Genomic DNA, 60,948 nt, shown 5'->3' on the forward strand with positions numbered 1-60,948 from the left:
AAGTGGTGACAAACGTAGCATCAAATTATCATAATCATATGATAACCTATGTAAATATCAGTTATTTAGACAGCCAGTGACGTAACATGAGTATGTATATTTTACTGCCAATGATGTAATTGATGTAATAACGTAAATGCCAGCATAAGTAGTTGATATCGTCAATGCCTAGCCATTAACAGTCAATATAGGTAATGTTGTACAAACATTGTGTTAATACATTTACATCTATGACTGGGAAATGACTTCAATGTTTACTACCTACCTACAACAAGTGGTAGACAATCATGATAATTGTATACTACCAAATATTTAAGGTTAGAAATTTAAAGATTTTATGTGTTTGTGTGAGAGTAAGCAATCCACAGATCCACAGTCTTGTTTATGAACGCACTTATGCTTGAAGCCAATTTTTTTTTATTTTGCATTTTTAAGAGGACTCAATAAAATATGTGTTGGCTCACTAAAAACGAATATAATTTGTTTGTCTATAATTGTCATTGGTTACAGAAAATAAAATAGTTTGTTATAATTCGATATCATTTTAGACCTGTATTTGGTAATTAAAATCACTCAAACACAATGAACCGTTGACCGTGTTTAAAAGCCGTGCAGTTTGCATTTAATGGAGTATAGGAAGGGGTATAACCACGATATTTCGGTTTGTATGAGAAATGCCTGGCAGCATCAGCTAGGATGAATTATATAAATTTAAATTATACCTATAAATTAAATTGTAATTGCACAAACTATATTATTTAATTTTGATAATATATCTGAGAAATAACTCAGCCATTCCATCATTTCCTACGAGCATAAATGGGAGTATTACCATTTAGTTGCTCTCGTGTAGGCTTAATAAGGCTGTAGAAACATAATATAGTCGCCTGTCTAATGTCCACTTGGTACGTGCAAAAAAGTTTTTACTATAAATAATAATATGAAGTATAAATAAATTGAAGAAAATCATCAAAGCATAACATATATTGCGGAATAACTAAGTAAAACACCAACATAATATATTTTAAAAATTCTCGTATAAACACCCATCCTCTTTGCTAGATACTACACTAATCATCTCATGCTCACCATGCTCACCCATCAAAATCAGTGTATCCACTTATACGTTATTTTACCCCTCACACAGTCAACTGTTATTATAATATATACCCAGTACAGGATACCTATAATAATACTCTTGTCGTCATAAAAACAAAAACGAAAAGGAACTGAGCTAATCTAATATATTCTGATTTATTCTGTCGGAATATTCTCTCTACGTACAATTTACAATATATGTGTTCGATCACCGTGCCGGGCTCGCATCACACTCGTGTGTCGTTTGATAAATCGTACCGAAAATGATGCTGGTACGATCGACTTGCAACATATAAGCTCACAGGACCGCAATTTCTTTGCCCGTACACGGTACGCTTCGGAAAATCTTTTTGTTTATTCGTTTTTCCCACACACACTCACACACACATAATATTTATATATATTTACACTCACACCGGTGCAAACACACTAATGCAATGTCCCACACTCGCGGGTAGGTATTTGCCTACGCGAGATGCGGCGTCGGACCCGCATCGTTACGTAATCGTGTGTAATGCTCTCAGATTTAACAACATTAAGCACCGGAGGCTGTGTACGGTGATCATTCGTCTGCTCAAACACAAAATAATATGGGTAGCAGAGTAAGACAAACAGCGCAGCATCCGAACACGTGCCGTGTTCATAATCGTATACGCTGTCGTCGTAGCCGCGGTAGTTGTCTTCGTCGAATTCATAAAATAATATGTGCTGTGTGTGTGTGTGTGTGTGTGTGTACATTATAAATGTGACGAACCGAGGCCGCCACAAAAGACACTCTGCTTCAGAAGGATTTAGGTGTGTTGGACGACCTATATACTCTAATTGCACTCGAGCCAGCTTATAATATGGCACATACGTACAAACATAATGTTATAATATTATCCGAAACTATAATGTTTCATACGAAACTGACTGTACCAATGTACGTCCACTCGTGGCGCACCGTCGACGGGCGTCGAAAACTATATTCATCTATATCATGTCTTAACGGTGGATCGAGATTAATAATTTTGCGCGAAAAATCGGACATAAAAAAAGAAAAGTATCCCCCCACGATACGGTGGTCTGCCTATCCGTAGACGAACGGACGTGGGAGCGACAGCATTTGCCGCAAGCTCATACATGCAGTTTCGCTGATTAGATCAACCATCCCTGCACTTGTACCGCCGTGATCGGATAAGATACCAGATGTGGCAATGAGAGATTTACCGAGATGAATGACTGTTTGTGCTATATGGAGTGGCAGTGGACAGGAACGAGACAAGTGTCGGAGGTGTGCTGCACAGTCAGTCTACTTTGTCAGATTTCACACACTGCCGACCATATAGTTTGAGTATTTGGAAAGTTTATACTGAAAACCCGGAAACACATTTATTGGTAACATCCGTATACGAGTAATATTATGTATTAAGACCAAGTAAAGATCGCTGCAATGTGCAAAAGTAGGTATATTTCAAACAAAACGAATAATTCTAAATGATATCATTACAATAGTCTACTACCTATTATACCGTGTTATCTGTTTGAATATAGTGATAATAACGTTCATAACACTTTTATAATACCTACCATATAATATTTTGATTGTGTATACACGACACACGAGTATCGATACGTTTATTAGTCGTCAACCATTATCATATTCATATTAGGTATGCGCAGTGTAAGGTTCCGGTTTGGTGATTATGATGAGATGAGAAAATTTCGACAAAAAGGGTCATAAATAGTCCATCCAGTCTCTACCCGAAGTTAAACTGAGTTACCACTGTTAGAGCTTTATGATTTAGAAACTTTTTGTTTGTCTATCGACGATGAGGTGGGTTTCCTTAATTTTGTATACCTACCTAGACTCATACAATAATGTTTAGCAGGGGGACGAGGTGACCGAGTGGTCTGACGCGTCCGCTGCGACGCAGCCGGTCGCGGTTCGATCCTCGGCCACCGGGCGGCATTTTTCTCCGGACAAGTCGCGGTGACCGGAGAACAAGTGCTGCCATCCCCCACCCCCGGGGCATGGCAGAAACCTACGGGTGCCCCATTCGAAATTCTGCCAAATCAAACACACACGTGTTCCCCCCTACCGTCCCAAAAACCTACAATACAAACCCCAAACCTATACAACACAAAAACCCAATAGCCTATGTCGCCGAGGGCTCTTTAATAAAAAAAAAAAAAAAATGTTTAGCACACGTTTCGTCACTACTGTCAACATGGAGCCAACTACCCACCTATGTCACTGATTATGATAAAAACTATTTGGGAAATAATTTATAAGCGAGGTGTATTTTTAGCATCAAATAAACATAAATGTAATTAATAAGGTGTATTTACATGAGTCAAAAATGAATCTAAAAAAAATTACATGAATTCTACTTTCGATTTTCTAATAAATAGTAAAACTATCTTAATTGAAATTGGCAACATTAATAAATTCAGTATAATGTTGTACTAATTATAGATGGCCCACCAACATTGTTATGTTAATAATTTAAATATAGTATGAAACAATATGTAATCAAAGAAAATATGACTCTAAGAGAGTAAGTCATAATTACCGTATTTATGTAAATTTAACAAACTAGATATTCGTATCCATAAACCTACATTTTTAATAATGAAATTGTTGACGGACGCATACGCATTAGTCATATAAGTAATGAATTAGTTATATTAAATCTAGTTTGTCTTTTTATCTGATATATAGCTGAAAAAGTTATTTTCTAGTACCTACATCAGTGACATACTTTGAAACTACTACCCCATTTATTACAATTTATGAATTTAAATTAATTATAACTAATATTTTACACGAAATGTAATTTAATTTAGAAAATATACTAAATAAAATACATACTCAATTACCAATAAATTTGACATTTGTATATACTGTAAAATGTTTGTGATACACAAATATTAAATTTGTTCAAAGTATCCTTCAAACAAAAATGTAATTCAAAATTAATGTTAGGTGATAACAAATATATCTTAATATTATCTTATTATTTTATCTAACATTAATATAGCAATCATTTTTTGTTCAAATCATTGAACATTTTTTACTTAATATAATTTAAACATATAATTATATAGGACAGAGGCAAAAATGTATAATACGTTATATTATTTTTATGCATTTAAGAAAAGTAGTGGAAAAAAAAAGGTTACATCTACCCAAAAACAAAAATACTCCGTGTACGCAGATGATAGTAACATATTTTGCAGGGGCAATAATCTACCAACATTAATTCAGCAGATACAAAATTGTATAAAGTACCTACTACAATGGAGTGAAACTTCAGGTTTTACTTTCTCTCCAATCAAATCACAATTCATTATTTTCTCAAAGAAAAACATCCCCTTCAACCCTTCTCTTAAAATGGAAAACACGAACATTCCTCGAGTATTCAACATAAAAATACTAGGCTTAACCTTTGATTCAAAACTAACATGGCGAACCCACATAAACAACATAAAAAATGAAGCAAAAACTAAACTCAATATAATAAAAACACTAAGTAACCTCGAATGGGGTGCAGAAAGCAAAACATTACAGAAAATACACAACTCAATAATCCTCTCAGCACTAGAATATGGCTCAATACTATATGCAGGAGCATCTGCTGTTACAATCAAAACTTTAGATCCTATTCACAATACAGCCTTAAGATTGTCAATTGGTGCTTTCAAAAGCAGCCCAGTTCTTAGCATCATAAACATCACAGGCTCTAAATCTCTTGAAAAAAGGAGAATAAAACATACATTGGAATACTCTTCAAAAACATTAATAGCAACAAAAAATCCCATCAGCACAATATTAAGAAACTCAATCAACCAATTCCAAAATAACGATATAAACGATCTTGGCACTCGTACAGCCACCTATGCCTCGTACCTCAATATTACTTTTACAAACCAACTTAATCCTCAAGTCTCTGAACAGCCACCATGGATTACCTCAAATCTTCTCATCTATTTCAACCTAACTGCACACAAAAAAAAAGAAACCGATTCCTACATTTACAAATCAAACTTCTTCGATCTAAAAAACAGTCTTCCACCACATCAAGAAATATACATTGACGCATCCAAAAACACGGAAGGAACTGCAATTGCAATAATCCAGCCAAACTCCCAAACAGCATTTCAAATCCCATCATACAACTCAATCTATACAGCAGAATATCTAGCTCTTTTAAAAGCCACAGAATTAGCTGCCACCTCGGATATCCAATCTTCAACCATATACACAGACTCTCTCAGCGCCCTCACAAACTTAGCAAATCCACAAAAAAACAACCCAATAGGCAACCTAATATTAAACATTATATTCTTATCAAAAAAAGACATCAGATTTCTATGGGTACCTGGACACAACAACATACCTGGTAACGAAATTGCAGACAAAATAGCCAAAAGGGCAACGAAAGAACCAACTGATTTCTGGAATATAACAACACATTTAGATACAAAACTCCTTATAAACACTAACCTTGACCAAACCTGCCTTCAAGAATGGAGATCAGTACGAAACAACAAGCTAAGAGAAATAAAATCATCCACCCTCCCTTGGCTGCCTGACTCATCACTCCCGCGTAGACATCAAATCGTACTCAACAGATTACGAATTGGCCATACACTTTACACTCATGAACATCTAATGAGCAAAAAGGAACAACCTATATGCACCTCATGCAACACCGTGACTACTGTCAAACACCTGCTAACAGAATGCCTCCTCACAAAAGATGCCAGAGACAAACTCATGCTCCCCAACAACCTTTGTGAAATACTAGCACTAAACACGGAAAGAACATCTTCACTCCTAGAACTTCTCAAACAAACAAACCTTCTGCAAAAAATATAACACAAATTCTAAAATACCACATACAACTCATATATTATATTATTTATATCATATAATTATCTTATATACTTTTTTTTTTTTCTTCTTCTTTATGCTCTAATATCATTAAGTAAATTATAATAAAATTGTAACATATATATGTTAAACGCCAATAACCCTGGCAGTTGAGGCGTATTTCTAAATAAAAAAAAAAAAAAAATACTCCGATAAATCTTTAGGGTCATACCTAAAAGGTTAAAAAAAACAATATCATAGTACCTAAACAAATAGTAAAAGTGAACAGTAAGTTGTATCTGTTATTCTTCATAAACACATCAGAGACAATATTATACATCATTAACTACACATAAAATATCATATAATTTAGTCACCAATATTATACGCATCTAATTACATTACATAATATGTAACACATAACATGTTTATTCATCAGCAGTATTATAAATAATTTAAAATAAAAATTGTATTTATTTATATAGGTGAGTTATCGTAAAAAATATGATAATTTTTTGTGAACACCAAAATTATGCGTGGTGCATTGCTACTATTATGATTCAAAAATGTTCTTGTTTCCGACTAATTTGTCAATTATTAATTTCGCATTGTAGAAATAAGAAATAATTTAAAACTTCGAGGGTATATAATTTCTAAAAACAACAATGGACGACAATCTAATTTTCAAATGATAAAAAGTCGAAAACCCCAATAAAGCAATAAGAGAGTTTATTTTGAAGGAAATAGCTATAAGTTAATTATAATCCTATTCGCTTTTCTCTCATTTGAACATAAAGCTATTTTAAGATTCGTTCTTTTAAATTAGATTGTACTCCATGAAAAGAAAACATAAAAATTAAAAGTGATTTCTTTTTAAATTTTAGTTTAAAGTTAGCTTAATTAAATTTAAATAACAGTGAATTTTTGACTTTTATTTGTAATATTCAAAATATATTTATTCTTTATAAATGATGAAATGTTAGGTTTTGTATTAAAATTAAACTTACATTATTTCATTTTATTTATTTCATATAATTTAATATCACTTATTATTTTTAAATTATGTTACTTATAGTCATTTTTACATTTTTAGTTTATGTGAGGGTAGGCAATATTATATTTTTAAAGAAAATTAATGTTTTTGATTTGATTTCTGACGTTGTTTCTGAACCGACTGATTAAAGTTTGGGTGCCCGCATCATGTCCGGGATTAATTGAGATTTAAATCAAATTTTAGTTCCAGTATTATGAATATATGTGTTTTTTTCTGTCTGTCATCACGTTTTTATGTAGTAAAGATGTGTGTTATGAATATTATGATGATAAAAATTTAACTTATTTTATTATAATTTTAAAATAATATTATTCATGGATATTTGAAACTTATAATATTTAAAGTATATTATTATATTTCATACACACAATTATAATTTTATTATAAATTTTAAATTTAACGCTTAGGCAACACATTATTTCAACAGCAATAATAATGTCATAAAATATACTTATTAATATAGGCTGACTGACCTCAGGGTGTCTTCGTCCAGAATCGTTTTTTTACACCATGATCTTATATAATTTAATTCAAATGTATCATATCCATCAAAGCAACATTCTATAGAGCAGAATGGCACCCAGTTACAAATTTGTATTATTATGATACACAGTTTTAATGAGAATTCAGAGTGTTGACAAAATGTGTAAAGATTAGAACGGGCTAAGCTATTTGATTTATATCTATAATAATAATATGATGAACTTAGACTGCATTTTTAGGTTTTAAGGTAATCAAATTATTATTCTTTAAAATAATTTTGAATGTGATAATATCATAACATAATAAACTAAGGATGCTAATTTGCTACATTAGTTTTATTTTATATATTCCTATAATTGATAAATTCATTTCTTCGGATTAATTGTCTGTATACAATTTTTTTTTAACTTTTATTGTGCACGCGAGATTTTAAACATAGTATAATTTATTTTCATATACTTATATAGATTTTGAAAATCTTAACGATAATCGCATACCTACCTAATGTTTTAACCGTCTTATAATAAGTCGTAGAAAACCACCATATTTTTCTAAGATTTTTTCCTAAAATGAAATGAACTATAGATTCTTCAAAACTGACAATGCTTAGTACAGCACTTTTCATCATCAGCAGTCAGCACTCACATTTGCTTTATTTGTAATACAAAATAAGTACACAGCACCTATACTTACTGTATTACTGCATACAACTGTATGTGTGGTTATTATATTACTCATAATGTGTTATGTTGGGAATATTGATACATTAATTTATACTTTAATATAGTATACACACAGCATATCTCACAGTTTAATATTGACTCGATATAGTACTATAGTTTGATTGTTAAATATATTTTGCTTTATTCTGTATATACAATTAATATTAATGATTACGCCGAATGCCACTTTCTTTAATATAATATAGGATTATTATAAGTTACAGATGTAATCGAAATGTTATTGCATACACTGTGATTTTTAACTTTAGGATTTATGTTTTCATGTAAATAAATAAATAATTTTTAGAAATATATAATAATGGTTATGTCAATAATATTTAATTAATTTTACTTTAAAATTATTTAATATACTATAGTAATGTCTTTCATTAAAATAATAATATCAATATATTAATAAATTTAATAAAATTAAGCAATCAAACCAAAGTTCACTCAAAATTGATGATATTAATAAATCTCAAGATTTTGATTAAAAGTAGAAATTCCTATTTTTAATTTTCTGTTATTTTTTAAAATAATATTTGTATAAGACCAGATGCATTTTACAAAACATCTGTATAAAATGTTTATTTTTTTGTGATATTAATTTTAAGTTATTTTTATGCACATGTCATTTTTGATTTTGTTGTTTAACTCTTTCGTCCATAAAATATCTTCATAAAAATGTTTAAACTTCGTCAGTAAGTTAAAATATTTAGAACGAGAATTCTCATAGGTGGACCACGTATACATTGTATTCAAATAGGCTTGGCCAATTTAAATGTATACTCATAAGGCCATATTTTCTTGATTTGATGTCCATATTTGTTCGATCTTATCGACTATATTTTGACAAGTTACACCATTTACTCTATTTATCCTATTGAAAAGTATTGAAGACTTGAAAATATTTTTTTTACCTCGCTATCTAAGTCATTATTTACGAAACATGATTTTTGGTAGAATAAAATATTTTATATTTTTATCGTTATCAATTATAATTTTTCATGTTTTTTTGCTCAACGAATGACAACGTACACGTGAATTACATAAATAAATACTTAATAATGAATTTTTATCAGTGCATGATCTATGTTAAATTATTTATTACATTGAATATGTATATATTTTAATTCTTGGAATTTTCACTGAGTTTCGCCTTATTGACTCATTCGGTAAATTGACTCATATGGACTCTGTACCCAAACTGAATCCAACAAACGGCGAATACCGTGTATAGTAATTACTAATAATTAGTAAAGTAGTATTATAAATATAAGTAGAAATTATAGGCTAATTGTTTTTGCTCAGAATCGTTTTTAATCGTCCTCAATGATTGAACATTAAATACGAATTCAACACAATCATTAGGAAGACCTGTCCTGCCAAAGATGAGGTAACTCAACATTTATTATACATCTGACCAAATTTCCCGGATTGTGTTTACTATAGCCATATAGGTATATAATTTATATGTATTTAAAATATTAATATTGCATCAAATTAGCACACAATCATTCATTGATTTAATGCATTGAATTACAAAATTACTAACGCTTGGAACGTTTATTTTTAATACGTTTATCTTTATTTGAGCTGTTACTGCAAATCTTAATATTGATTCGTATAATATTATGTTAATTTAATTATTATATTACTCGACTATTTTAGCTTTGAATTGTGTTTTATTATAAGTGATTGTAGTGTATTTTTATTAGAAAAGCGAATTTATTTGTACTATATACATGATATGATAAAATAAGCTTTAAGTTAAAAATTACTTTTATAATCCATTTAAAATTTCCAAAACATTTATAAATCTCTTAAAACCTCCATCTCGTCACTTCTTAAGTCCTTATACCTGTCCAACCGGAAACTCCCATCTACACCAATTACACTGGCTTGAGTCAAGTCCAAGAGGATTAGATGTGCCGTCTAAAGTATAATATTATCATGTATACGATGAAAAGAATATCGATTTTAAAAATAATAATTTTCCATGGGATTATCTGGTCTACTTTTAGACCTTTTGCTGTTGTGATTTCTACTGTCGATGTTTTCCAGTCGTTTTTCCAATTCGTATACTACAAAATATCAGCTCGGGTGAAACAGCAGTAGTTCGTTCACGTATATAATTTACGATGAGCTTTATAATAAATAACGCCCTCGTAAGTCGTAATCCTTTACCACTCACTTGCAATTAAATATCATATTATACTGCCACCAATACTTTTCTTGTGGGCCGCAGTGGTTATTATAATCTCAGCTGTCAACCGTCGTTGCGCCCACTTTCCTTCTACTGGGTATTACAGACACGACATGAAGTTGTAATATTTTCGTTATTATCATTACTTTTATAATTTTCAGTATTGCCATTACTTTTTTTATGGAGCTGCACAGTATTTTATTTCAGGAAAAAAAAATAAAAACGAACACACCCAAAGATAATTTTGTACTATTATTATACTATTATCGTTATACACTGTGATTGGGGCGTCAGTCATCATCTCGTGTGCAAAATACGGTTGAAAATAATAATAACAACAACTACGTCTCGGCGATTGTTTTTGCAGCGTCGACGTACGCAATAAACGACGAACCAAAGATTTTTTCTCATTTTATTTTTTGAACATCGACCAAAGTGTTATTGTTATACATCCTCTCCACGCTCCCCCGCTCACCACCGTCAATCCGATATTATTTTTCAATAAAAATACCGTTGGTGGTATTATTCTCTTTGTATTCTTTTTTTTTTTGGTATTTCGTTGCTTCTTTTTTTTCTTTTTGGCTTCTCCTAAGTAGGAGTATACAATCTCAAGAAAAACGATACGATGGGAGTGTGTGGGGAAAAAAAAGTTGGAAGAACGACGCTTTTATACGATTTTATAGCCATAAATGTCGGCGGGGACAGAGAAACAACCGGTGTGCCGTGCCAAGATAGGAGGTCGCGTGTCGTGCTCGGTTTACTGACAACTAAGCGTTTATATAGCTTTCGGATACTCGTTTGCGATACGCGGCCAGGGGGAAACAAAAATAACAAATATCTGAACGACCTAATGGTTAACTTGGCAATGATAACCGTCTTCCGTTGTTTTCAAAAGGAAAAAAAAAATATTACGAAACGTGTATAAATACTTACAGGTGTAGTATATTATACCTATACTTAGGTATATGGCACTTTTGATTTTAATTCGCTTTCCGATTGTTCTTAGTCATGGCGACCATACAAGGATTTACGCGGTAGCGAATGAAAGTCGTCGGGAACATTTCACGCAAGGACCCCCCGAAAAGATAAGTATTCCATCACAATGTCTTGAATTGAGAGGTTTTCAACAAAAAAAGTTCGCACATCACAGGATCTGCGATAAAAAGTATAGCATTATTATGTACGAGGGTTAGACGATTTCAAAATGAATGTAAAATTGTCCTTCTTATAACTAAAGTTATCATTATTATCATTATTGTTACGATATTATATATATACTTAGGACTTCAACTCACATCATATTTTTAAAATTAAAATTAATAATTAATTAAGAGTTTACTATTTATTTATCTTTGTCCTACGAATTACTATATGCATGACAGTTAGGTACATCAATTTAAAAATCGATTTAACTGTACTGTGTACGGATACAGTAATATAAAATAGATACATACAGCTTATGGAAATATTAATCAAAATGAATTGCTAAAAAATATTATAATTCAGTTTTTGGTTGTACTCATAATACACTAAAATCGTTTTACAATTACCTATTGTAAAAAACTAAGTTTGCAATTAAATTTGAATTAAGCAGCAATAATGATGTTCATATTTTACGAAAGCATAATGCCAATTATTTTAAATTATCGATCGATGTTAATGAACAGAGGCTTTATACTGAAACCGCTTATAAACTGTAATAATATACTAATCCGACTCAGTACAAAGTATATCTACGAAATTGGATGCTGAATTGAAACAATTTAAACGTACATTTTGTAATAATATTACATTTATATGTAAGTGTAATAATATTAATTTAATTATTGATAACATTTCAACAATTAATATTGTATAGTTCTGTAAAGTTTAGAAAAAAAATTTAATAATATGTTAATAAAATATACAAAATATACGTAATTGACTTTAGAATTATCTCGTACATACATTTATTGACGACAACATAAGAAATAATTGATCATTTTATAATACTAAAACTAAACTAAACTTAAAAACTATAACCATATAAAGTGTATAGAAAGTAAACATACATCGTTAAAGTCACACTGCACATCTACACCCTTTCTATGAAATGCAAACACATTGCTGCGCTCAAATTTAGTCAGAAGAAATTCGACTACTTTTGCATCTTATCTAATTATTTTATCGGTAAATATTCTAGGTCGTCAAGTGTGAATAAAGTTCTATATAGGCACAGCTCATCCTCAAAAATCAGGCTTTGTAATCATTGTAATACAATATTATTAATAAATTATTTGAAAAATATTTCTATAGTAGGTATACTCGTAACAGGAAGTCAATTTACAACAAAATATAGTCGTTTGATATGTTGCAAAAACAATTGTGAACAACACAAATAATATATGCACACCAGTGTCAAGTAACAACGACCAAACAGCAGGTCAACACCAAAAATCGTGTCATGTACCCCCCCCCCCCCCATAGTTTTAAATATATCATATAGGTACCAACAAATCCATAATCCAAACACCTCATACTGTAGTTATGCCTATTGAGGTATTACATGGACTGTACCGGATTTTGCGTAGGTATACGAATACGGTTTCGTTTCGGACATAACGCGTCCGGCTTACACGCGTGGTTCGCGAACAATGAACGGCTTACTTCCGCAAATAATTCCGCGTACATAATGATAATGATAATAATAATCATAACGTACACACCACTCCCACGAAATATTAGTGGTAGACTGTAGGTAAGTACAACGTTTTAAACTCGTAATAACAATATAATGTACCCAAACGACCGGGTGTATTATATACTAAATACCCGACCGCAGCCGTCTGCTATCCACCGCGCCGGTTCGTCCTCACGTGGTCGTATAATGATAATGATAATAATAATAATGATGATGATAGTAATAATAATATAAAATATAAACGCTGCAGCGGCGATGGCAGCGGATTTCATCGATTTTTACTGCTGAGAACTCATTGCGCGGTGTCGTATAATTACACCGCTTCCTTTTATTATAATTAAACTCTCCGCGCACGGACGCGAATAAAATGTTTTATTCGCGACGGCCATTCGCATTATTATACTGCACCCGTGGTTTAATTAATCTTAATAGGTACGCCGTGAGATGTGTTTAATGTATATTATTATGTTGGATTATAATATCAACAACTGACGTCAGATCAGACGAAATTTATATAAAAAATAAACATTCATCTTCTCTTTCGAATGACTCGGCCGTTATTTTTTGGTCACACTGGAAAATTATTTCATCACTAAATAGTAATCTTCTGGTTTGGGATATGCATTTATAAAATACGTACTCAAATAAATAGTTAAAAAATATTTTTTTTTTCAAAAACTTGCATTAATGATAAAGTTAAATGATTTAGTGATTAAAGAATCACACGATATTATAGTTTTGTGGAACTTACAATTTATAATCATTACGTCATATACTATAAATGTACATGTCAAACGTTTATATTATGCACGATAAGTCTTCTATTTGTACAATATTTTATTTCGTATTTTACCGTGATGCTAATAACAGAATAAAAGTTTTTCAGTGGAGATAATACCAAAGTTTAGAGATATGGTAAAGAGCTAAAGTAGTATCGATAATACTGATATAAGTAAATAATAAAATACCACTAACCCTAGCTTGTTTAGCTGTGATTGAAAATATTCGTATCAAACATACCACACACATTCGTATATACAACATCAATAAAATCAATATCTTAAATCAAATAACTCGGAATATAAGACTAACTTTGAAGTTGAACCCAGTATGTTTTGTTTATTTTCTACGAATATTCTTTGAATAACATTGTATCACACTCGTGCAAACGTATAAACAGTTTATCCCTTTGAAGTTTACTAGAAATTAAATTACGAAAAAATAAAATTGATTTCTTATATGACAACGAAAACGCATAGTGATCTGTGCAAAAAATGTGTAAGACATGTGAGTTACCATACAAGTTGTAGATCACATTATTATTCTCATTCGAGCTACCGTTTAGACAATTTAGTGCGCGTTTGACTTTTCATTCCATCGTTTGTATTTTTTTATACAATCATGGATACCCTACGGTTTTATTAAAATGCACTTAATAAAAACAAAAATTAAATTTGTGCACGTAAATTATCTGTAAAATAACAGTAACTGGTAGACTATAAGCTTAATTTACATTTTTTTTTTTGACTGGTGTACGCCACAAAGTTTACATGGATATAACGCAATCTGGATAATATTTCAAGTTGTGTGTCTTCACAGGACTCACGTGTATTACATTTTCCAACGAGCAATAGAATGTAAAAGAGCGTTTAAAAGACATCGTTCTGTAATTAAAAAAAGAAGAAAAATCGTTAATAAAGTAATTTAATTTTTAACGGTTTCCTTCCAACGAAACAAAAGTCATTATGTATAGTATATACTGAGAATAATAATAATAATAATAATAATCGTAAACATGCCGCGCCTTTGTGACTCGTGACAATATACAACACCACCAGCCAATGAGAGCTGCTAATGATTTACGACAGATGCTTGTATTGTTCTCGAAACACGCCTAACCTGTCTCGACGACATAAGAACACAGCCCAGAAATATATACTTCAATCATGAAAAATAACTGGTTGATCTGTAAATTTTAAAATCTTAGTGGGTTGAAATTATTTGCTAGGCTATGGGTCAAAAAACTTAAAGCCTCAAGATTTCTCAAGGAAGCTCGCTAAATTACACCAAAAAAGCAGTCCAAGTCTTGGAACAAGCAGCCGGTAAAATAGGATTAAAAATCAATAGAGAAAAAAACAAAGATAATGAGATCACTACCTAGAGAATGAAGAAAATACGGACGATGATGATGATGATGATGATGATGAAGACGTAGTTTTTGAAAAATTTGACGAGTTTTAGTACTTATGAGCCATGTTGGGTGTCAATAATGATTGGTCAAGATTGGTCGAGATTGGAATAAGAATAATAAAGACTAAAAGGGCAGCATTAACACTAATTAAGTTTCTGAAATTAAAACTGTTTTCAAAGAAAACAAAGGCAAGGTTGTACACGGCGATAATAAGACCCACATTAACCTATGAATGCAAAATCTGGACAACTACTAGTAAGATAGAAAGGAGACTAAGGACATTTGAGAATATAATGTGGAGAGTAATTTGCGGTCCTGTCTACGATAACAGAACAGGTGCGTGGAGAAAATATTTTAATCGAGAGCTACAGGATGACTTGGGACTGGAACCAGTCAGTAGTTCCATAAGTGGATAGCGCGAATACAAAGGCTAGGTCAGGAATGAAGAAGAGACGGTTAGGATCTACAGAGGAGAGGCCTCGCGGACGGCCCAGAAAGATATGATTGGATACAGTGAAAGAAGGTCTCAAAAAAATAGAAATAAGAGATTGGAGAAGAATAGTTTAGAACAGGAAAGAATGGAGGTAGATCGTGATTGCGGCGAAAACTCTTCAAGAGTAATAAATGCCAGCGGAAGAAGAAATTATATACATGTTGTTAATCATAATTCATGAGTTATATTTTGTAATATTAATTTTTGAAAGAAAATTTAAGATTTTTGTACTGCTGTGTTCATTGAGGGATTCTTCTAGGTTGTCTGGTATTGATAATGTATTTTTTATGTTTTGAAATTCTGGGCAGTCTTGACTCTTTTATGATATGTTCAATGATTAAATCTTAATGACATTTATTGCAAATGGGTGATGGGTCTTTGCTAATTATGAATGAGTGTGTCAAAAAAGAATGTTCAATTCACGCTCTGGGTAGAGCGACTTCTTTTCGTCTATTTAGGTTTTGCGAATGTGCTACTTTTTGGTGAATTTTTAATTTTTTTAAAATTTTTTTGAAAGGTAGGATTTAATCAAAATAACTTTGCCTTACCATGTTTGTTTTCTGTCTAATTGATATTTGTATGGCATTTACCAATATTTTTGTGATTGTAGGAAGGACAATTGTTTTGGTCGCTATATCTGCTAACTTATCGGCCATCTCGTTACTCGCAATATCCATATGTGATGGTACCCTATAATTGTTATTTACAAATTTACAAAACACAATTAAATTAATGCTAAAAATATTTATATACATGTAAAGCTAATACGGCGAATCTATTTGCTACATCCTACGGTATTAAGTCATATGTTAATAATAATATTAATTATATCATAATAACGGCTATCAAGCCACTATAATATAATATATATAATATATAATACAATATTATCATGTAACATACTCCATTTATGTTTAGAAAAAAATCCCTAACGATTCTAAATAAATACCTACAAAGTACATTTTATATTTTTATAATATACTAGCTATAGTGGCTTTGGGACGGCTCTGCATAGACCTATCAGGTTCAAAATACGATAAGATTAACTGTGCATATTATGTATATTGGACTGCCAACTGCACTGTGCACCGTGCACATCGGATATCCTTGCCTGTATACCGGTCATAAAAAATAACAATAATATTGTTTAATGTTTACTCGTATAAACTTTTTTAAAATCCATACAAATTTCAATAATTTGATACCCTCATTTGTATTTTTTAACAATTATTTTGTTTTTATCTGATGGCTTTCATATTTTATTTACTACTTATATTTGAGGTATGTTTATCTGGATGTTTTAGTTAAAAAGACGTCTATGATGGCACATCATTATAATAAACATTTTTAAATTTATCTACATAAGATAAAATATAATTAATTATTTATTTAAATGTATTTTATCATTCTCAACACTGGTATTTAAAAATAAATAATCATTCATGTGATATTAAAATTTCACAAAATAATATTCTGTTCAAATACGAATAAACTTTTACAAATATTTTTAAGTTATTTACTTTTTTTGAGTTATTTAACGTTTTTATAGTGAAGTAGTTAGAAAACAGTCGGTTTTTTCGAACATTGTCAAAATAACTAACATTTCATTTTCAATTAGTTGATTATGTGCAAAAAAGTATTAAGAACGATTAAAATATTACAAACAACTGCTGGACACAGAAACCAAAGTTAATTATACCATTTTTAGTTCATCTCTATGTATCTAAATGCACCTACCTTACTTATTGGTGTTATATGTTAATTCATACATTGAGATGAAATAAATTAAGTGGTTGTTATAGTAATTATTCATGGCCATGAACATCCATAATAACAATTTATAGGTTTCGAATTCGATTGTTTACCCATTTGCTACAGAGAAATTTCAAATTGATATTCTCCTCACCTTCATGTTGTATTAAATTATGTAACTTAGTGATATAAATTCAATATAATAACTTAATGGATTCTTGCATTATATATCGAAATAGAATATTCATACATATAGCTTAAGGAAAAACATTTATAAATTAAGTATAATTATTCGGACAGATATATTATAATTTCACTAGTAAAAGGAGACTTCGATCATTTTTAAGCTTCCTATTCAATAGATATGTTTCCACACACAATATACCTGAAACATATAGTTGTAATACATTTTATTGTTTATGTTTTAAAAAACTAAAAAAACTTATTTTAATTAAATTTTGAATAGACAATTTTGCGAGTAGAAATCTCATATTATGTATTATATACAATAACTTTTTAAAATTGTGTAGACTAAATAAATTTTAAATTGAGATCAAAGTAAAAAATATATGTTTTTTGTATGTAAAAAGACTAAAAAGGTATAAGATGTGTAAGTAAAATGTTAGATTTAATTTAATTTCTATTTTTCATTCTGAACTTTTTAGTATTATAAACTCAAGTACAATTTTTGTTGAATAAAATAGTTTAACACTTTTTGTTTAGATTATACATATATATTTGTTCAAATAATTAGTACGATAAACTACTATTCTACCAATATAATAATATACATAATCACCACTATAATAAGTAACAACAATTTCAGGCCGATGAGCTTCTTATCGGACCATAACCAAGAACGTCAATAACTGGCGTGGAGAGGATATATATATGTACGTATATATAAACTATTAGACGTATAACCTATTAAGTATTGAGTATAATAAGGGTTTAAAATGTATAACTTTGGATAAAGGTGATAAAATTATGGATATAGACTACAACTTCCATACATGTTGTAACAACTATAACAAATGCTACCAATACGATAGTTGAGATTCTTAGATAAAAATGAATTTTACGTTTTTTCCTATGTCGTTTTTTACTTGACGTTCTTTTCCGTGTCGTTTTTTTCGGAAGGTGGACAATCGACCGACAGGACAATCGACTGACAACCAAAATACCGACAAGATATTTAATTTTACTTTTAATTTATATTCTTATTTTAAAAATATATTCCTATAAAACTTTAATCTTTAATCGGTATGAACCGCATTATTTTTTGTCTTCATTTTATTAAATAAAACAGACATGTGCCAATTTTCAAAATGTCCAGCAATATATTGACATAAGTTCCGGGTTAAATTATATTTAATTAGCCATTACTATTTATTATAAGACAATTGTTATCATTATTAAATATTATAACTTTACAATATTATAAAAAAATGTATTATTAACATATTAAATAATATACATTATGCACAGATTTTTAAAATAGGAATAAAAATTAAAAGTGAAATTAAATATTTTGTCGGTATCTTGGTGGTCGGCCGATTGACCCTGTCAGTTGATTGTATTGCCGGTATTTTAGTTGTCGGCTGATTGACCCAGAGCAATTTTTTTCCTAGATTCAACGATAGATCAGTTGGATATAATAGAAAAGCAAACTATTGTACATAATATCTAGAAAATATAAATATACATTATAATATTGATCACATAAAATTTACATTTTAAAAACGTTTTTAAACTATTAACATTGATAAGTGACCAATATAATATAAAGATATGTCTTGAAATGTCCAGGATCATACCAGATTAATATAAATTCTTACCGATATTGATTATCATCTCCAACAAAATGACTACCTAGGTAAGTCAATTTTCATTTCTTCATCCTCAATGCTTAAAATGTGCAAATGTGGTTCATATTTATTATTTTATTTAATTATTACCAATACGATATACAAACAGCCAAAAATGCCAAAAAATAAAAAATACTCACTTCGTCTGCTACAAACTTTTTATCCTGACAGCCAACCATGGTCAGTAATAACAAAAATAAAAATAAAATATGTCGGATGTCTGACGTACGCAATAAGGAACGATTAGTGTAAATCTATTGCGAGCTATGATGGAACTCACATAGTCGGTGGTACTCGGCAAGAAGTTCGTAGTGAGACAGTATTAAGCCTATTAATATTTTTTTCACAATTCAGTAAAAACACCTAATGAGCAGAAAACCAACGGTAAAAGCATTTTGACATAAAAGAAAAACGTGTCAACGTGTAAGGAGATAGAAGGTTAAAAAAACCTCTCAACGGAAAAAATCTAGACCGGAAGCTTTTGAAATAAAACTGTCTAATAACATCTACCAAGTAAAGCAATGGATTTTTTGAATCTAATAAAAAAGATTCGTTAAATCTTTTCACTGTAGGTTGAGGATTTCAATTGAGTTTAAGGTATTAAAAAAATAAGATTCCAAAGAATATTATACAGAGTAAGTATTGGCTATCCTTAATAGGAAATACAAAAAACAATTTTGACTATTAGATTTAAAACCTTTCTAAATTTTCTTTCATGTCTTATAGATATTTTCAATTTAATCAAGCATGATTTCACCAGTATGTCTATTTATAAATTCATCAAAACTGAATTGACTAAAATTTTAGAGGATTTTATGTATGAATTTTGCAGACTAATCTTCAAAATTCGGCGGATAAAATATTTGCACAAAAGATAACTTTGATATCAGTCTTAGGGCCCCAGTATTTTGTAAAGTGTTCTGTACTAACGCCCGTAGTTATTTGTTTTTGTTGTGATGTGCCATTTTTCGTAAACCCTGCAAATAATTCTGATGAATAGGTAATTGCATATTATGCGGTTATAGTTGAAGATGACTTTAAAAATGTATACACATTATTTCTCCACATACCCACCATTATTTTGCTTAGATGTGTTAAAATTAAAAATATGTGTGAAATTTTTAAACCAACATTCTGGTGCCATCATGCTAAGTAATAATAAAATTAGAACAATTGAAAATTATTAAAAATATTATACAGATACGCTATAGATACTAAAAAATAATTTGGTAATTATTTAAATCGTCTAACTAAATTAGTGAGTATACAAACAATATTGTAAAATTACTTACTATAATCAGGTTGTACATAAATAATAATTGTGATGTAACTATAAACACAATCAAGTTTCAGTAAACTGCTTCATATAAAAATAATGAATTTAGTAAAGTAGGTATAATATTTTTAATAAATCATCAAAGTATTTACTATTTAATCGATAACTTAGGAATGAAATAATTCTATATATAAAATTATTAACTTTCAAATTATTCAGGGTCTTTCCATAGAACAAGTCATTATTAATCCATCTGAAAAAAACCCAATAAACGTATGATTAAATAAACCAGAATACGAAAATAAAATTATTTTATACTTTATAATGTTAAATTGCAAATTCGCAGATGAAAAATATGCATTAAAATTGAATAAGTGTTGAGACATAAATATTTAAAATGCACTGATAATATTACATTTTAGCAAAGTTTTATTCATATACTATGTAATAGGATCAATAGTTTAAAATGATAAAAATAAAAATATGAAGTTATTAATGAGTAGTTACTAGTTAGTAAGTTATCAAACATAGTAGCAGCCCAATTTCAACCTGGTCTACGAAATGTATTCAAAGTCCAGCCAAGTTCTTTTAATGTATTGTATAAAATGTTTGTCAAAACAAAACCAACTAAGCCATGAACTGCTAAAAAAGTTAGAAAATCTTCTCAGATAACTGCCAACTCTTCGTCTGTATATACCGTATACACATTGAAAATCGTTCTATTTGAGCAATTTTTCGTAGATTAAAAATACAGCAAAGTGTAGAAGTGCTGATTGTAGCAAGTAAGGGATATGGGAGAGAAATACGTAAAATTCGGTTTGTACAGGGAGGTCGATGATCCGTTCGAATAATATTATGGTCCTTCTAAGAGGAAGACGTCACCACGACCCGGTGTAATAAATTAGTATACATTTGTGTATGGAATAAGTTATATGATAGACTATGGATGTGTATATGTATTTTAAGCATAATTTAAGGTCGAATAGTGGTTTTTTAATAAGTCTAAAGTATGTAAGGTTATTCTACAATTTTATTATATTTTATGTTTAGTGTGTATATAAGACCGTCATGTGAATATACCTTAGTTCACCCACTTTCCTCGTTATAGTTATTGTTAGATATATAAATGATATTTTTGTGGATATTTAGATATGTCTCCACGGAGTGATGTTTAATGCTCGAAGTCACTGCGACGTGCCTAGATATGTAAGGCGTAATTCGACTTGCATTATTGATTTACGTGTTCACTTATTGAACTAATAAGATCTAGAGGCTTACTTTTTTCATACATTGATTTTATAATATTGAGTGAATTCGAACACTGTTTATAATATGTGAGTTAACTTTTATGATTGTTATCCTAATTTATTATAATTCACATATATTATGTAAGTATCGTATTGTTGATACGACTTAACTTACTTATACTATTTAGAAATTTAAATATGATTTATCTTGACATTTGCCATTTAGAAATTATTACGTTTGCAGCCACCACATAAAACTTTTTACAGACACCGATTTCCATTCGAACTTTATTTAAGTTATGAAGCACTTAAAACCATAATTATGATCTAAATAATCATACTATAAATACTATAAATGATAAATTATACGTTAGAAGTTCAAACGAATAATATTTTTAAATTATAAAAAAAATACTAAACATGTTATGTATATATATATATACTTTACTTAATGGTTTATATAATATAGTTTATATATTATTTAATATAGAAATTTGTTAAAAATTGAAATTAAAATTCTTTTAAAAATTGAGATGTACTGATATATTTTTATTAGTTTTATTTTAATGAAAATACCAATCATGGTCAAATACATTATTAGAGTCGTTTAACTTGTTGGTACATGCGTTACAAACTATCGTCGATAAGTGTTAATAAAATAATAAGCAATAGATTAGGTATACTATTATTGATTGGAGTTCATTCAGTTTTGTGTAAAAGCACTAAATAAAACTCCATCTTCTGCTTGGAAATTGATACCACCCAGTGAAAAATGTCGGCAGTGAACTGAACAAATAAAATTCCAATTGATGCCACACCGACCCACTGCATCTCAACCCTCATCGCGGACTTCAAAAATTAAATATAGTGACTCGAAAGTTTACAACAACGCTGCGGCGACGGGTATTTGTTAAGTATCGAATGTGCTTTTATACACACGAGTCGTATACCTAATAAATTCAAGAAACAATAATAAAAATAATCAATTAACTGTCGTAAACATTATTTATTTCCTATATATGTTTTTGGAAATTGCAGTTATAACAATAATAATAGTAATAACAATAGCAGTTTGTTGCAACGACTTTACTGTATTTATCGTAAACGTGTAGCTTCGTTGTAGGTACAATGTGTTAACATGCGGCAGAATCACGGGCCGTGGCAGCAATGGTCGTATACGCGAAAAACGAGATAAATAATAACATTTCGTGCGCGCCGAGTGTATTTTGTCGTCCTACCGAGCCGCGTAATGGTTTCCAAACACAAAGTATTGCATACACCTGGCAATAATAATTATTATTACTATTATTTCACAGGTCTGGTTGACATAAAATCCCTTTATGCGCTCAGAAGGGGGAGGGGGGTGGGCGAAGACGATTTGTTGACATTAATGATATAGGAACAGCACCGAAAACATAATATTATATTATTATACAAATAATATATATTATTATGCATATATGGAACGAATAGGATTTTCTTGTCAAAAAATAAAAATCCTAAAACTACCACGTTAATGGCGGCAACAACGTCTTGAACGCTAGGGTTTGTTGTCGTGGTGTGACTCGTAATAAGGATCGACTGCGAGCGAGGAAAGCACGAGGGATGTCAGACTGACGTGTGTCGAGATGAGAAACGAAAAATAAAATAAAATCTCACGAAGAATTTTCCAAACCCAGTGGTAGGCATCGGTAGAGGCGGGTACTTAATATTTGTGGTCCGCGAAGGGTTGAAACCACAGCCTAATTGGACTGGACCCAGGATTCGTCGAGCAGCACACTCCGTACTTCATATTATTTTCTAACTAGGTAATACTATTGTCGTTGTTTATTCATTATTATTATTATTATTATTATTATTATTATTTTTATTATTACCATCATTATTATTACTGCATTTTATATTTTAATATAATTGCCCGTATTATATTTACGACGTTCACTAGCTTATGATATTTGTCCTCGTGGCTCGTTATAAACATAGTAATAATATTATTTTATAAAACTCGTTTATGATAAAACTAAAAAACAAACTTATGCGTACACGAAATGACTTGAGAATAAATTACTCCGAAAACAATGATAACATGTTGATCAAATTATGACTTTCAACTTTACAGACTTATCTTGGTTTTTTTTGTTGACTTGTAAAATTGTTAATATATATAATAATACTCTACACATAAATACATAAATGGACGTAGGTACCGTAACATAAATGTCTATTAAATTCTGTCGATAGAGCATATTTCTAACAATATAACAAAACAAAATATATTCTATATATAAATATAATGTTCTTAAAATGAATCAAGTTCAGGTGCACAATTGAAGCTATATTTTCTTTTCAATTCTTTCCCATATTTTTGCTCCTTTTTTTAAACTATTGTTAGCCCCCTCTCCCCCTTCTATATAGTTTTTCCAGGTTACTTCTGCACAGTAAAAACTAGTGAGTTTTTATTTATTTTTATTGAATTTCGAAAACTTCAAATACAAACTATACAATAAGATATATTATATCATACGTCTTATTTTATCACTGATTTTATTGTTTAGATTCGATTAACTTGTTCCGATCATTAACACGACTACGCTTTTGCTATGATACAATATTCTGTTCTTAGCAAAAATTATTATTAATTGAGTTGAATTAACTTCCTCTGACGAACCTCTCAGTTACGCCCAATATTTAACTGGTGCTAATAAATTGAAATCAGAGACGCCATTTCACTGCAGCTCTGAGAAGAACGATGTTATTGAAATAATTTATATTAATGATATTTCCTTCGTTATTTTAAGATAATATTAACATTCATCACTTTTGATTTATTTATATCGACATCGCTGAATCGTTTAGTTATGCTGTTAAGCTTACAGTTAACTTAATACCATTATTGTTGTTAGTAGATAGATACTGTAAAATACTCATTTGAAAATCCATTATTTTATTCAAATGTCAAACCAACTAGGTATATAATCAAAGTGCCAAAATATATTGTGACACATAATTTATTCCACAAAAATTCAAATGATTGTTTTATTTTCCTTATTATTTTTAAGATTTATGTTACAATTTATGTAATAATATTATTAAACTATCACACAATTAATTATTTTTCGATAAATAAGGTACATAACACATGTAAAAACTGTTTTAATTAAAATTACATTTTATGAGAATCTGGAAATGAATTTACTTAACCTTGAATTTAATTTAGTTTAAAAAAAAATCGCATATTATAAATACGAGTATCGGCAGTAATATGATGTTATTTGAAAATGCAAATATTTAAGTTTACAATTACAATAAAAACTATTCCAAAGTTGTATTTAACAAAACCAAAAGTATATTTCGCCCAATAAGTACATTTGAGCATTTCTATAGAATGCTTAGCGAAATTTACTAAAATCGTTTTACTACATGTTCATTATGGGCGCAATTTAACCAGTTAAACTGATACATACCATACGTTATATGAAAGTCCATAAAAACTTGTAAAATAAAGTTATTTATATGAAACTGAATCAGTTTAATACGTGATCGTAGAACTGTAATGCTAAGTTTTAAAGTTATGATCTACACAACATTAATATTTAATTTGAATCTTTTTAAGTGCCTGCATAGTTTAAAAAAAAAACAAAGAGGATTAAGTCTTTCATTCAATTTTAGTTTTTTATTTATTGTTTCTTATACATAATTATGTCAATCAATATCATCCAGAAGATTTAATTAAAATTTAAGATTATTCGTATCCAATATTTTAAATTACTGATTGGTGTGGGTTATTTCTGAGACAATACTTTTTTAAATTGTAAACCTTAGTAGTCCTTATGATATTCTGATATAAGTTTCAATTTTCAATTTTCTGAATGACTCTACTGAAAACTTCACGAGAGGTAAAATAACTAAACTATACTGTCAAATTGATTATTGGTGTCTGAAATTTTAATCCAGTAATTTGAAATATATAAATAATATCACACAATTAATGTATGAAATTCAAATTGTTATGATAATATCGAGATGATAATTATCGCTGAATTCTAATAATGTAATAACCAATAACCAAGTGTCACTAAACAATGTATCAGTTTATTTTCATAATAATCAGTCTTAAGGTCAATCATAATATTCACACTAAAAAATAGCTATGATAATACTCAAGCCAATACTATTGTTTGCAGTACTCCTTTATCTCGAGGTACAGTATGCTTCTATAACGTTATGTACGACAGGTAGTTTTCTATTAACAAAATATGACACCCAAATAAATTCATTAGGTAAAAAAAGTTCAACTATTACAACTTACTTGTATTAATCAATTCCAAAGAAATATTTTTAGACTATTGTTCGTCTACGGATATTTCCTATTAATCAAATAGGTATAATTTAATACTTCCCACTATGAACCATATTGAGATCCATGCAAAACCAATTATTTTGTGTAGTGTTTGGTGCAGTTCAAAGTCTCTTAATTGTTTATTAATGTATTGATTATTAATTATTTCATTGAAATATTAATAAAAACTTGAAACTAAAAGACTAACCAACAAATTAATTTAATGAATATTCCAAGCAAATGTAATTTTAAAGTTTTTAACAGAAGTGAACTTTTTCTTTGTTAAACTTAAATCAACTCTATAAAATCCATTACATTTTATTGCTTGAAGACCGAAGTTATTTTGATATCCAATTCGATTTCATTAAAAATCCATTCAAATATGCTAAACAATAAATTATATTGTATGTACATTTTATTTTTAATTGTATAATTCAAACAATCATTTACAATACTATATTTAAAAAAATAGTTGCACTAAGCATGATAATGCATATTAATAAATTACATTTTCAGTAATCGCTGTGACAGTATTTTTTAACCTAATTATATTATATCAACCTCATAATTTGCAATATTTTACTAGGTATATAGTAACATAGTAACATAGTAACATAGAACAAATAATTATACATAATGAGTAACACATTGCAAATTATTTTATTAAATGTTTAGGTAGAATGATACGTTAAAAAAAATGTATTTACCATAAATTAATTGAATACAAATCTACCAATTTTGAAAAAATCAAACTTATCAAGACTATAAATACATATTAAGGTACCCATACTATATATAGTTTTTAAGTTTTATTTTTTGTCTAATGTGTTGCCTATTTTCACGTTTTGGGTATCACTATCAGCTTACAGGTAATCTGCAGCAATTTCAAATGATTTACTTTTCTTAATAATATGTATACCAACAGTTTTTTTTCCTTTGGGGTTGCGTAGTTTCTTTTATTTCGTAACATTAAAATCACATTAAAACATTATTGATTATATAACACGCTTAGTGATGTATTAACTATTATTATCTGGTATAAAAAGTGTTTGAAGGGTATAAATGAATAAATAATAAAAAAAAACTATTTTTATCAAAACGTGTATCATATATTCGCTAACACCATATAATATAATGACATTGTATTACATGGCTAGTATTATATTCATCTTATATTCATCTTTAATATAAGTGGGATATCAACTAAATTAAGCATAATTTCAGAAATTAAAAAAAAAATTGCAACTACATAAAGTACTGCAGATAATAGAGTACCTAATGATAGTGAAACCCATAAACAGTGTTGTTGATGATAAACAGTAGTGAATTCCTTTTTATTGCAAGTCGGTGGGGGGAGATTTTGTAAAAAACATATATTCCATCCACATCTTCTGGTCCCATTATTTTAGCATAATATGATTTAAATATTATAGGTACCTACACCTAATCGTTCGACGGACCTTGATGGAGTGGATGAATCTCTATAAAACTGACTATATGCCTATTTATTATTATAATTTTGTCTCGATGCAGAATATTTAAACGGTGCACGAGTACACGGATATGATATTATATTATTATATACGTTTTGTCGCTTGTGTGCGTATGTGCTTGTACTTATAACCTATATACACGCATTGTTCGGTCGGCTGAAGGTTATGTTTTGCGGTCGGGTTGTATATAATTTTCATCGTAATTCAACCCCCCCCCCCATCCAACCCCCCATGGTGCACCTCACAACTAACACACGTTCCGGGGGTGTGTGATATTATGTATATACATACTGTGTGCCGAGTACAGTGTGTTGCTGCAGTGGGACGCGGTAAACGTGTGGGTAGTATTATAGGTATACATTATAGTGTGAGAGCGTTGTGTGTGGCGTAGTGAACAGACACAGGGAGTAGACGGGAAAGGGAGATAGAGAATTATACGGATGCTGTTACGGCAGTCGAAAAGTCCCTTTCCTTCGATGAAATATATAAAATATTGACTTTTCCAACAAACCGCAACGAAAATGATGGCGGTGGAGGAGTGTAATACGGGAAAGGGTAAGGCCGAGTCCGAAAAAAGGAACACGAGCATATAGTTAGGAAGACAGAGAAAAAGAGAGAGACGGGGTGAGTGAGGAGGATGGGAAGTTTGAAAGAGAATATTATCTTCCGCCCAAACGATGATAAACGAAAACGCCACTGCACACAATGGCAACTGACTTTTGCTTTTTTCCCCTCTACCACCTGCACTGCCACACATGGTTCTAATGCTGTTTGTTTTTCCGTGGAGATCTTTATTTTAGTTTATCTTTCTCTTATTCCCCTTTTTTTTTTCTTTCCTTCCTACCAAAAACCTTTTATTTACTTATCGCGGATTGAATCGCCGATTTCCGTAAGATACAAACGAAAGTCTCATCTCACCGTGGACTAAGTGTTAAGCTCATTTTTACTGGCAAAACTTTAGTTTTGGCCCATGGCGTATTTGCTTTATACCTATTGCTGTCTTCACGTAATATACCTTTAGATTTGTGGCGTCAAGGTGGTGGTGGATATTCGCTCCGCCCTCATTGTCCACTTCGGCGGCTGTCGCTATAGGTCACAAAATGAGCTGGTGAGAGATTATTTTTTTCAATATTTTATTGGTTTTTATTTTATTTATTTTTTGTGACACTTTAAAAACAGTTATTTTCAAGTACGCTTAACTTGTCTAAAAATGCGCATTTAATCACAACAATGGAACTACGACGTGCGCTTATTACGAATATCGTGTCACATGGAAACATATTAGATTAAACCCAAATCACATGCTTAGTGCCAAATCGTATATAGATATGGAGCCCGGTTGACACGCTCGAACAGTTGGAGAATAGTTTTGTATATTTGTAGAAGGTTTTGGAATCTCGATCATGCTTTCCTTCGTGTCTAAAAAAAAAATGGATAAGGCAAGTTTCTTTTCGGTTCTATATGCAAAACCTAATAATTTTATAGCTTTTGAAACTTTTCATATTAATCTACTTAGAATAGTAGCGTATCCAATCGTATCCCTAACACGTGAGATATGTCCCATGTGGTTACATGATAAAGTAATGGGTCGATATACGTAGATTAATTTTATTTTAAATCGTGAAACACGTATGCTTGACTACTGAAAATTTGAAAAATTAATTTTTGACTATTCTTTAGATGTGACCTAGTATTGATATCATAAAGTCAGAATTTCAGATAAATAATAACATTTTATTAGCTGCCATAGTGTATGCAACTATATGATAAACCTTGATAAACAATAATACGGTAAAATCAATTCAAATATTAGCAACTCCTATACAGTAATTCTATGTCATCGGTGCCATTGCCCATTGGTATTGTAGCGGTATATTGTTACAATGAACCTAGTTCCGTGATATTTTGGTTGCACGCTATTGATTTTAATTAGTTAGTAGTAAGTACATAATTGGTAATTATTTTTTACTAATTTTAAAAGCAATTTAACTAATACTATGTTTTTTAAAGAAAATAATTATTTCTACCTAATATAATATAAATTGATAGAATGATTTTATTAATTGATGTATGCTATAGCAATGCACAGTACTAAATACTCTTCTAGAAGAACATAATGTGTCCTATATAGGTACTATGCTACATTATAAACCCGTTCGAAGAAAATATCATTAACCCTTCTTACGAATTTATAAACAAATAAAGTATGAGTAATGAAATTAGCACAGATTTTAAGCTATAAATAATAAAGTTAAAAACTTTTCTTAATAAACAAAAACTATACGAGATTTGGCTATTTACATTATTGAAAAATATTTATCAACAATTACGATAGTTGTTTTAAGGGTAAACATAAAACAGATTCTCAGTATTTTTTTAAATATGATAATATTCGTTGATGTGTAAGGAAAAAAACAACTATTAATTCCTACCTAAACAAATATTAAAAATTATTTAATAAGTAAGCTTTTTTTTGAAAAAAAAAAACTAATAATTCTTACAAATATTACAATATTTTTATAGTTGTAATTTTTTTTATTGGATACACCAAAATACATTCGCGTTATAAAAGTATTCAAATCATTAGGACTTTTTATTTTGATTTTGATTTTAAGTGTGTGTGTCAATATAATTTATCTATAGGTAACTATATATATCAGTAAAATCGTCTAACCTAAATAGCAATCTAAGATATCGAGTAAGAGAGGTCAAATTAGATCAATATAATATAAAAAATTCAATAATATTTTGCTAAAAAAATCAAGAAAGAATAACCTTAATAAAATATAGTTTAAAATTTGCATTGATGTGCCATGAATTTCATATTATTAAATATGGTATATTGTTGGTAATACTATATTAAATAATATGACTCTCTATCGAGATAGGTACACATAGCTGAATAAAGAGTTATGTGTGAATAATAATATACTGAGTGAACCGAGTAATTATTATAAATGTAAGTAAAACAATGAATGTATTGATTTTATAATCATGTCAGTTTTTTTTTTTTTTTTGTCATCACTATTGAAACAATTTAATTGTTTCAATCTTCAACTTTGTTAGTTGTTTCTGTGTTGTTAAAAATTAATAATCGTTGGTCCATACAATATTTGAATTACCATTATCTTGGCTTGGTTTGAGTTTCAAACTATTTACGCTCACATCGAACTATTTATAAACATTTAAAATGTTTAACCGTTTTAAGTGTTTTTTCAATTTCCTTGTCTAACCCATCTTCAGCCCCGTAAAACTAGATATGGACATACGGTATCGTATGTCACTGCAATAACATACTAACAATGTGTTGTATATTATACTCTCTGGAATATTGATATCTATTATGAACCAGTGACAAAAAGAAAGAATAATATTAAATACCTACCCACATTCAGGTTGTAACTTGATACTGCCAAAGTTATTTTTTACACGTCAATAATAACATTATTCTAGAAGTTATTTTCGGTAAAAGCGTTGTCGAATTCACGGAAATAAATACATGCAATATAAAATAATGTCAAAGATTTATGTTCAAAAAACGTCATAAAATTATGACCGAAAAAGTAAACTATATTTTATCTATTACGGAAATCAAATTATCTATTGGTTTAATATGTCAAAGAAAACATTTTTTCTTCGTGGACTCCATTTTAGAATATGAGTTGAAAAGTTTTGAAGAAGTGTCAAAACCCCTAATATCATCTGTGTACGAATGAAACTGGAGAAAACAGTATACTAAGTAAATTCTTTTAAAGTATAGAAACCAATACAAAGGATGAATAAAGTTAGAAGTGCTCTTTTATAGATTTGGCCTATAGATAACACAAACACTAAAAGTTTTTAAGTTTATAAACCACATAACATAACGATTGTGACAAAATTGTAATGGTATATTATAATATATAATAATAGCTATTGCAAGTATTTCTATAGAAACTTACAAGTTACAACGTGGATTCACCTTATTTGATTTTTGTGCATTATAGTGACAAATACTTATAGGTAATTAACTTTTCAGTTACAGCTTACAAATAAAAATTAACATCTTAAATAGTACAGCAATACAATAAATATTATTTCAACAATATTATGGAATCAATAAATTACACTTATATATTTTGTAAAGGAAATAAATACAAGAAGTTTTAACAATAATAAATATTTATAAAAACAAGTCACCTAAATATGTTCAATATTTAACAGTTAAATAATTTATTATTTACTTGGAATTGCCATTTTCACGTAGTTTTGTTAGCATTCACAAATGTGTGAATAAACTAAAATGTAAACTATTACGATTTACGAATAATAATTCCAAGTATCTACATTATCTTCCATAGGTAGACGGCATTAAATAGTTTGACAAATTGGGTGCAATGTATTGAATGACCCAAATTAATTCACTCGCTTTGTCATCAAAATTAAAAATAAATAAGTCATTTTGCATTCAGGTTGGTTTTAGTTATAACATCGGAGTCAAATAAACCAGCCGTTGTCTGTCTGTATACGATTAAGACCAAAAAGTACATTTGATGAATTATATATAATATAACCGATTCGTGTTCTCGTCCTATTTTCTCAAGATCCATAGATCTTTGTTTAGTCTGCTAGTGATGAATATGGCTATGATCATAATAATTGACCATCCAAAAATGGATATTAGTCCCATGTATACAGGCTCAGAGTCAAATGACCAGCCCTTAGCAGTTACTGCTAGCAAAGCCTTGACCGGTGCAGTCATTGGAAAAAGAGGACCAGTTAATTTCAGCAGGTAATGTGCACCTTCCAAAGGCCATATCAATCCTGTTTTCCAAAAAAGCAAACAAATTAATATTTTTAATTAAAATATTCCAATACATTACAATTATTATTAAGTAAGCAAGCCCGAATTTCCATAGTATTTTAATAGAGTTTTGCATTTTTCCATTATAAAAATTCAGACATTTATGTATTAAATCAAAAATAATTGTTAAGACCTTACCGCAAGTGAAAGACATCATTATGTTACTGCCAGTTCCTAAGTACGTGGCAAATATAAAATCTTTGCATATGGCACCAATTAAGAAACCTGTAAAATTCAACAAACATTTTTACAATCGATAATAATATTATGACCGCATACGAGTAATTGGTATCATAAGCGAATTACATTTTATTTTTTAAATACTTATATTTAAATATTAAGTACTTCATAATTAGAAAATAAAATTTGAATTTAATCATGCATAATTGTTCACACAGCACATTTCAATTGACTGACTGCAATTATAACTACAACTGTTTTCAACTTTCGGTGATTTTAATTTGTGGACTTACCAAAAATCATTCCTTCCATTCCTAGGAGTATGAGTATGAGAATCGTGGGGAAATGATCTCCAATATAAGGATTGTCAAAGTATACGTACATCACATACATGGATATGGCCGTTTGTATAGCGTGTATTATCATTTGCATTATGACTGTAGACACTAACACTTCAGTGAATTTAATACCTGCAACAAACACCCATGCCAATTATATTTTAATGATTTAACAAAGCCCTAAGGTGTGATGATTAACGGATGGTAATTATCTAGTTTATTTGATTTTCGTTTCGGTGTTTTTTATGGTCCATCCCGATTTCACTATTTATTATTTATATTGTTTTATATTGTTTACCTGCAAAAGAGCATGTTTACGATTTGGGATTATAATTGGATGTTTCCCAATATCGACATGCGTAACCACACCGGACCCGTGGGGAAATATACGAGCAAAAAAATATTACATTCGCATATTGAATTTGTAATACAATATTATATATATAATAAATATATACTCACCAGAAACCATCATCCTTTCCATCATGCCCTCTTTTTTCTCTGTTAAAATCAAACCCGCTGTCAACAGTACCGGCAAATAGTAACAACACCTGTCAAAACAAATCGCAGCCGGAGTTTAATCATTTGTATCACAATGCATATGACACTTTATCTCGTTGCAGTGTACAAACAAAGTCGTCATTACACCATTTCGGCATGACGATAATGCACTCATCCCTCCCAACCAGAGTAACCCATTACACGAATATGGACCGTGAGAGCACGAGAAACGATATTATTATTTTGAAGACATCTAAGTCGCATGCACTATACTCGTATATTATATTACATCACATTATTATGGAAATATAACGTTTAATAAGATGCCGTGTATTTTCCGTCAACATACATTGCCTCCACTCGCGAACCCGCTGCTATTTTACCCTTTCCTTGATGATCACTCGATCTTACCGACATGCTCTACGTATAATCCCAACCTCCATTTTCCCTCGAACGCATTCAAACGGCTTTTGATCGATTTGCACGCAAAAAACAGTGCAGGGTCACTTATTTGAGTTTAACTTATGCGTCGATCGCTAATGATGAATTAAGAACAATATGTGAATGTCAGTTTTACTCTGTTAGAATTTCTGATTTAAAGTTGAAAGGATAAACACAAATAACTGATAAGTGCAAAAATACGATTTATATAAATAAAAGTAACGCAAGATCATCAGTAAACCGAAAGTTAACAGTGAAAGACAAATGATCAAAAATCAAAGTTGATATATTCGAATATCAACTGAAATCTACATAAAAAATATTGTGTATATTCAACCCGCTTACGGTTCTTTCCTGACGGATACAAAACGTTTATGAACATTTACAGAAGAAAGATATATCAATAATAAGAGTATTATTATCAGAAATTCACAATAGTAAAATTTTTGTTTTAAAATCTCAAATTTAAATAATGAAGTGAAGAAATATGTTTCTAATCGACCATTTTGAAATACCATTAAGTTTAATCTGTGAAAAAAAATATATTTTTGGTTTCTTAAACCTTTTTATACAATTAAAAAAATATATAGCCACATATGGTATGTGTATAAATATATATATATATATATATATATATATATTATATTTATTTATATCTGTAGTTTATGGAGTTAAAAATATTTACTAATTAGAATGATTGAATTTTTAACTATATTGTAGGTTTATTTTAAACATTATAATTTCAAGATTTTATTTATTAAATATGAATAAGAGAATAGTTATGAACAAGTTATCTACATATTACAAAAAAAAAAATATACATCGTAATAAAGTATAATATTCATATTTCACAATAGGTACCTATATGAATTATGAACTAAGTTGAAAATATTGTTAAAAATTATAACTTAAAGTGGTAGGTTATTCAAAATAAATCAGTTTATATTTTACTATTTAAATTAAACTTAAAAATATTCAAGTATTAAATAATATTCTATTTAGCATGAATGTATGAAACGTTATTATAATGTAGTACAATCTAATCCATTGAAAGGAAGTACCTATGACTAATATTTATAATTTTAATGAAAATAAATATTGTATCATGCAACATTCGAAAAATGTTTATCTGATAAATAAAATGATCACATTGTATGTATTTTACGCTGTAAGATTTTCAACAGAAGAATTCCAACCTTCTTATTATTCTTTTATATATTCCCATAATCTATTTAAGTTGTTCCGAACTTTTGTATTAACAGATTTTAATACCGGTCTTTTAGGAAATTTTCCTTTTGTTCCAATGTTTTCAAAACTGAACGATAATATTTAATTTAATTAAAATTGCATTATCAAAAAGAAGACAATTAAAGTAGGTAGGTATGAAATCATATTAATATATTTTCTTTTTTTCTGGTATTATAAAAGAAAACTACATTTTTTTTAATTTTAATATTATATGCTCTATTTAAGTATTATTATTATCCTATAATATTGTATTTATAATTATATTAATATACTTACAGACATAGTATGGCTGCTGAAGCATAGTGAATGAAAGTTGTATTTACCGAGCCATATACTGGTTCTCTGAACTATAATAATACATAAATATATTAATAATTACATTTTTCAATTTTTTTGTGAAAATTCTTGTAGATGTACAAACCGATATAGGAGTAGTTCCGATTTTAGTGCTAACATTACACTTTGTTAATGCTATACCCAAGTACTCTTGCATACCAAAAATAACGTTTGCTTTTACCATATTTCCAATGTATTGATCTATGATAATAAAGACACAACATAAATCAATGAACAAATCTTAACAATTCAAGTGGTTTTAATATTATCAATTATTCTGGAGTATTTCATTTGGATTGCATGTATATTATTTATTTAACGAAATGTTTAAGTTAAAACAAAATTCATACTTTAAAAAAATATATACAATTGGTTATTTAGTACCTATTTTTGAATACCTATTGGTTATTAATGTCAATTTTTTTTAATTTTAAGTGTATTTGCTTGTAACTAAAATATAGTTATTATTTCCAATTTCTTCTTAAGGTTTTATGTATTTTAAACTTTATTTTTGGTAATGTGCTTTTAACATGGAAACTTTCAATCACTTACCAGACAAGTCTATCCAAGCCTGTACTGTACTTAGTTCTACGTCTAAGTCTGAAGTCCTAGAGGCGTTTACGAAACGTATAGCCATGGATGTTGTATAATTAGTAGGGAAATATAATAAACCCCAAGCGTCATTCTTCTTTACTGCTTTTAGAGCGGTATCGACATCGTCATAATGTAACTGTTAAGGAAAAAAATATTAAATAGCATACAAAAAAATTGTTTTATTTTTTATTTTTGCTTACATGTAGTATTATATTCTTAATATAACTTAAATATTATTAAAAGAATCACAATTCATAAAAATGAAAAAACCATTTATGAGAAATATATAAATAATAATAACTATATACAATTGCACAATATTATGATGCAATTAGCTTTGTGATTTTTATTTCATGTAGATTAATAATTTGGTTTTCAATATAGTTCTTCCAAACTTAAAACCAAAAAAATACATTAAAACTAACTGTAAATCGAAAAATAAATGCATATAATATTTACACCGTATTATTATCAAGCGAATGTTGGGTAGACATATATATTGTATATGCTCAACATATTGATATATTTTTTTTTATAGGTATTGAATTGTTTTTTATGATTTTGAAAATCAAAAATCAGCAATTCAAATGTTATGTTGTACCCATATAAGAAAACAAATCTTATATTGTAAGTTTCAGAATAAAGTTAAAGACATTGGAAGAATATGGTAGTCCCTTGCATGAATTCCATTGAGACCACACATGGTTTAACGTTGTTAACCAAATATGATTCAAAAGAAATAAAGAAAAAAACAGAATATTTGTCGCAGATATTTTTATATCATTTCATTGTACTTATTATGCACAGCACAAAGCAATGGAATTTAATATATACCTTGTCAACTATGAGCATATATTTCGTCTATCAGAGAATATTATACATTTATCACATTCACCAGGGTCACTCAAAATATGTTTATACCGAACGAAAATGGTAAGGGTTATGATATTAAGTAACTCAGTAGTTATTATACCCTACTTTTAATCCTCAGCGATTTTGTAATGTACAATTTGAATGACCCATTTATAAAATATATATGTATATAAATACGTATAATTAGCATATACGGTGAATAAACTACTTTGAAACAAGAAAATAGTACAGTTTTTAAATCTTTTTTAATACTTTAATTTGTACAAATATTAATAGAATAATCATGCATTTATACTTAGGTAAACAAAAAAAAACTAAAATATGTACTTTAATCCTAACGACAAATTCGTCAGTCATTATTTTATTAATATATAATATACTTACAATATTCATTTCTTTAGTTTTCATTTGATCGACGTATGCACAACTCATTATTACATCATCAGGATTATCGAGGAAACATCCTTCGTAGTATTCAGGTTTGCATTCCCCAGGTTGTCTTTGTTGCATTTCCTTATTCACCACCGCAATGTACAGCCCTTTGGGATCATGACCAATTGCTAGGTTGAAAAAATAAGTTTGCACTAGAGGCAGTAGAAACAGAAAGAGTAAAAACCTATAAAAAAAAATGTTTTATTTATATTTTTAAATACTAAGCACAGCATTAATAAATTTAATGTTACGATACTATTTTCTATTAAAATAAAATGTTTAGAATTATTTCTAATATTATATATAGTCAATTCTACTTAGTCTGAATTATTATATAAGTATTCAAAATCTCGTTAATTTTAACATGGTTTTTAATTGATACCTCAGTTATTACGTAAATACATTTGAAAATGCACATAATGTATTGTTACATATTTTCCATTCAAAAACTTAAATTTTTCTTTTAATATATTTTTACTCACATTTTTTGCTGAAAAAGCAACGATACATTTTTGTACAAGAGACAATTCATTCGGTTTAAGCGGAAGAATCCATCGTTTAATTTTAATTTTGTGCTGGATTTTTTGGAAGCTAACTTTTTGAATGAATCATCAACCTGAAAGCCAAAAACCGAAAAGTTCATTAGTCGTTACATCTATTTATTTTATGATTAGTTACGTATACAGGTATGTGTAATTAAAGGCACCTGGGTATTAGAAGATGTTTCTTGTTTATAACTTAGTGTCAAGAAGGCTTCTTCTAAAGTAGATGTATTACATCGTGCAATTAAAGCATCTGGTGAATCTTCAGCCAATAAAATGCCCCCTCTCATCATTCCAATCTAATATTTAAATCAATTTATTTAATTATTTTTTTATTTAACATAAAATAAACTTAATATGAAGACTCACAGTATGAGCTTGTCTCGCTTCTTCAATGTAATGTGTCGTGATGATTATTGTTTTTCCTCTCTCGGCAAAGGATACCAAATGGTTCCAAATACTGTAAATATCACGATAGGTTTATTTTATAAATCATAAAAAATATTAATTCGTACAATATACCTATGACTCAGAACTGGATCTAATCCTACAGTAGGTTCATCTAATATTAAAATATTTGGATCATGCAAAAGAGCAACTCCTAATGACACTCTTCTTTGTTGTCCACCACTAAAAAAAAATAAGCAATTATAATTTATTGTATTATTATTATTATTATTATTATTATTATTATTATTACATATTTAGAAATTTAATGCAAAGCTATAGCCTTACACAGTGTTCCGTGAAAATATCTATTTTAAAAATGGCTGTCTCTGTATTTTCTGTAATAAATTGTTATAAGTTATAACTAATATTGTGGATTAGCAAACTTAAAATAAGTATATCTACGTTTCATGTTAAGTTCTTCCAAAGTATAAAGTCACATTATTTAATAATATAATTTATGGCAACATTTTTTACAAGGAGGTATTAAGAGCTTATGAAAAAAAATATTATGTTAGGATTTATATATAAAATATTATCGCCTTTTTCATCACGAAAGTCATTATGTTTTATATCGTTAAAATATGCATACGTTCGATACAAACTGTTTCAGTAATTAGTTATTTTAAATACTTATTACAATATAATATTATTCTAGTAAAATAGATCCTAAGTTATCACAAATTAAACACTGTCATGTTTATAAAGTTTTTTCTCTGAGAACAAATTTATCTCTAAACTTCATACAATTTAAAATTATCGGAGAAATAAAATGCATACTTTTAATCAATTATAAAAGTTCAGACATTTATAACTTAAAAATATCGTTTATAGATTTTATCATAATTAAATTGTAGGAGTTCAGATTATAAAAACTGAAATATAAAAATAATATATGGTTTTAAGCCCTATGAGTAATGATCATACTCAACTCAAAAATAAATATGCAGAAACAATACAAAATCAAAATTCACCTTCAGAATCTATTTCTCATATTTCATCACAATTAATTTTAAATTAAAATCAATCATTAATCTACAAATTGTGATTCTTTCTTCCATCTAATATGCATTTATCGCTATAAACTATATTTATTCTTAATCTATTTGTGTTTAATATTTTTCCACTAATATCATTTCCAACTATGATCTATCTATATACGTTACTACAATTACAATGTCGCGCAAATAATATTATGATATTATGACATTATGTTTTTTATTTGAATTTATTGTTGTAGTTGAGCTATGAATTATCGTAATTTCACTCAGTAGCTAATACAATTTAAAAAAAAATTAATAATTAATATACGATTAATAATGCTACCGTTAATCTAGAGGTACTCAGGTACATAGTGCATAAAATATGGAATAAACCAACCACCTTAACTTGCTAGTTATTAAATAATCATAATATGTAATGTGCATAATATTTATTTTTGCATAAATAACACATATTATAATTAGTCTCTTATGTCATCACCTCTTCACAATTATTTTAATTCAATGGTTTGAAATGAATAATATTTTAAAATTAGATCATTGTAATCGATCTTGGAAGATCAAAGACTAAAAACAAGTGTATTGTGTATATAGGCTTTTAGTGACACTGCTTAACTAGTAACTACATTTCTGAAAATACTCAAAAATTATTTTGAATGAAACCTTTTTTAAAAATATCTTTTTTTTTAGAAGCCATTGAAAGTTGATACAATATCCATTGTAACCTGAGCACATATTGTATTTCTAAATTTGTCATAATTTTTTAAATAACGAATTAGATTTTTCGAGTTAAAACGTATACGTGGTATTACATTAAATGCCTCCCGATTATAATAATAAACAATAAATTGAAAACAATACAATAGAAGGAACTTTAAATTAATTGAATGCGCAGTTGGTATTTAAAAGAACAATTTAGTTAAAATCAAAGTGAATATTTTCTGACAACGATGATATTTGTCAATATTTACCTAAGTGTTTCAACTAATCTATTATCTGACGGAAGTTCCAATAGTAATGATAATTCTTTGATCCTTTTTGCGATTTGCTCTTTATCCATGTTAAGCATACCACCATAGAACTTATACGTTTGCGCTATTGTTAAATGTTCGTGAAGATTTAAATCCTGAAATAACAAAAATATACATAAGATTAATAGACGTATCGCTTAAAGTGTATTACGTATTTTCTAGCAAAAACAAATACGACAATCGTTATCTTTTTGTTTGTTACAAAGCGCATGCGAGTAATTTAACATCACTAAGTAGATATTATTTTAATATAAACATTTAGCCTACATACATTTGTCAAAGTCGTTACGTTCATTCTGTTAAATGCGCTAAAATCGAATACTTAGTTAAATACCTAGGTACAATATTCAAATGTTCACGTCATATGTATACTGACAAACTCAGATAGAAGTTACTAAACAATAGCTTAACTTAGTCAAAATTATTACTCCAGAATCGTCTTACAGGCATTAATTTTCAACTAACGTGGTTTCCTATTTAGAATAAATTGACGTGATAATAATGTAACAGACATATCCAAAACTAATTTGAACATATTATAATCGTGTTAAATTTTGTCCTTAGAAAAAAATCTTAAGTGAACAAGATTGAACGAAAAAATATGTATTTTATACCTAATAAAAATTTAAAAAATAAAGTATGGGAAATATTTTATTCTAGATTAAATCGATATTATACTTGTGTCCACTATCTAGAAAATGTATTCACGCCAAATATATCAATCGGGGCCAACAATAATTTCACGGGTTTTTGATCCCTATAGTAGCACTTGAATGTTCAATGATAAACATAAAACTGACCCGTTAGACATGTATGGGTACCCAACAATATCCGCTTTAACAATAGCCATATTCGGTCCTCTTGATATATGTATTTTTTTTATCACCCATTGGATATGATTTCAAAAAAATAATGTACTGAATTTCTTACTTGTGGCATATATCCGATGTCTTCTCTTTTAAACGCCTTCACCATTATGTCACCAGAGTCCAGTTCACTTCTGCCGACTATGCAGCTTAAAAGCGTTGTTTTACCACATCCACTTGGTCCCAAAAGTCCATAACTGAAAATAACATATAATTTGAACATATATTAGTTTTTTATTTATAGTAGTAATCGTATTATTTTGAAAGGACAAGTAACAAAAAAATTGAATAAAAATTCGTGTCCATGAAATATGTGCCAAGTGCTATTTCGATATTGAAATAATACATATTTTATATTCATCACGCCAACATTGTATTAGCCAGTGGCGTAGGAAGGCATTTTGTATGTGAGGAAGTTAGCCACCTTAGAGGCTTAGACCCCCTGGTTAAGCTTTTTGATTAAAGTCGAGGTAAATTTTTCTTCTACGAACATTCGAAATTGTAAAAATTATAGTCTTTAACACACGTTATTGTCTTTATTTAAACCAAATACAAATCACACAAAAAAAGTGAAATCCAATTTTTATTTTAGTTCAATTGTCGGGTGTAACAATTAGGCTAAAATATTAAAACAAAAAAAAAAAATATGACAGTAATCAAAAATCATTTACTCTTCATTGATAACAAAACTTCAAGGATAATGGTTTATTAAATACACCATTTATACATTTGGGTATCGATATAACAATGTATACAATAAGTATTGTGAGAAACAGTAATATCTGTAATACAGACATTAATAAATATTTCAACTATGCAAAATACTTTAAATATTAACGTACATAGAATTCTCATGTAATAAATTATAAATAAATGAATGTCATCGAAAAACATTTAACTGACATAAAGTCCCCCAAACGAACATGTTCAGTGAAACCCATTATTTTCTCGAAGAATAAATACAAATAAAAAATTATTTTATTAGTATTTACTATTATTAGGTAATTAGTCCATCTTACAAAATACATACAATTTTAATTTAAAAATTCATACTTTATATTAGGTACTTTTCTGTTATATATTTTTGTTATTATCTTGTCTTTTAATAAATCGACCCACATATTTAATAAAATAAAGTATAATAACATGACAAAATATCACATATTACATTAAGCATAACTATAAATTCTATTAATAATCAATTTTTTTTTTTTTTTGAATTCATCAAAATTTGTATTAACCATTAAACCATGCATCATATTATTAAATGTAAAATGTATTCAAAATAATTTTGTGCATGGTTTTTTATTTTAGGTACATTTGACATAAAACGTAATAATATTTCATTTTGTTGATAACATATTACTATACATGTACAACATTTAAAATTTAAACACCATTCAAAATATGCTATAAAAAAAAAAAATGTTCCCACATTCTAAAGCCAGTTTTTTATACCATTTTTAATAATACCACCAGTATAATTACCCGTATAGTTTAATTTCTTTAATTCATACCTATTTTAATGAAAGCAATGAACATTTATACACATAGTTCACTATTTTATATCGCACGAGTACCTACAACTTATGTAGATTATAAGTTATAAATATAATTTGCCAAAAGTCGTTACATTTCTTGTTAATTTTTCGTTTTAGTAAAAACTCGCAAATTTCGTTTATTTTATTATTTTTAATTAAAAACAAAAATATGATTTCAAATTATTCTGTATGAGTATTGAATTGTATTTTTATACTTCGCCATTGTCAAAATGTATAAATTGTGGTCCATTATTGAGATGTAATAAAACCAAAAATCATTCCGATTTCTATAAAATGTACTCTTTATTTATTGCATATTTCTAGATAAAATATATACTGTAAGTATTTCTTTCATAATGTTACATAATTTGACCTTGTGTGGAATTCAAAGTTCAATTTCTATAGCGGAGTTTAGATAAAGAGCGTTTACTTGATTATATTTCTATTTGAAAATGTACTTTTTCTAGGGATTTTGCGCATATTCCTTAGATATATTAAATGGGTTTTTCAAATCTTCGTGTTCGTGCGTGTATAGAATTCTAATCTGCTCTAAGTGACAAGATTGGTTAGAATCGTTTAACCGAGGGAGAGTTCTCTCTTGAGTAGGTAAAGTATATGTATACTATTAACTGGGGATAGCTAGGCATGCACTTATACAGTTACATACCGAGTTATTATTTATACAGTGTGATTCACCCAACATGCACATTCTCCCCCGTTGTCCTTAAATAATAGACTAGTTCAAATTCTGATTTTTAGAATTCGTAAGTAAGAACGTTACATATATTCAAATACTTATATTTTTTATACCATTTGATGAGGGTCTGCGGTAAGACAAACGTCTTTTTTCCAAATAAGAGAATATATTTAATTGTTAGGTAATATTTTTAAACAGACGACTTTTTTTTGAAAAATATATCGTTTTACAGAATTCAGAATTTAAAATAATTTTAAGTGGTATCTTATTTATTAAGTATCAGAATTTGATCGAATATAATATTTTAAAAATATAAAAGTGGTCTGATGATGCTTAGCGATTTAACCTATACATAGAATTTTATTGACTAGTCATTATTTAGATTTATTTTAGCTGAGTTATCACGGGTCGGAAATTATAAAAATATTATTAATTTATAACAGTTGTATAATAATGATCCGTTGTATGTCGACAACGTAATTACATAGTTTTAGTGTTCTAATAAGCGTATAATTAAGTAAAATAGGTAGTTCTTTTATTTAATTCCTAATGAATAATTATATTTTTTTTTTTACTGTTCAGTTGGGTTGTGAAGTCAATTATCCACACTTGTGGAATATTTTAAATTTTTGACACCAGCTTACCTATTAAATATAAAATTGAATGAAGACATTAAATCAAACATTAATGAATATAAAATAAATTTGCTTCAGTTATATCTACAAATATTTTATCTTAAATAGTTTAACATTTTCAATTTTTTTTTTCAAATTAAAAACTTGAGATCCTGAAACATAATTGTATCAAATCAGTTATTAAATACACATTTTCCAACAAATATGGTAATTCATAAAGTTTCAAGGTCTGGGATGTTGATATAGATACTTAATATTATTATATTAAAGTAATGAATATTCAAAATATTGTAGCTTACTCTAATGCGTATTTTCCTCAAAATTATACGTGCCACAATATCAGTTGCCAATATTTTATTACGTATTGACTTTATTATTATTATTCATAATTTTATCAAATAAATTAAAATCGTACAGTTATAAGGAACAAGCTATACTACACATATGCATATCCGTATGTTTATGTGCTGTGTATACAATAACAGGAAATGTATAAAACCGGAATTGATTAATATTGTTGTATTATGACGGTCACTTGGAAGTGTTTGTCATTCCGAAGAATAAATCAAAAAATATTTGTTTTTTTGAATTAATATTTTTATTAAATTTAATGTGTGTTAAATTAATCTAAAAATATTAGAATAAGTACATAAGTAAATACATATCGTAGGTACATTATCATAATACTCACCGCCTTAAAATTGTAGTAACTAAAAAAATCTGTTTGTATATTATAATATTATATAAATATTAAACTATCTCTAAAGTGAAACTATCTTAGGCACTTGTTTTAAATAAAAAAGTGTAAAATCATAAATTTTTTTAAATATTATACCTATCGGAAGTTTTATATTCCTACGCGTTTCCATGTTTTCAGCATAAATATTCCAATATTTACACAAGATGTAATATTTTTTTTTTTTTATAATTGTTTAATCCAAATATTACTGGAATTTGTCAAGAACTCAATGCCTTTGATTTCTAACATTTTTGTCAAAACTGCTAAATTAAACATCCATTAAAATAATACCCAACACAGTGTAGAAATAATTTGAATACATATAATCATAATAGTAAGGTATAAATACGTCCTACATATGAATAATTTGTCGTCGGCTAAATTAAATATCTCGATAACTAAGCACTTTTAAATAAAAATAAAATAATTTTTGATTTAACGTTTTAGTTAAAATTAGAAAATAAATACCTTATACTAAAATATTAAACAGGGCGATTTTACTACCATACCAAACTAAATATTTTTCTCAGCTAAATTTTAATACCTTAAGATAACTCTTTTTAAAGTATTTATTATACTCTACTCTATTTTACATTAAACATAATTGATAATATTGTTTTTAATGTTTAATCTTAACAACATTTTTAAGAAAGAATTTTATTTTTTAATTAATATCGCTATTCTTACAATTCAATATTATTCGTTTATTAGAAAAATACAACGTATGCAGAATAGATATTACTCCATTTCCAGTAAGTGTAATAGTTTATTATTCGATAGGTAGTTAAAATAATTTTCAGATTTCAAATAAGAGCAATATAATGATGTCGCTCCTTTTCTTAAATGTTTATTACTCAGTTAATAAATTAATTGGATTTATAAAATTTAAAATAACAGACGTGAATTTAAAATAAAAAATCATAACACTAAAACGTGAAATGAAAAATAGTGATTGAATTGGTTTTGCTGGAAAAAATTTAGTATGCATTGTAATTAATTGAAATAATAAACATTAGTAAAATTAATGTAATATTTATTTTACGAATCACCAACACGTATATATATATATATAGGTTAGTATAAAAGTTATACGGTTATATGTAAAAAGTAAAAAGTTTTAAGATTTAGTGTATACTGTTTTTTTTTATATAGGTATATATTATAAAATACCCATTAACCGGAAGAAAATTGGTTTTTAGAGGATGCGACTATTAAGAACGAAATGTAATTATTATATATAATATTATAATGTAGGAAAATCGAATGACGTTTTTACATCCGAGGAAATTCACTTTGCTCCGCCAGGCATGGGGGTGACTTTACGGTGACAAGGAAAATTGGTATATACCCGCTAGCCATCCGGCCATCGAAAAATCCATTTGCCGTTCGTTAACTTTCCCGAATACTCAATGTACAATATATACACGGTCTTCCTAACCTAAATTTATAGGTGCTATATAATGTACAAGACGTTAAGGTATAATAGTATATACGATTTTATTATTTGTTCTCGCTTTTCTAGTGACAACCACGTGTCTATTGTTTGGTATCGTATTGATACGAATTAAATTCTAGACGAAATCGTTGAACAATCGAATTATTGCACCATGCAAACCACACACGCTATAATACGGCATTATATAATATTTAGGATTATTACCATGAATGACAGTGAGGCACGATCTTGATAATTTAATGGTGACACGGTATAGTCTTAAATGTATGATTTTCAGACTGTAAAAATCGTAAAAAAATATAATTTTTTGTCCCCTTCGTTCATGCCCGAGAGACGGTTGTTCTCAGTATATATTGCATACACGCCACACGAATATTACATATAGTCAGACGGTATAGAAGGTTACGATAAGTATATGCATGCAGTGAAATTCAGACAGCATATACATTTTATTCTCGTTTCCTTTATCCTTTGATCGCACCTCTATTTAAAATTCTGATTTTTGGAATTTTTAAACACATTCTTAAATTTGTTATGCAATTTAATGAGAACAGGTCGTATTCCTGTGACAGTTAAACTTTTTTCTACTGTACGATTTTATGCATGTGGTTAGGCTAGACTATATTACAAAATGTGTACAAAGTTTTAATTTATCTGTTTTTCCATCGATATAATTGTATTGATGGGCTATCTCTGTATAATACTGCAAAGCGGTCGCGCACGTGTTGCCCGCGAGACGATCCACGCTCGACTAAACTGACCACTGCTGGCAATTTCGTTTTCGACAAATAGGCACGCACCGACAGCGTCCGGCTGATCAGAATAATTTACGAACATCTTGAAATATTATTGTATAATGTTAACGTGAATAATCGCGTAGGCATTTAGTTATTAAATTTAGCCTTAACGTCGCCGACTACTTCCAATAAATCATCCCATTTGTACATCCGTTCTACTGGGTGTGTTCAAGAGTTACAAAAAAAAAAAAATGTTTGGCTAATGTAACAAACTACAGAATCAATAGTCTCAAGAATCAAATTTTTTGGTGTCTTTTCCATAGTAAAGAAATCAATAAAAAAAAATCCATACCAAATAAGATTAAAGGAAAATATACTCCAATGATATATTACATAGTGACCTCGGTATGTCTATTTTTTCTTTTAGGAAAAATTATAATAATATAAAATGGATTTAAAATGTATTGAATAATACGATTTATTATCCAGTAATTTTTAATCATAAACATTTTTATGTTCCATTGATTCATTTAAGAACAATCTCTTTGTTTTATGTATCAACTTAACAGAAAAATTATAGTCATTAACCATCTGCTTCTCCTGTAAAACTCTTTAGGTACTTAAATATGATTTTCATAATGACGGGCTACTCATGTTAAGGCTTTACAAGACAATAATTATACAATTTTTTATTCTAAATAGTAAATACTAAATAATATTATGATTTTTACTTTATCATCTCTGACCTCAGTGTTTAGTTTCATATTATGTTTAATTATGTACTCTATACTGCATTATTGCATTTCGAATTACACATATTTTTACACCACAGTTTGCCCTCAAATGCGATATTTTTAAAAATGTATGTTCATACTTGTTTTTGCTCAGATTAAAAAACAAATGAGTTATAGCCAGTACAATTTAAATTAAGGAAATAATTCGAGAGAAACATCATGTAAAATTCGAATAATTAAGTTTACAAAATACAAAAGTTGTATACTTGTTATTAGTTTAAATCAATTCAAATAAATCACAGAATGTTTTTTTTACGAGAGGATTATACCTATAATTTTATACTGAAAAATCTGAAGACGCAAAATATTAATCGAGGAAAGAACTATAATATATATTATCAAAATAAAAAGATATTATTGTTTAAAATATATTTTTATTGCAGTTATATATCAGAAAGTTCAATTTAAAATAAATATCGATCTTAGCTATTTTTATCCAGCTCATCTTACCGATGTATACGATGTACATATAGTAATTGACAATAAAAAATATTGTCAAGTGCAAATTTAATCGAAATGTCAGTTAGAAATGAAAAAAAAAACAAATATTTAATCCGATTGTCTGTGGCGAGATGAAAATAATTGGAAAAGTGAAAAATAACCAAGGTGTTCTCTCGGCTCTAATAAACAATTGGTGTCTTGCCGATCAGAAAAGGCAAAAAAATAGGTACCTACCGATGTATAAAACTACAACCCGTTGAATTCGGCTACATTCAGTACATTCACTGGTAGGTATAACAATGATAGCAACCTAAGGAAGTTATTATACACGTCATATGAGGAGTTAAGATCTTATTATAATATTATATTAAAAAACATCAAGTACACCTATTTATTTGTATGACTATTATAACAGTAAAATAACATTACGATAGCAGATAAGTAGCTCCTACGAGTGATCTAGTGGTCTTAAATTATAGAGGTCCGCTAACCCATCTCGATATGGTCAGCATTGAAAATGTATTACAAATTATAATTGATGGTTATTTATCATCCTAGCACCTCATTTATTATGCTGCGTAATTATAACTACTTAATGTCCATTAAAATGGACAAATCATTCTACCTCCAATCATATCTAACCTATTAATATTATACTTATAATCATAACAGGTACTATATGTAGAAAACAAAAAAAGTATATTTAAATATACATCAGGCGCGAGGAGAATATTAACTAAAAAATAAATTACCAAAATATTTAGTATAAAGTTGACGTGAACATATTTTATACAATATGATACATATTGTTTGATATTCGTAATAGTTAATTTTTTTTTCATTATGACGCATAATATTTATTACAAAAATATCTAGATTTCAATATTTTATGTTTCTCATATTATAAACTTTGTTGGATGAGTAAAAAAAAGGATCAACAAAAAACGTGTCCCACAAACTTAAATGTACCTAATATTATGGTCCACTGATAACGATTTGAGTTTATAATATTAGAATACTGTAATTTACTTGTGATGAATATGCGTGCAAATAATATTATGTTGCACATATTTCGTGTTATATTTTGAAATGTATTTGTTACATAATATTGGTGGTTAAGAAATGAGTAAGGAAAAAACCGTAGTGCAATAATACATCATGAACTGTCATTGCTTGGCCACCGCGGTACGTTCATAATAGTATGATGGGCATTCTTATTCACTAAATCTTTAAAATTCAGAATTTTCTGCTGAAGACTGTTTGAAGCGAATTCGAATAGTGCAGACGAACAGATGCACGCAATACCACTAAAGGTTCAGTGCTTCGGGTTAAAAACGAACAACGATAACTCGTGCACTATCTAGCGGCTAGGATTGGACACGAAAAATACTTACATTTTACCCTTGGGCACGGTCATGTTCAAACCCCTAAACACGACGTTGTTCTTGTCATATATCTTCACGGCGTCCCTAATCTTGATGCACACCTCCTCGGCCTGCGGCTGTGGTCGGGTCGCCGATGGTCCCAGCGCAATGTCCTCCATGGCGATGATCGGGAGGTGGTGGCGGTGGTCGTGGTGATCGATATTCTCGACTTACGAGCGCCTGCAACACGCGATCGAGACGATCCGATTACAATAATAGTATTATTATTATTATTACTATTACAAAAAAATGGTCTATCAATAACAATTGACATGCGGTCGGGAGAGTACGATTTTTTTTTAGACGGACGTCGTGCGTGCACACGTACTCGCACTCGTTTATATAATAATATTATGATATACGCGCACAAAAACTCGATCCGGACTCGGGAGGGTCGTCGAAACCGCGAACCACGATGACGACGACGACGACTACGACGATGACGATGAGTCCGAACGTGTTTGTCAGCTATATCCGCGGAGGAGAACTGGTCGGATACGTAACGTGTATTTTAGAGGTCACCGAAAAAAATAAAATGCAACATACTCGCGTACTTGTGCGTACAACGAGCGTCGGGCCGCCGCCGCCGCTTCCTATATAATGTTACGTTATTATTTAATATACCTAATGATATTATGAAAATACGGAGTACAAGTATTCGAAAGGCAGCGAATCAGCTAAATATCACCTACTCCAAATGTTGACACGTTGTTTTGTAGTTGTTTTGTTGTTGCATTGTTTTTTTTTTTTAATACGGTCGACCTCGCCGACTACGAGCTGGCATTATGCTGCACATTACAGATTATCGTAGCATGAGTAGATAACTACGTGTGTATTATCGTGAACGAAAACCACTGAATTCCCCACACCGTTACCCACCCGCAACGAGACCTCGCAGGAAGACTACGTATGGCAGGTACCTATACGAAATCGACGAGCCGAAACATTTTTCAGGCGGCACGGCAATATTGTTACGTGGTGGAATCGAGACGCAACCGACGCTGTGGCATTCAGTTTACCCACCTAATATTAATATTATAATATTATCACAATTAGTTAATATACTTGGTGGGTGGCGGGTGACAAAAACTCGACTACAGTCCTCAGTGAAAACAAGACTGGACAACCGTTTCACTTTTCAATACTAGGTAGTACGTGCACTATAAATTCAGAGATAGATCGACGCGATGTGTTTAAAAATAATTACAATCAAATTACAATACGATTGTTCAGAGAAGGAGATGGAGAAAAAGAAGATTATTATACTATTAATGTGTATCGTTTTTAAAATTAATTTAAAATGTAGCAAAAGTACTTTATGTGCGAGGGTCTCCAACTACCAACTACCTATTGTTCATATTCTTGTACCTATATGAATATTTAGTCTCAACTTTTCAGTTTACAAAAATCTATGTAATACTAACATTATTAAATGTATTAAAATAATTTAATTTAATTAGAAAATGTGTCATTTTCTCAACGTTACTCGTTGTTTTTTCTTCCAGAAATAAGTTACAAATTACAATAAATCGTTTTCTTAAATTATTATTTAAAACGACTAAACTATTTATAATAATTAAAAAACGTAAACAATGACGTCCGGATTTTTACGACGCCGTTCCTTGTAGTAAAGAAAAAGTTATAAGTTAGGTGCTGTTTTTTATAAAAAAAAATGGTTAAATGTTTTATTTTAAATAAAAATTTGTAATTATTTGATTAAAAAACATATTTATAAATTTTAAATTTACTTAAATTTAATATAAGGTACAAAGCAACTTATATTATTTTTACCTATTAAATAATTACAGTACAAATTAATGAACGCAATTTAATTAAATAATGCCTTGTTGCTTATATATAACATAATAATATATAGGTAAGTACTTTATCAACGTATAATTTTTTATATTAAATTATTTTTGTTTTAAATTATACTAACTTACATTATAATAGGTATAAAAGTAATACTAAATAAAAATAAACAATACTAAAGTACTAATTAATAATAGTACCTAGGGCAATATATTATTTTGTTAGCTTAATTCATATTTTTAATGAAGAAGAGTAATCTTATTTTTTACAGTCATTCCACCATTTATTATCATTTACATCATCATCATCATCATCATTATCATTAAACATTAAATTGTGTACTTACAACTTCATTCATTGCCATTCAAAGTTGATAATAATAAATGCAATATTTATGTAAGAATTAAGTTACTATTATTATATGAATGATAATATTGGTAACATAAGATATCATTTTACATACGTTCCAAATAATTTCAAAAAATTATCATAAATTATTAATTTTTTAAATTTTATTTCAATGTTATCTGATTATAATAATTACAGTACAAGCATAATACTTTTCAATACTTCTAAACTTTTCAGAATGAATTTGTTTACATAGTGGATATTTACATGCAATTTACAGCATAGTTAATTTAATATTATAACCTCGAAGGGTCCGGAAACACTGTTAGTAACGTTCACCTGTATAAATCTGGTCATAATGTTATTAAATATACATATGTAATTAGTAATACTGACTTAATTACTAATTAGTATTACTCACAATGTTACATTATCACACCATTAAATTATATTATGCCATATTATATTAAACATAAATATATAACGATAAATCAAAATTGGTAGTTCTAAGAAGTCCGTCAAGTTAATTTTAGTAGGTCTTATACCTAGTGTGATATTAACGTTTTCAGAACGTAATTAATGAATTTGAATAAGCAAATAACTTTTGAAGGCTCCAATTTGTTGTATAAATTTAGAAAGTTACAAGTAAAATATTAATAGTAAGGTATTTTTATTTTTTTTAATTCACTAGCATTATAAATACCTACTGATATCAACCACTTAATCCAAAAATTAAAATATTTCTACTTATTAAGATAAAGGAACATTAATAGTTGATACGCACTTAAGTTATGCATAATATAAATCAAGTTGAGTAAATTTCATGATACCTAGACGTAAAATTAAAATGACAAAAATGAAATAAGTAGAGAAAATAATCAGAACAATTATATTTTAAAAATACTCAGAACTTAGAACTTAGATTATATATATAAACTAAATAATATTAAATTAATTTGAGTTTTACTTTTTTTTAACTTATTATTTTACAATATGTATAACTAGGTTGAAAAATATCTGGACTATATTCTTTTCAGATGGTGGATATTAAGCCAAGAGAGGATAAATTGGAATTTCAGAGGATTTTAAAAATGATGTATTTTTTTATATAATCGTTTGTGAAATGTAGATTATCGTTTAGAGATGGTCACTATATTCAGGATTTTTTAGGATTTTATGACTAACATACATGGGGTATTCGTTATTTGTTTGATGGATATTTATTGAAAATACCATATTTTGTTGTATGTTGGAGTCTTATATATCACCCCAACATTGTATACCATGTATATATTATATGTATATTGTACATATGTACATAGCTAACAAGAAGATGATGTACAAATTAGTTTTTTTTTTAAACATAAATATGTTTTGGGGATAGATGCAAGATTTATTGTTTCTGACTGTTGTTTTGCAAGGTTTTCATTGTCATGGTTACTTATTAATAAAAACATTTATGATTCATAGATTTTCCTTATAGAGGAAAAATATCGAGTAGTGTGTTTCAATGAAAGATTGAATTTTAATCAGAAATAACCATATAATTAATCGAACTTTTTATAATTATTCCGTGATAATTTAATACATATTTTTTTAGTATAGTACTTAGAACCTCTTTAGTACCTCTAAGTTTTAATATTTAACACCATTTAAGTTCTACCTACATAAATAGGAATAACAATAAAATTTGAATATTTAGAATTTGTAAATGTTAACAAGGAGAACTTGTTGATACGCAATCATATCTATCCCTATTTTCAGTCGTTTTGTTGTTACAAGGGCAAGTACAATTAATCTATTTTATTTTACACTGAATCATTTACTTCAAATATTTACAGCCATTCTCCGATTTCCTCATTTACTAAGTACAAATAAGTTTGATTACAAATATAATTTTAAAAAACCAGATTTTATTATTTAACTTGTTTTAAATGTCAACCGATTGTCAATTATCAGCGATCTATGATAGTTGCATTGATATTTGATAAAATTAAAACTTGAATGCATTTACAATGTGCATATTACAAGTACGGAATTGTAATACTACTGTTATTAGGTATAAGGATAAAAATACACAAGCTACGATATGATATAAAAACTAGTTTAAATTCAATGCATTGTAATAGTTATATTATTTGAATTATAAATTATAACTACCTTCGTTTCCCAAGACTACATATTTATATTATCAAATAATGATACCCAGTTAACTTTTTAATTATAGACCTGACGGTAAAATTAGCCATTATTTGCTAAACGCCTATACCTATTCAATTAAAAATTATGGTGACTTAGGAACCCTCCAATTATATTATATTACCAATTATATTAAAATAACAAGGACAAAAAACAATACAATACGTAAACCTACTCCTAAGTCCTAGACAAAAAAATAAGGTTTCAGATTGTGATTAAGTATCACTATTCACATGATTTATTACAAATGTCTAAAAAGTGCTGCTGAAAAGTAAAATATATTTCTTTGCCATTACTTACAGCTAGTAGTTAAGTTAGGTCATCTAACTAGTAACCATTTGTGATTTATATTGATAATTTATTAAATTACGCTATTACAAAATAGTAATTAATAAAACAACAAATATGATTTTTTCATATGAATATCTGCTGATTTTGTTTCCAGTTTGAAGGATCACAAAACACGGAAAATAAGTTTTTTAATTTGACAAATGTTCAGTTCTAATAAGAAAATAATTGGTGTAGTTCTAACTTTTCTACTGGCATATTCAATGAGTAATAAAGAATTAAATAAAGATGCATTACATCATTCGACCATGCTCATCGAAAAAAAAACTAATTGTTTTATTGCAATTCTGATACTTCTATCGTCTTGAAATTCAAATATTTATACGTAAATCAAACATCGAAAATACAATTTTTAGATGGGTAAATCATTGTGTAAAGTGAGCAACTTTTACACGTATACGATGAGTTATATCTATCCGAGTTCAATGTCGTCACCCGGCCATTATAAATACTAATGTAATATTTTTCTTTTATATTGATTATTGACCAAATCGTTATTCTTAGTTTTAACTACAATAATTTAATATTAAATAATAATAAATTTAAAGAAAGCATATTGTGTTTGTACTATGCGTTTATGTAAAAGAGTTAATATTATATTTATAAAGTGTCGCTATTGGGTGGCTTCTTTTTTCCCGAGTCGCATGCCAATTTAATGTATATATATCCGCATGCATGCTTATTGTAAATTTAAATTACAAATTGCTCGTTTTAAAATAAAGTTTAAAAATAATATTTAATAATCTACAAAATAAAAATATAAAAAAAATTTTAGATCTAAAAATTGTTCACCATAGTCAAATCAAATGAACAGATGTAAAAATAATAACCGTATTTTATTTCTAATAATAATTTCACTTCATACATTTTCGTTTTATTTTACAACTAGTCGTAAGTACTGTAAACCAAAAAAAAAAAATGCAATAACATACTATCTAAAATTACTGTCTACAATAACATTTTTTTTTTTTACTCAAATTGATTAATCTCAGCAGCAGGATTAATAAAAACTTAGGAGAGTAATATGTCAACACATCGTAATAGCTGTTATTTGTATAATATTATTCTGTGTAGTGTGTATACTCGCAGTAGTAGTTAAATGATGAAACGTCGTATGCTGCATCGGACAGCACATGAAAAGAGAATTTTTAATATTCGGTTAGCTAACGTGACTGTTGCAAAATGTAGCGACCGAAATGGAGAAGATTTATGTGCCGACATTTTAAAGGGTTTTAAGGGTTACACAATGCCTTCAAGTTAGGGAAGGAGTGGCAGGGTAAAAAGACCAACCATCAAAAATTATTCACGACAAAAAAAAACCAGATAAACTGACACGATATTAAAAAAATCTGAGCAACTAAGTATGTAGGTATATGGTATACATATTTTATCCTCGGATTTTTAGACGATAGATTTGGTTGTCATAAGGTTTTACATGACATGTTAAGGTTAATATTTCGTTCTGCAACCTCAATTTATATTGTTTTTATTTTTATATTGAGCTTTACTCATATGTTTTCCTTTGAAAACTTAAAATTATATCGGAAATGAAAAAAAAGTGTACATTTCATAGGTTAATATAATATATGATAGAGTATTCAGTAATACACTAATATTAATTACAATTTAATATTTGCATGAATTACAACCTTTTGTTGGTGATGATCAATGATCTTGAGATATGAACACTATATTTAATTGAATAAGAACAACAATAATATAATTGAAATTGAAATTGTTGAAGTTTTATACCATCACATGTAAAGTGTGTCTATAGGTAGGACAGGTGACATTATATATAATTGATTTTGACATACATGAAGTTGGCCCCACCACTTTGACCTATTGACTCCGGGCAAATTGTAAACAATTGTAAATCCATTGCACATAAAAGATATACTACACTTTAAAGTACTATATTATTATGATAGATAAAAACTAAAAAGTCAAGATGCATAAGAATATAATTATAATAGTCGTGTGTATTCTGCATGCTAAAGTTTAAAATAAAATATCAACAAGTTGTATAATACACGACTTCGCTACACTCTACATTATTAGAGATGAATGCTTCTGTAGGTCGACACGGGTGTGAACTTCTTAAATTAAAAAGAAAAGAACGATTAAAAACGGATCTCGGTTTTGTGTTTTACCACTGAAATTGTAGATACCTAATTAAAAACTGTAGTTGCTTGAAGCTACATTCAGACAGACTAACTGAAACACTATTAAACGAAAAGAAAACCACAATCCCATCATTATGAAACCAAAATATCAGCCTTTCCGCTCTAAATCAAAAATTGTTGGACTGTTTTATTTCTAGTAAACACCAAAGTGTTTTTCTTTTTAAATAAAACAATATTGTTTCGCATAAAACGTCTAAAATCAAATAACACATCAATTTAATAAACCGTATTAACATAATATAATAATATAAAAAATATATCATTTTTCTTACAACTCGCATATTTGAATTAAAACCATATAATTTTTAAACATACTTTTTTATGAACATTTTTCGTTTACTTATCAACAAATGAACAAAGCACAATGTAATTGAAAAAAATGTGTAATTATTTTCGACAAATATTGCATAACGAAATAATACCCTGTGTCGCGACCATGAAACTTTAACGGAGAAAGATGGTAATTAAATCAAAATCTATCGTTGGAAAAATCTTACCAGCCGTCGCTATTTTTTTTTATTTAAACCAAATTAAAATAATTAACCGTGTAATTATTATGCACATCGTAATAACTCGGTGTTTACCTACAGAGGCAAAGTTACACGTGGTTTTCATGTTACCTATCCGCGAAAAGTTTTTACATAAATGCGTTAGCGCTCTTCGTGTAATTACTATTATTATCATCATCAAACAAAATAGTATGTAGGTAAGTAACCATTTTCTGTCAAATAATAATTAATATACCTATATTGTGTAAGTACCCTAGTATGCATCATGCTACTACGAATATTTAATATCATATAATATATTAATATGATACAAGGGGAGAGGAGACAGTGAATATTTCCAACGAAATATTATCATTAAATAGTATAGTGATAATAATAATAATAATAATAATATAATAACAACAGCAAACATGATATCGGAAAGGTCAAATACCTACCTTTCACGGTGCGATGAATCAAAAACCGAAACGACCGCGGTTTCAGGAATTCGTCCTTGGAAGAGATATTAATATGATGTAACAATTTTTTCGTTATTACCGTCAATTATAAAACGATGTCGATGCGCGAAGATATAAAAAATAAAACAGTTTATCGACGTAAGAGTAACACTATCAATAATTAAAAAGATTTCGACGGTTAAAACAGATCGGAGTCGGTGTTCTGATAGAAAGCGATCATTATTGTAGCACCAGTGGACCGCGCATTTCAAGACGTATAGGTATATCCGTCTCTCGCCACCAGAAGACGATGGTAATAATATAGTTGTTCGGGTTTTATAATATTATTATGATATAGTTGCTGAGCTGATGGCAGTAAACACCGTCATCGTGCAGGTGCGATGAATACTACTTAAAAGCACTTTAATCTCGTCTGGTCGTCAATAGTAGTAATATTATTGTTATTATTGTTGGCTTTGTGACCAAATACGCGGTTACAACAACGACAGAGTGTAATATACCTTTACCTAACACTATTGATTAACATAATAATAGTGTAATGGTATGCAATCAATACCGGGTACGCGGGAGACTTCTACGACTGTGCGACGTCTTATAAGGATGCGAACTGTTCAGGAGACGGACTGGCAGTAGAGACCGCGGACGATGGATGCTGTGCAGCCAGGACGATTGCTGTAGCGGCAGGAGAGGGACCGCACGAGCTTGGCCGGCGACAGCCACCGGCGAAGGATTGTCGGCGACCTTTACGCCCGCCGACCCGCGACATAAAAGTACAAAATAAATAATATAATATTACTAGTTAGCAACGAAACTGGTTTTGCTTTTCTACCGGTTTCTGTACACAATTATAGCACATGAGCCATATTATCGTAATATCGTGTGTGCGTGAGCTGCAGCTGCGGAGACCCACACTGAGCGCGGCAAGTATACGATACGCACAATCTATGTAGTGTGTGTGTGTGTGTGTGTGTGTGTGTAGTATACCGGAAACTAACGTCTCCGTCGAGCCCACGCGAGTACGCGACCGTCAAAGCTGGAGAAGTAGTATTGGACATAACTTTATTCATCATATTACATCCGTATACGATTACCGGAGATCGATCAAAATAATATTAAAAGACCGAAAATAATATGCATTCGTCTCGTATCGCCGGCGATGTTGGGATGTCGCAAAACGAAGATTATAATTTTCCCGGCAGTTATTTTAATACATTTATTCACGACGCGCTTGGAAAAAAAAAACGTCTATAAACGACTACAGACGATATTATTTTATCCGATTAAGCGAGCGGATATCGAACGTATATATACCTAGCTGGGTGTATATCGGTCGGATTTAAGGCCTTCGTAGCGCCATCTCCGCGGGAAATGATAAATTACCGCTGTGGCTCAGTCACCGCAGCAGTATGTACGACGAACACTATTACTATCATTAAACCTAGCTAGGCCATGCCCTGGGACTTCGCTTCGGAATAATTGATCCGACCGCTTTCAATCCAATACCGATTTCCACCAAACAAAGCCGGCGGTATATAAACGAACATCCGATAAGCCATTCGACATTTATAATAATAATACGATGTGGTTCAATTATTTGAGTGATCGTACTGTACCTATATATATTATATAAAACTGAAACATTTACTATCTAGTACTTTCTCACCCTGACGAAAAGACCAAGTACCTAGAGTACCTCACCAAACACACTCACATTACACTTCCTTACATTTTGACATTTTGAAATAAATACACACTACAAGTCGTCAAGTGTTATTCCGTGGTTTTTGTTATGGTGATAATTCATCAATTTGTTTTTATTAACATTGTGAACAATGTATTGTTATTTTTAAATTATTTTTATTCTAAACGTGTAATGAAAATATGGTTGAAAAAAATTATTATTTCAATCTTAATTTAATGATACAGTTCAACTATTTGCTATGTTTTAGAATCTGATTCGAACGATGAATGTTGAAAATTTGTCAATGATCTAAGTCCATTTCTTTTCTTTGAGCTAGTTCACAATCACCTTTTGAATCACTAAAAATTCTTAGAGTTTCAATTTCAATATATTTTCTAGTAGGAAAGTTAATTAATTGTATACTTTGGAGGTCAAAAGTAAAAACTCCTAGTGCTTTTTTTAGTAATAGATAAACCGATTTTTTTAATAAGAGGAAAAAAGGGAATTTTTGCTAAAACCCAGTTTTTGACGAAATAAATTTAAATATTTATCGCGTGGCTGACAAACCACTTTCTTTTCACACCTCAGTAGCTAAATTTTCCTACAGTCGTTTTTACTTTTAATGACAACCCTTTTTTCACCAGCCAAGTGCCAACGTTTACAAAATCATCTTAACAACATTGAAGCATGATATTCCAAATGGATCAAAAAAATAAATAATGAAAAATCTTCGCACTTCATCTTTGCTCCTAGACAAGGCGTAGTCCATTCCAACTTTCCGCCAAATAAAATGATACTATCGGTTACTAAAACGTCGAATACTTAGGTCTCATAGTATTTTAATATTTTATTTTATTAACACAAATGACCTTTTCAAAATAATTTAGATTAACTTTAATCTTTTGCCTATATTTGTTTATACAATGAATCTATTCACACCATTCTATGCTAAGGCATATAAATATATAATGCATACGCTAATAACAGTAATCAATCTTTTAAACTGTTATAATAGGTAACTAAATATAATAAATTCAATGTATTCAGCAAAACATAATTAGACCTACTTTATAACCAAATAAAATAACTAACTACAATAGCAGTATAAATATATTATTAAATATACCTACCTACAGTGGGTAGGTACTTAGTATTATAGGCTGATGGATTGCCCGTCTTCGCTCAGAATCGTTTTTTGTCTGCAATGATTTATTATTTAATTAAAATTGAACACATATTACATTACAGTGACTTACTCAAATATACTCGACACATACAGGCTACAGTACAGTAGAACGATTAACTAGGTAGTATATAATTTGTGTTTTACGTTTTCACAATGTATAAAAATATATGATCACTAAGAAATAAATAATAAATTATAAGTAAAGTTTTATTTATTTTTGAAATTAAATAAAAATGTTTAATCCAACTCTCGTGTGAATTGCTTTAAAATCTTTGAGCCTTGAGGTGTTTGGATATCGAAAGATTTTTGATCTCCTGACCGACG

At 29.0% G+C, this 60,948-nt stretch overlaps 2 protein-coding genes across 4 annotated transcripts; one reads left to right on the forward strand and one right to left on the reverse strand.

The window, feature by feature from the left end:
- The first annotated feature begins 4,474 nt into the window (after positions 1-4,474).
- Positions 4,475-5,962, forward strand: LOC111037151. The gene has a single exon (XM_022319533.1). The coding sequence runs from the start codon at positions 4,475-4,477 to the stop codon at positions 5,960-5,962; it is 1,488 nt and encodes a 495-aa protein (XP_022175225.1).
- A 25,982-nt stretch (positions 5,963-31,944) lies between these two features.
- LOC111037137 (ABC transporter G family member 23-like) lies at positions 31,945-58,375 on the reverse strand. Of its 3 annotated transcripts, none has more exons than XM_022319518.1 (16): positions 57,737-58,375; positions 49,868-50,077; positions 41,498-41,630; positions 40,508-40,662; positions 38,611-38,718; positions 38,458-38,548; positions 38,253-38,387; positions 38,029-38,162; positions 37,499-37,730; positions 36,200-36,377; positions 35,733-35,848; positions 35,588-35,658; positions 33,584-33,672; positions 33,077-33,253; positions 32,742-32,828; positions 32,331-32,563 (listed from the first exon to the last, which is right to left on the reverse strand). In XM_022319518.1, the coding sequence occupies exons 2-16, from the start codon at positions 50,014-50,016 to the stop codon at positions 32,331-32,333; spliced, it is 2,088 nt and encodes a 695-aa protein (XP_022175210.1). In that variant the 5' UTR covers positions 50,017-50,077; positions 57,737-58,375. The 3 variants fall into 3 exon arrangements, with proteins under 3 accessions (XP_022175212.1, XP_022175210.1, XP_022175211.1); XM_022319519.1 differs by lacking the exon at positions 57,737-58,375 and adding an exon at positions 50,141-50,432; XM_022319520.1 differs by lacking the exon at positions 57,737-58,375 and having other exon boundaries at positions 31,945-32,563; positions 49,868-50,016.
- Positions 58,376-60,948: the final 2,573 nt, after the last annotated feature.

The sequence above is a fragment of the Myzus persicae genome, unplaced genomic scaffold, assembly GCF_001856785.1.
Source record: "Myzus persicae strain clone G006 unplaced genomic scaffold, MPER_G0061.0, whole genome shotgun sequence".
Lineage (NCBI taxonomy): Eukaryota > Metazoa > Arthropoda > Insecta > Hemiptera > Aphididae > Myzus > Myzus persicae.

Coding starts and splice junctions, on each gene's coding strand:
- LOC111037151 (XM_022319533.1), top strand. CDS start 4,475: ATGGAAAACACGAACATTCCTCGAGTATTCAACATAAAAATACTAGGC.
- LOC111037137 (XM_022319520.1), bottom strand. CDS start 50,016: ATGGAGGACATTGCGCTGGGACCATCGGCGACCCGACCACAGCCGCAG. Junction 38,163..38,252: donor AAACATCTTCTAATACCCAG/GTGCCTTTAATT, acceptor TTTGGCTTTCAG/GTTGATGATTCATTCAAAAA. Junction 32,829..33,076: donor AATGGAAGGAATGATTTTTG/GTAAGTCCACAA, acceptor TGAATTTTACAG/GTTTCTTAATTGGTGCCATA.